Below are 72,089 nucleotides of genomic sequence, written 5' to 3'. Positions count from 1 at the left end.
TTGACACATCCTGATATAACCTTTTACCTCCTTGAGAGAGCAACCTTTATTGTCTTTCGCGTTGTTGAAAGATTAACCTTCTCTCCGAAAAGATAGCCTTTGTCATATTTCACATTGTCGGAAGAATTCATCTTTTGCGTTGTCAAAAGAATTGCCTTACTCCTTTGGATTGCCTTGTCATCTTTCTCGTCGTCGAAAGAATCGCCTTTGTCATCTTTCGCGTTGTCGAAAGAATTCATCTTTTGCATTGTCAAAAGAATCGCCTTGCTTCTTTTGATTGCCTTGTCATCTTTCACGTTGTTGAAAGAATCACCTTGTTCCTTTGGATCGCCTTGTCATCTTTCGCATTGTTGAAAGAATCACCTTGTTCCTTTGGATCACCTTTGTCATCTTTCGCGTTGCTGAAAGAATTCATCTTTTGCGTTGTCAAAAGAATCGCCTTGCTCCTTTGGATCGCTTTGTCATCTTTCGCGTTGTTAAAAGAATCGCCTTGTTCCTTTAGATTGCCTTTGTTATCTTTCGCGTTGTCGAAAGAATTCATCTTTCGCGTTGTCGAAAGAATTCATCTTTCGCGTTGTCGAAAGAGTTGACTTATTCTTCTTAAAAAAAGTTGTCTTCTTCGCCATCCAACTTACCATTTTCTATTTTCCCAGTCAGGTTAAGGGTTAAACCTGAGCCTCATTCTGATGATGTATTTCATCTCTCGGTCAGGTTAAGGGTTAAACCTGAGCCTCATTCTGATGAGGTATTTCATCTTCCGGTCAGGTTAAGGGTTAAACCTGGGCCTCATTTTACGTGAGGTATTTCCCATCCCATCCAGGTTAAGGGCAAAAACCTGAATCTCACTTCTTTGAAGTAAAATTTTCTTTTTTATTCTCCATTTCATACCTATCATTTTCATCAGGGCCAATTTCTTCGTATCCAGTCAGATTCTTTTAACTGAGGCATTTTTATAGACCAAATTTGGTGCATTTTTCTTTGCCACTAAGCTCGTCCTCAAGCCGGCTTAGTAGCAAAGAGCGGCATCTGTAAACACCCCAAATTGTTGTCATCTATTCTTAAACACACCTCTCGTGCAGTGCCAACCCTGATAGGTGAGTGTAGGAGTCCAACCCCGAGTCTGTTTCAAAAAACTACAATTTTACCCACTTTCATTAGGAAAATTACCATTTTACCCCTAGGTCATCCCGAACCCTAGTCATTCGGAGTCAACCAAGCTCATTGGTCAATTCAGAAGAATTAAGAATGTCAGTCATTTCTAGCTCACCTGAGCTCATGATAAACATACCATTTTCATTTCTGACAATTCCTGCCAAAAGGGATCATTTCTTCATAAATGAGCTCATTTCTCACTTAAATCCAAGCCAATTGTCTCTGAGTCAGTCATTCCCAATCAATCCTATTCTTCAGAGTCTAGCTTGAGCTCACCAGGAGTTCAAGCGCTCCAGTTTTAGTTCAAAACCATTTCCAAGTGTCCAGGAGCCCATTTTAGCCCATTTTAGCTCATTTAGCTGAAACTGAGCTGAGTCCAGTCAGTTGAGCTAGTGCTCGAGCTTCGATTTTAGTTCATCTCAGTATTACTAACCTTTATTCCAACTCAAACTCAGCTCTGGTCTGCAATTCACTTTACTCCAGTTACCATTCCGTATCATTTCTATAAAAATGGCAGCTTTCCATGAAAATTTATTCGGGGAGTTCAGTCGAGTCAGTGTCTTGTCAGTCCATTCGAGTTTTGAAACCCTAGAACTTAGCTCAATCCAGTTCATTTCAGTTCAATCCAACTCAAACCCCAATTGTCAGTGTTACTCTGGTCTGGTAGGGCCTGAAAACCATTTATTGAATCATTTTGCAAATTTTATCAATTTTAACACCTTTTGAACTAGTACAAGTGTCAATCGAGGTCTAATATCCAAAATTCTTCATTCAGGGTTTGCATTTCGCATAACATTTCATGTCATTTCTCATCATTTCATATCATTTCAGAACATTTCATAACATTTCATCACATTCCATTTCATTTTCGAGATCCAGAACTCCAATTTTTATAAATTTCAATCCAGATTGAGTTTTAAAAGCTTTCAGAAATCAATTTCAAACCTTGGATTTTCAAAATTGACATTTTTACCCCCAGAATTCTAAATTTGGAAATATTTTCTCGAGAAAGACAATCTGGATTTCTTTCAAACTCAAATTTTCAAATTCTAAACTGGATTTGCTTTGCAACGGGGTATTGAACTTCAAATTCCGAGCTCATTTCAAAAACTGCCAAAAATAGCTCGTTTTGTCCCAAAATTTTTTAAAAAGACTATTCTATCCCTATGATCCTCAAAATGAATTTCAAATTTAGAAAGTGAGCCCACTCTGAGATGGCTTATCTACTTATATTTTCTTTTAAAAAATAAACATTTTCTTTTGCTATATTTTCCTTTATTTTATTATTTTTTTTCTTTTTTTTAGAGGTGGGACCCACCAAGGTGGTCGACCAATCCCCCTTTCTCCATTTTCTCCTTCCTTCGTCTCCTTTCCTTCTTCTTCTTTCTGTTCTTTCATTTCTTCTTTCTTCTTTTCATTCTTTCTTCCTTTTCTTCTTTTCTTTCTTTCCTTTCTTCCTTCTCTTTTCTTCTTTTCTTTCTCCCTTCCTTCCTTTCTCTCCTTGGTCCGGCCCACTCACGTATCACCCTTCTCTTCTCTTCCTTTCTTTCTTCCTTCCCTCTTTCTCTTCTTTCTTTCCTTTTCCTTCTTCCTCCCTTTCTTTCCTTCTTTCTTCCTCTTTCTTTCCATCTTTGTTTCCCTTCTCTATTGTCCAGCCACCATAAGACCCAGCCTCTTTCCTATTCTCCCATCCAAGCATCATACGGTGGATGCCTTCCACTCCCTTTTCATTATCCCCTAAAAAAACCCTAAGTTTTTTATATTTTTTCCCCTAAGTTCAAACAACCCTCTTTTCTCTCTCCCAATCTATCTCTCCCTCACGTATCAATCCCTCTCCCTCTCTTTGTTACCTCCCAACACTCCTTCCTTCAACCATAACACCCCCATACTTGAACACCTTTCTCTCTCTCTTTCTCACGCCCAACCCTTGGCATCCACCTCTCTTCTTCACTACCTCTACTTCCAGCTTCCTTCATCACCTAACTGCACCAACCAGTTGCTCCAGCACCTTGAAGAGGATTCCCAGCCATTGCAGCCCCCTTTGTTGGAGCCACGACCACCTCCTTCAAGTCCAACCGATCCACTCCATCAAGGTTGCAGCCGCAAGCTTCACCATCTTCAGCACTACTCCAGCCGGCATCCATCTCTTCCTTTAAAGTACCTCCAATGCCTCCATTGCAACTGATTCCTACCCAAATCTAAGGTAAGCCCCTCCCACTTTACTGGTTTTTCTAAAAAAAAAAAAGATTCATTGTATTTCCCTTATAAATAAGTTCATTTTGCTATGTGTTGCACATTAATGCTACACACGTGAGATGATCCATCAAGTGGATGGATCAGATCTCTCATGTTAGTAGCCAACATCAAAGTTGAAACATGCCTCTATTGATTTTCATTTTAGTTTTATGTTTCATGTCATTTCATAATTAAAAATATGCATTTCAATTAGTTTTATCATGCATTTTACTCATTTTACATGGCTTTACCAATATTCCATGGATTTTTGTTTTAATATAGAATCTAGTCATTATTTTGTGCATGCAATCTCGGTCAAAAATCCCATAAAATTCATTTGTGAATCACTCCACTTGTATGTGATGTCCTGTTAAAAATCTAGGTCCGCTCGGGTTTCAGAACCCTCTCTAATAAATTGGATCCCAAACTGCGATTTTGCCCTCTTCGAAATTCCAGGTTCTGTTTTAGCAGACAAGAACCCCCAGGATCTCCTAGATGGATGATCCAAATGTTTCTGAAAAAAATACAGTGGATCCTTGTTGGAATCTACTGTCTTTCAGTAATTTTTTAGATTTTTCCAGCAAGATTTAAGTTCTGTTAAAAATCGATTTTCTCATACCCCTGGGAAAATCTCACTTTTTCCTTGTCAGGGTCTAGACCGACCCTAACCTACTGTGTCCATTCAACCCATAGGCTGGATGCCAAAACTCTCAACATAGAAGTTGTTCCTAACCCTTCCCTCTATAGTTTCCCAAAATTTGGGAATTTTTAGTCCCAGAATTAATTTCCCTGACTGTCAGATTCCTATGTCTGAGAATTTCAGAGATCCAGGTCTCTGATAATCCTCTGCTCTCTCTCAAACCATAATCCGAATCCCAATACTGTAAAAAGAGGAAATCTTTGTATGTTTGTCAGGGATATTTTATCAGAATTTCAGCAATTTTGTCATCTATCAGGTATTTTTCCCATAATTGTTCCCGAAAACTGTCTGTCTGCCCTAAATCCTAGAGTCGCTAGAGCTATCCAGGTCCGACCATAGTTCAAAACCAGAATCTGTAAAAGGAAAAAATCTTTGCCTAACTGTCCTCTGTTACCCCCATAAAATTAGAGAAATTTTTATGGAAGTTTAGTATCCGAAATCTAATTTAGAATCAACATTTTAGGCAAAATTTCGATTTTTATGATTTTTAGTTATTTTCTATATTAAAAAAATAACAAAAAAATAATTTTTCAAGCTTAATTCTGTTTTTAGGGTTAGTCTAGGTGTCCATGCCAAATTTGGCTCAATTCTAAGTTCATTTGCTTTGTATGTTAGTTTACTTTTAAATTCAGAGGCGAAAATTGAGTCAAATTTGATATTTTGTGATATTTTTGTCATTTTAGGGTTTTTATCTTTTAAATAAGCATTTCATGTCATATTAGGGTTAATTTCAATGTCATTTGCATTTCAATTTCCCATTTTTGCAAAATTTATTTCAGAAAACCCTTGTTTTAAGGCCATAGTCTTGTTATCAGGGGCATTTTGGTCATTTTGACCTCAATTTCGAAATTCTAAACTTCAATTCTCTAAATTTTCATGCATATCATCATATTTCATCATATTGTGTTTGATTAGATTTTATTTTATTTTCAAATTTTACAAAAATTCTTTCAGAAAACCCTGATTTCAAGGTCATTAGGGGCATTTTGGTTATTTTGACCCCAATTTCGAATTTCCAAAGTTTATTTTTGAATTTTATTACTTATTTCTCATGTTTATATCAAATAGGTTATGAATTTGGGTTTATATCTGAATAATACTCGATAATTTTCAATATTTTCGGATAAATTCAGATAAACCTACATTTCTGTGCTAACATGTTTTCTAGTTTTGCAAGAACATCCAAGAGAAAGACTTTTATTTGCTTATTTTATTTTAATTCAACGTAATATAAGATGTAATAATTTGGAATAAGAGTTACATTTCCTGTATAGAATAGGATTGCATTGCATATAGTTTAATTTCTGCAGATTTCAATATCAGATGTATCATTCATGCATATTCTTTGCAAATCCACTATGGTTGACACGAATGGCACGTGCACGAGCTCTTAAGGAGTTCATAAACTTGGTGGAATTTATATTTATGGCCATAGTCAGAATACGAAGAAAACCAAGATTTGTGATCTTCGTATTAGCCACATTCAACCTACACTCTTAGGCTAACTTAAAAAATACACTGCATTTCTCAAAATTTCAAAAGGATTTCCCAATTGCTCAATGAAATATCTTTCAAATTCATTTTCATTCATTCAATTTGCATCATTTTTAAAATCATGTTCCAATTCCATTTCAGACAAGTCGATTTTCCCAAAAATTTCCAAGTCTTTCTCAAGATTTGATTTTCTCAGAATTCTGATTTTCCAAATGACATTTCAAAGTATTTCTCAAGTTCAAATCATGATTTTCCAAGATTTCCACATTCTCAATTTTATTTTCAAATCCGAAAATCGATTTTGCCAAAGTTCCTGGAATTCTTTCAGAAGTTGGTTTCTCAGAATTCTTAAATTTCCTTCAAAAATTGATTTTCATTTCAAACGCAAATTCCAAAAATCGATTTTCTCAGAGTTTTCATTTTCTTGAGAATCCATTTTCCCTTTCAAAAATCATTTTCCAATGAACTTCCTGATTTTCTCAAGATTTTCAAATCTATTTCCTTCAAAAAGGCAATCCAAATCTCAAAATCGATTTTCCCAAAGTTCAAGTTTTCCTGAGAATTCATTTTCCAATGAAAATTTTTGATTTCCAATGAAATTCAAGGATTTTCCCATGAATTCCATTTTCAAGCAATTTTCCAGTCATTTTCCAAGTACATCTTAGTTTTTCAAAGCAAACATCATATTTATCAAACTTGCATCTTTACAAAATTCCATAGCACATGCCTGATTGTCTCTGCATTCTCGGAAAATGGAGCATGATTTAGATAATTTAACTTAGTCAAAGCACACATTTGGTTCAATTACCCCTGGTAAAGGCGTCAGGAACGATTGAACCTCATACCGACGGCGGATCCCATTCCACGGAATTTTCTCACAAATTTTCAAAATGGAGGCGAGTAATTTTCAAAACCATTTTCAAAAACTTTGGTCGAGTTTGACACGCAAAATCGTTTCTTCTCACTCTCGCAGAGGGAGGGGGAAATTTTTTACGATGATAACACCGAGGAAGATTTATCGTGCTACACTAGTTATAGATTTATCCTGAGATTTCACAATCTGAGGGTCTATTTGCATCTTCTTCATTGAATTGCGATAGTGACAGTATGAGACATTGTTATGCAAGTAGTGGAAATTGCTTATTAAGGGATGATATCCCCGGTTTCCAACATGCTTCGCCATCAAAAGGAGACGGCTATCATTTCCAAGTGAAGCATGTGATAAGCATGGCGAAAATGGCCAAAATGGTGATAAGGATGGCATCGACAATGATGATTTTATCTTCAGTGGCCTAACTTTAAAAGAAATTCAAGATATATGCAAAGCAAACTTAACAGGTATTTCGGTCCCTAACTACTCTCCAAAATCATATGATTCTAAAATCAGGAGCCATTCACATCTTAATGGCTATTCAGGGAAAAGGATCCACGCCTTTTGCGTCGAATCCATTCTGAACATAGTCGGTGTTTTCTCTGTTTTGAGTTTACATTAGTCACATTGTTTTGTATATTTTGTGCTATTAGTATCTCTAGAAATTTTATTTTTGTATGGCCACAGGACTGCTCAAGATTCCTACAGATTTTTCTCCCTATGTTTTCTTTAGAGCATTGATTGAAGATATGTTTATAGCAATTTCTGTGCTATTAGCATCTCTAGAAAATTGTATTTTTGTATGGCTACAAGACTGTTCAAAGATTCCTACAGATTTTCTTTTCCCTGTGTTTTCTTTAGAGTATTGATTGAAGATATGTTTATAGCAATTTATGTGCTATTAGCGTCTCTGGAAAATTTATTTTGTATGGCCACTCGAGATTCCTGTATTTGTGCAGATTCTCTTTTCCCTATGTTTCCTTTAGAACATTGATTGAAGGTATGTTCATAGCAACGTCATTGGGTGATAATGACTGTTAATAATTTAAACCTAAGTGGCGATGTCATGCTGCCAATAAATCTTCATTCATTGTTCACCTGTCACCCCAGTACCATCTCTTTAGTCACTTAACCTACACCACTTATCACTCCATCCATCTATCAACCACCTATTACACCCTATCAGCTACCTACCCTCATCGACCTTCCTGTAGCACATTAGTACCTAACACCATGCTGTCCACTCACAACAACACCATCACAGCTGTCACCATTTTTTTTTCTACTCCAGCAATTCCTCACAATCCTACACATCTACCTTCCTTACCCTGCAACCTTGTTGCAGTTATCCATATAGGCTAAACCCTTGCAAATATAATACACTTCCACCCTATGCTATATCACACACACGCCCCAGCCACACTTTTTCTCCACTTAGCCCACTTCATAACCATAATCCGTTGCATTACCATCATATCCACTATATATAGACACTTCTACCTTCTTCATATTTTCTGCATCCTACCTTGCCATTTGCATTCAGCATATCCCATTTAGATTTCCTGCATATTTTCTGCTATGATATCATTTATATCTTACCTTTATATTTCTTATGCATCTTCATTAGGATATAAGCTTCCACAAACGGTTTAGATGATTTCATATACCCATGTATATATCTTTCATATTCCCATCCCGCTCATATAGATATGCATAGACCTTTTGATATTACATTTTTCCATCATCTTCTATACATTTTCATCTTGGCCTCATACTAACTCTGTTTTGCAGAAAATATGCAGAAAGTGTCTTTTTTTTTCTTTCTTAGTTTAGGAATTGTAACTTCAATTTCAATTTCAGAAATGTAATAGATAGATATCAGTGAGAATCTTTACTTTTCAGTATTAGAATAGAATGAATGAGCATGCATCTTTCATAAATTACTTGTTTCATATTATTTTCTTTTATTTTTAAAAATCCACAATAATGAAACACAAATGGCACATTCACCATTCTAATAGAAGGTAGTTAATCCTAAGCAAATGATTCACATTGATGGCCATAGTCAAAATGTGAACAATGCTTAAGATTTTTATCTTTTATGGAATAACATTGGATCCACACTGGATCTCTCTTTAAAAATCATCATATTTTCTAAATTTTTCTTCCTTTATCAGAGTTTAACTTGAAATTAACTCAAAATATATATCAATGGCCATAGTCAGGATATATTGAGAGTTAATTTCATTTCAAACTCTATAAAGGCACCAAAATGTATTTTATTCTTCATCTGAATTTAAATATGATTATTATATAATACATTTTATGACCATAGTCAGAAATGTATTATATCTTCAATCTTATTTCAATTCATTTAAAGAATGAAATATACTTTTCAATATCCAATTTTCAAAATTCTTTAATTCATTCATCATTTAGGATAGAACTACATCATATTTTTCAAATTGTTTCAAATTTTGCTTAAAAAATCCAAGTGATTTTAAGATAACTCTCAAAATATCTTCTTCATTTCTCAAATCAATCTTCAATTCTTATTCAAACTCATCTTCCTATTCTCAATTCTATCTTATTTTTCAAATTTCAATACTTCAATTTCAAAGTTCAATTTAACTTTGAAATTTCGAATTCATCTCTAAATTCAAAATTCAATTTTCAATTCAAATCAAATTTCAAAGTTTAATTCAACTTTGAAATTCCAAATTCATTTTCAGGATTCAATTCCAAATTCAATTCAATATTTCAGATTGAATTTCAAAGTTCAATTTAAACTTCAGAATTTCCAGATTCATCTCCTGATTTCAAAATTCAAGTTTAAAATCAAGTTTTTTATTTAAAATCTCCAAAGTTCTATCTAAAAATTGAGTCTTGATTCTCAATTCAATTCATATATCCAAAATCAAGGTTTTGAGATTAATTTTGAATCTCAAAATTTGATTTTCCCTAAATTCAATTCCACTTTCAAATTCAATCAGGATTTTTCAAATCCAAATCAATCTTTAAATTCTATATGGATTTCTTGAATCCAAATCCAAATTCTATCTAGGTTCCCAAAATCCAGTTCCATCTTCTAATTCCATATTGGATTCCATATTTAAAATCCAATTCCATCTTGGATTCCATATTTAAAATCCAATTCTGTCTTGGATTCCGGATTTCGGATCCAATTCCATTTTGGATTCCAGATTTCGAAACCTATTCCATCTAGGATTCCAGATTTCAAATTCCATTGCATCTAGGACTCCAGATTTTAAATCCAATTCCATATTGGATTCCAGATTCAAAACCCAATTCCATCTTGGATTCCAGATTTCAGATCCAACTCCATCTAGGATTCCAGATTTCAAATCCCATTCCATCTAGGATTACAGATTTTAAATCCGATTTCATCTTGGATTCAGATTTTTAAACCCAATCTCATTTTCCAATTTGATTTTCAATTCCAAACTCAATTCCATTTCCAAATCTCACATCGATTTTCAAAATCAGAATTCCAATTCCAACTCTACTTTCGAAATTCATTTTTTTCTAAGTCTAAATTCAATTTTCAAATCAAAAATTCTTATTTCAGGTTCTGAATTTAGAATTCAAAACCAAAAGATCCCCTTTTCGATTCTTGAAAATCAATCCAAATTCAAAGTTCATCTTGACTTTGAAATTTCATTCTTACTTAAAAATTTCAATTCTAAATTCCAATTCTCCTTTCCTCTTTATCCAATATTTATTTTCCAAACTCTGATTATTCAAAGACTTAGAATTTTAAAATCTCTTCTTCCAGATCCATTGTTCAAATTTCCAAGTTAGATTCAAAATCTAACTTTTTCAAACCAATTTCAACCCTTTGAAGCATTTCTTCAGGTATCTTCAAATTATTTCAAAATCACTTGGAAAATCTCAAAATTTCTAAATTATTCTTCTCAAAAGCATACATTTCTGCATTTGCATTCGTACAAGCATGATTCTTTGTGCATTTTTAGACTTTGAATAAATTTTTAGACAATGTTTAGGCAAAGCAAAAGGCATAAGTTTGATCCTTGGTTCAATTACCCCTGGTAAAGGCGTCAGGAACGGTCGAACCTCGTACCAACGAGCGAATCCCATCTCTCCATTTTTCCGCAAATTTTTGAAAACGGAGGTGAGTAATTTCAAAAACATTTTCAAAATTAAGGTCAAGTGAGACCTTTGCAAAAGAGTTTCTCTCTCTTCTTTCTTTTCTCTTTTCTCTTCTTTTCTATCTTTTATTCCCCTTAAAAAAGAGAATAGAGGCTAGAAAGGCAAAGAGAAGGAAAAAGAGGGAACCAAGAGGAAAATTTTTGCAATGATCACACAGAGACAAAGAATTTGGAGATTCTCATATGAGGATGAGAACTGACAATTGAAATTGAGCCAAAATAAGGATTGAATCTTGATTGTAGGATGATGTATTGAAATTTTTTTGTCAAATTTGGGCTATGAATAGCCTTGGCTCAAATTTCGACCAGTTGGTTTCCTAAAGACTGCAAAGAGTGGGTCCCAGTAGCAAGAGGCAGGTGTTTATGAATGAGGGTAAAAATTTGGGGTGTTTACAATGCTTACTTATGTAACATACATGATTTTATACACACTTTCATGTGCAGTATCCTGTATGAAGGCATGTACTTGCTGGAAAATTTCTGTAGAAATGATACACATCGTGTTTGCAGGTTTGATGATCCAACCAATACCCTTCTTAAGGTAATACAAAATCAATAGCATACTCAAAGTTTTTTGTTTAAATAATACACATTGTGTGTGCAGGTTTGTGATCCAAACCATGCCTTTTTAACTCAATAGTATGCTGAAACATTTTTGTGTACTTGACACACATTTTACGTGCAAGTCGTGTATACAGATTCTGCACACTTGCACGATTCAACCTGTTAATCCTCATGAAATCAAAGGTATTAATAATACAAGAATTATTTTTGTCAGCTAGAGTCACGTTTAGTATGAAGCTACATGCTGTTATAAAATTTTTTCTTTGAATGCTAGCATATATAGATCCATCATCTGAGTACATGGCTATGAAAATCATTTGCTAAGAAGGCTAGCATATACATAATCATCATCAGATTTCATGGCTATGAAAATTAATTATAAAACATACTAGTGTATGCAGAACTATCATTAGGTTACATGGCAATGGAAAATAATTATTACACATATTAGAATATGCAAAATTTTCATCAAATTACAAAGTTATGAAAATTACTTATTGGACAGATTGGCATATGCAACTCCATTGCTCCTGATTACATGCATACACACATTGAATCATCAGGATTTGGCAATTTAATACACATGAACATGCATGTTCATGTTTAAACTGTGTTTATAAATATACAGATCCTCTATACCTTGATCTACATATTTCATATACACCATTGTTCTCAACTAAACCAGAAAAAGAAAACCAAGCTTTCATGTGTGGTTTCGGCCATCTGTGTATACACCTATAGAAATACTAGGAGACTTTTGCGTCAACCATAGTTAAGGCTGGTGGTTGCATTTATACATATCATTATATACGCAGACATATGGTCCGATACATACATGTGCCTCATAACACTATGCACAAGCACACAAAGATTATGCCCTTACCTTATCTTGAAGATGCAAAAAATCCAACTTTGAGAGTGCTAGGCTTCTCACGTGTTTTGCCCACCTTCCTGTTTTGTTCTTCTTAGAGGTAACAGGAGCAGCCTGGTTCATGCATCCTAATGGACATAGGAATGGCTGGAGAGAGGAAGGGAATGAAAAGAGAGAGGATCAGATGGAGAGGAAAGGACTTGCTCCCCCATCCGTTTTTTTTAAAGCCCTTATTAATTTCCAATTAAATTTTTATTGAAACCCCCCCTTGCCATTATTCTTCGTAACTCCCATTTTCAAATTTGTGGGTATTTGAGGAGGGTTCGATCCTCCTTCCAAAGAAAGAAATACATTAACACGTTTTTTCATTCCTTCTCTTTGTGTTTTTCCTTAGCATTTATGAGGTGGCCCATTAAATAGAAATCTTTTCAAAACCCTTCTTTTTTTTCTTTTAAATTTGTTTCTTAATATCCTTATTGGGTTTCCCATTTGAGAATTTGGCCAGCCGCTTTCCTTGGAAACGTGTGTTGCCATAAATTTTGTATTTATGAGGAGTTATAAAAATTTTCCTTGGTTATAAAGTATTTCCGCAAAAAACCTGGAGGACAGGGGGATTTGAACTTGAGTCCTCGTCCCAAAGAGGCAACGAACCCCACCAGTGCACTACTTTATATTTCGTTGCAATTCATATCTTACTTAATTTACTTAAACCCTTATAGATGTTAGGCATTTTTGACAAAAGGCCACGTCCTCTTGCTAAAATCCATGTGTGTTTAATGAGATTTGAACTCAAGTTGCCTCATAACTAGGCAACACCTCTTGCCATAACACCACTTAATAACTTATTGCCTTATTGGTCTTTATTAATTCATTTATATACGAATTGGTTTTTGACGAATCTCAAATACGAGTTGGATAAAAAATATATTTTAGATCTTCTAAACTTTCTAACTAGATATTTGAATCTTAATTGAGATTCAACCATATTTGAATCCATTAAGTTCCAATTGAATTCCAATTGGATTTTGGATCCATCCATGATCTGAATCCATTCATTGTATCCAAATCCAAATACTGGATCTATTTGATCCTGTTTGGATTCAAGATCCATTTGGATCAAATCCATATCATGTTACCATATTTATTTTGAAGATTTTTAACATTTATTTATTTTGATAATTATTGAAATTTGGCAGGTTTTACATATATGATCTAAAAATTCGTTATATACTTGAATCAATGTTCTTGTATGCGAAAGATCATTTTAATGAAGGTTTTGGCAAAAACATTTTAGGGCTTTGTTGTTTTTGACAAAGAAAGTTTATCTAAGCATATATGTTGGATTATTTCATGTTTAGCATAATTAAACTGCATGTTAATGTATAAAGAATCCTTGTTTTCATGAATGATTAGGGTTTATTATGATTCTTGCATAGATGAAACCTTATTTGAGTTGTTTCTTAATGGTTTTACGATTCTTGGATGATGTATATTATTTGTTTTAGCAAGATTAGCATGGATCTGAACAAATAATTATTGTATGATGATATAAACATAATTAGAGCATCAAAAAGTCATGATTGTATGAATCTTTACCTTGAATCTTGTTCTTTCTTGATGGATCTTGCATGATTTTGGATCTTAGTTTTTTAACCTCATTTTTTATCTTGATTAGTTTTAAAAATAAATTGATAACTCATTGAAAATAAAGTTAATAAATAAAAATAAAAATCTTGGAGTATTTTACACATCTAACGCTTGAATCGCTTCATTCAGAGCAGTATTGAGGCTGAAACGTCCTTTGCAACAAAGTACTAGTTTTCTGCTCTGTCTGCAAGACTATTCTGACTCACAATTTTGTTGATTTTAAATACCCAATAAAAACTCATGAAAATATATTGAGAAAAATTTGAGAGAAAAGTAATAAGTATAATATGATACTTTAAAAAGGGTTTTGCAAACAAATTTTTTTGTAGGTCTGAAAAAATTCTCCAAACCGAGATAAATGTCTGCAGATAACAGGATATGGTTTATAGTTTTCCTAAACAGGGTTTAGTCTAAGAATTTTTGTGATTTTTGTACAATGAATTTTTAGCTTTTGTTTCTTGAAATATTTTCATAAGACATAAGGGCATTATCAATAAAATTGGAAAAGTGTAATTCGGTATATGGAATTTTCAGTGGGTTTTCCAATAATGGGTTAACAGGGACTTGAATTTACACATGAGGTCATGTATGATTGCTTGAATGTATTTTACATTATGCAACATCGTTATGGATGTTATCTTGAAATTTGAGTTGATATGTATGAAAGCTGAATGTATTCCATGTTGCCCTTATTTTTAACCATTCATATGACATGCATGTTGATGAACATTAAATATTATAAGGCATGATTAGTGTAAAGTGAATTGTCACACATGTTGTTGCTTGTTTAAGTATGATCATGAATTGCGTGTAGTTGCAGCCTTTATTTATGCATGTGAGCATATGACATGATAATAATGATGTATGATATGAGCATGTGTGTAGGGCTCGGTGTGAACCAGGGTTCAGTGGAACCTATAGGTGCATGTGGAGCACCAGAGACAAAAAAGGATATCCATGCACATAATCACATAATTGTCTCATGGAGGTTGGGCTCATAGTGTAAACTGTGAGATCTGGATGGGTAAAAAACAGACTTGCTTATGAAATCTCCAGTGGGGAGATTGGGCTGGTGAGCTCGGGTGTGTGTACGGTGAGTACATGTAATTTAATTTATGAGCCTAATAATTAAATAATACCCATGACCCATTCAGAACAGGTCCTTTGGACTGGGGCCCACTTTGAGAAAGTGGGGGTACACACGATCGGATGACTATTGTTTTTGTTTTAGAGAGCGGCAGTGTCTCTTGATCCCCTGTCACTGGTCGTAGGGGGCCCAGACTACCATGTGTCCTAGGTGGTAGGTCTAAATCTCTGCAAAGTAAGAATCAATTCTATGTTGGACCACTGGGAGTTCTCATGGTTACAGACTGCTCCAATGGGACCTCAAGGTGAGGTTGCAGGTTCTTTCAGTTCAATGAGGTTAATAAAATACATAGCATAATATACCTCTCATTGGATTGGATGAATCGAAGTTAGGAACCCAAGAGTGTACCTTCAGGCGTGAGAAAAAGTGGTACATAAGAAATCAGAATAGAATCATTGTAATATTCAGTTTATGCATAAATTGTTATTTCATTGTCATGATGCATTGTAACATGTTTATTTCTGAAATATGAATGCAAGCATGATTAGTTGTGTAGTTATAAATTATGCTTAATTATGATATTGTGATATTATATGATTTAGATGATATATGCAAATATGCCAATGCATATTTATGTGATTGAAATATTTGTGTTCATGTGTTTGGTGATTACCTACTGAGGCTGTAGACTTATGCCTGCATTTTTAATATTTCAGCTAATGAATAGGCTGATGGGTGATGACCGTAGGCTCAAGGTGGTGCCAAGAGGGTCACAATTTCTTTACACCTTCGAGGGGACTTAATGTTTTGATAATTATTTATTTGATTAAGTCTTGTTGACTTTGCTAATGTTTGAAACTAGTATTTAATTTATTAAATGCATGGTTTGATTTAATTATTCTAGTTTCATACAGGTGTGTGGTGTCTGTAACCTGCCCAAGGCTTGAACCATATTTAAAAAGAGTTTTCACTGTGTTTCTTGAAAAGTAATAATTTAAGGATTTTGTCATTTGGATGCTTTAATTTTGAACTTGGCTCTATGAAGCTATTAAACGCCAGTGCATGCACAAGTTGACTTCCTAGAGCTAAATTCGGTTAACGCAATGCCAATGATGAAATACTAGTTTTAAAGAATTTCTTATATGTACTGGTTTAATCAGATTCGTTGACGATGGTTCCATATTGGACTTGGTACTGGAAGGCTAAGACACGCTTACACTTGTACTCAGGCGGGTCATCTAGTACTTGGTACGGTTGGAACAAGTCTGTTGATGAAACCACTGCATTATTATATTAAAGAAAGAGAACAAAAATTCCTTAATTTTTTTGTTTCAAAAATTGGGGTGTTATAATCTATCTATGATTACCCAAATGGCATCATGCTGACGACGGGTATTGGGTAGTCCCATAACAAAATCCATAGTGATCTCTTCTCATTTCCATTACGAAATCTCTATAGGCTGCAATAGACCACCAGGTCTCTGATGCACGATCTTGACTTGCTGGCAAATCAAATACTTTAAAACATAAACTACAACATCTCGCTTCATGTCATTTCACTAATACCTCTTTTGAAGGTCCCTAAACATCTTGGTCGTACATGGTGAATGGTATATCGGGATTTATGAGCCTCGCCAAGGAGCTCACGCCTTAACTCAAGACCTCTAGGCACCCAAATATGGTCTCTCATACAGATACCTCTGTCCTCTCCATTGTGGAAAGAGGTGTCGCTCACCTGAGTAAGGCCCTTCAGTTTCATAAACTAAGGGTCCTGCTGTTGCGCTGCAATGATCCTGTCAAAGATATCAGGTTGCATGACAAGGCTAGCTAGGTTGATTGTACCTTGGCCCACAACAAAGGGCATCCATGTAATAAAGTCATCTAGCATTTTCCATCCTGGACTAAGACAACTGGATAGAACACTTCTAGTCTTTCTGCTAAGCGCATCGGCTACCACATTTGTTTTACCTAGAAGATAAGACAAAAAAAAGTCATAATCCTTAATGAATTCCAACCATCTATGTTGTCACATATTCAGCTCTTTCTGAGAAAATAAATACTTCAAGTTCTTGTGATCTATGAATACTTCAAACTGCTTGCCATACAAATAATGTCGCTGATGATGCATGAATTGCATATCATTTTCAAATAATATTCATGCATTTTTACATCTTTTCAAGGTTTAGAACCATGTATTGATGTATTTAGGTGCAAAGAAACTACAGTTCAAATTTCACTTGAATCAGAGTTAAAATAAGAGAATTAGAGCTTATTCAGGGTTTTAGAGTGGATTTCGAGGCCAATTGGATCCAGATTTGACCCAAGAGCTCAAGTTTGGATTTTGTAATGGACTCAAATCTTAAAATATCCATAAAACCATGTGATCTAAGATTCACTTCATGAATTTTTCTAAAACACCCCTGGTTATCAAGCACCTAGGCACCTAATTGAAAATAATAACTAATGTAGTATATAGTTAGAATTAAAGTAACTTTTAGGTAGGTTTTTGAATTAGGTAAATTTTTTTGTTACTTAAATAGTGTAAACAAATCTAGGGTTGACGTTTTTGCTGCCTTGAAAGTATGTGAACACCCCAAATTTTTCAAAATTTTATAAATATTCCCTTTTTGCCCCTAGCCCCATTTTCTGAGAAAATTGAGTCAATTTCAATATAAATTTCAGTTATTCCTCAGATTTTCTGGAATAAACTCCATTTTTATATATCTGACTCAATTTCGGATCTGGATCCAACATTTAAATCTATATTTGAGTCTCGTTATACAATTTTCAAACTAAAATTACAAAAAATACCAAAATAGTTTCTTAAAAGCTCAGACGGTCCATCCGGTATCCAGTTGGATTCATGACTCTATATTTCTCGATTCGAGGTTAAAAACTCAAATATTTCCTCAAAACCTGGATCCAAACCCGTTTTCTGAAGAAATTTTCAAAAAATAAAACTCGAATTCTCAGAAAACCCCTCTTTTGTAAATATTTCTCAAAAATACAAAAACATAGTTTTAAATCTCTTATTTTCCCATAGTTTTCAGAGTTTTATTTTACAAATACAAAAAATATAGAAAATGTCAAGAAAAGAACAAAAAAAAATCCGAATAGAAGAAAAGAAAATACGAAAAAAATGATTGAGAAGCCCTTTTGCAAAAATTTGTTCTAAGTGAAAATCATTTTTTTAGAGAAATTTTTACAAAAGAGCCCTCTTTTTGAAAAACTTTAAAAAAGGTAAGGATCCATTTTGAAACTTTTCTAATGGCCTTCACCTATATAAGCGGGCCTCCAGGGGTTGATTCTTTATCCACTTTCACCCCCGCATCCCTATTCTCTGATTTCTTCCCCTTCTTCTTCTTCACGATTTCCTTCTGTCCTCCCTCCTTCAAAGTTGTTGCAAGCAAAGGATCTCGATCTCAGCACCCGTCTTCACCCCAGCACCCCTCTTGAGCATCTGTTTTCCACCTCACCATTTCACGAATCTCTTTTCTTCACCATCACCTCATCCTCCCCTTTTCCTCTAATTCCCTCCTTTTCTTCAGCAATAGAAGATCTCCAGAGCAGAGTAAAGAGAAAACTCTTTTGCATCCTTCGGAATTTCAGTAGAATCCCAGTAAGTCATCATTCAACCTTCATTCTGATTCTTTTCTCTTTAATTTCCCTGAAGTTTTCTCATTTTTTTAGTCCCGTAAATGCACTCTCGAGGGTGTTGGGTTGCTTTTAGCAACATCAGCCCTTCCCCTGTGCAATAGCAAGAGAATTTATGATTCCAACATCCGCTTTATATTTTCTGTTCGTTTTCTCTGTAAGATATTTTGAGTTTCCTTTGATTTTTCCCATATCGGGTGTCGCATAATACCGTTTCGTTGCCATCATTTACATTTTCCTTTTGAGTTCGTCCATTGTATTTCGTTGGTTTTCGTTCTTTTTCTTCTTTTTGTTTACGTTTGATTTTCAGTTTCGGATGATATTTGATTTGTTCATCTTTATTATGTTCATTTTATGTCATGTATCATCGTTCATTGCATGTGAAGTTTCTTTTTTTCTTTCTTAGTTCGATTTCTGGTTTTCCCATTTTGCTCTCATCCTTCTTGTTTCTATGGGTTTCTGTATTTTATAATGTATCCTCTGTTTTCCATCATCTGTCCCATTAAATCATCATATATTTCTTGCATTTAGCATTTCATGTGTCATTTCCCTCTCAGTTGCGTCTTAAGATCAATTTCATTTCAGTCGATATTCTGTAATTCAATTAGTTTTCATGATTTTCATACGATATGTATGGATCAACATTTAGCATCTTTAATTTAGCACTTTAATCGTCATTTCCAGTTGATGTCACTTACCGACTCTTGCATCCATTTCTATTAGTTAATCGAACGCCAGATCTGCAAGCTCTCTAGCTTCAGATCAGCGTCAATACCTCGTCCATTTCTCTCCCAAAGGATCCATGTGTCCAGAGAGGGAACTTCAGGAGTTTTTCTCCCCTTTTTTTTCTAGAAAACTGATAATCTCATCTGAAGTAATTCTCCATGGCATTACCAAACCAACAAGGTCAGATATCACTCAAGTTTGTCTCTAAGGGTTCGTGATCTATATCCTCAAGAGCTGCTTGTGATACCTTGACCTTGAGATGAGAAATCAATCACCATTGTTGTCAATCACAAGGTTGGTGGGGATGAAAGCGACTCTGATGAATCGAGCAGTTCTAAAGGTAACAGTAGGCAGGCATTGCAACCTGATAGAGGGGGCCCCTCATCCATGAATAAGTGTGATGTTTGTAAAAGTTCCTATTCCCAGGAACCATCTGATGATGAATCTGGAGAGACTGGTATTGAACATAGTAAACATTTATCCGATGCTTTAGCAGGAAGTAAGGAAGTTGCAGGGTCGAGACAGAAGGAAAAATGTATATCTGATGCTAGTCCCTTGATTGAGTGTGACACATTGATTGGGAGAAGTGATGGCAAAGGAATCAGAGAAGAGGCACTGAGAATGATGGGTTTGCAACAAGAACAACATGATAACAATGATGGGAAAGGTATATTGAATGAATTGAGAATACATCAAGTTGGCTATTATACTGTAGAAGTTATACAAGCGCATGATGATACCAATGGGATAGTTGATTTAGAGCATGATCATGGTCATGATGAGAGCAAGGATCAGAATACTAGTGAGTTGGTAGAGGATTGCCCTTCTATACAGAACAGAGATAGTTGCCTTGATAAGGCCATGGAGATACTGAAGGGTCAGGATGTGAACAAAGGAGAGCACAATGAAATAGAGAATAGTGCAGAAAGTTGGATTATTGGGTAATTTTGCAAAGATTTGCTGGGAAACACATGTTTATGTTTAGTGATTAGAGATCTGTGTGGGCTGATCTTGTCAGTTTTTCTTTTTTCTTTTTTTCTTTTTTTATTCTTTTCATCAAGATTTATGATAATTGATTCTGTTTATTTCCATGTTAGCAACTTGGTGGAGGTGTGCGCCAAACACATTGTGCTCTGATAGTAAGTTCAGTATTTTTTTTCTTCTTTCTTTTTCTTTTTTTTATAGAAATGGAAATTGCTGAAAATTTTACTTGCTGAATGCGTTTAATATGTGCTTTTGAATATTATGGGTATGAAATGTAAGGTGATCTCATTGATTATGACTTCCAACCATTGTATTTCGGGTGTCGGCAGTGTAATGGACTGTTTGGGGTTTGAAATTTTGTATCAAGCCTCTACTGAACGTGCTGGATGCAAGTTTTAGTATATCACTATACCCTACATCACCCACTTCAATACACCACAGCTATTGTTGCATTTACTGTGGCACATAAACTCACCTATCCTACATCTTCCATTTGCAAAAAACACTCCATCTGCAAAAAGCACTATTCACAGTGCTGCACCCTTGCATTCACCTGTGCATTCACAAAAAAAAGAAAACTTTACCGTGCTGCCACCCTTCATCCTAGCCCCATATTTTAACAAACACCCTTGCTGCCCACGTCATTTGCACAACCATACCTACATCCATACAACATCTTCCTGTCACCCACTGCCTTCACACTTTCCAACATCCAGTGTCCATTAATTGTACCTCCTCATATACCATCTTCAATCCTAACACCCCTGCACAAAAATATATTCACTCTATTATCCCACCAGCACACATACCCATCTTATTCACTTGCTGTTGCCACCAGTTGCCATAGTACCTCCACAGCACCATTAAAAACCATTTCCCTACTGCAAAAACCCCATTGCTCAGACCTCCTGCTGTCACACCCCAATATTCAGTTGCACTCATCTTCTTCACTGAAAGCTCCTGCATCTTCCATCATGTTCAGCCTCCACCTCAATACCTTGTGTTACACACATGACTGCTACCATGTTTTCAATCCCTATTGCTTCATTTTCTTTGGTTTTGACATGTCCTAACATAACATATCCATGGATATCCTACTTGAATCACAATCATATGTTTTTGGGATGCCAATTCGACTATGTATTCCTTTTCTGGATTTCATAATAGTCGATTCGTGCACATGGTGATATCTCATGTGAATCTCATGTAAGTATAAGATGCTATATAGACGTCGTCATTTAAAAAAAAAAATGAACATATATGACATCTCTTGGATTCTGCAGGAATCAGGCAGAAAATGTTATTTTCCTTCTTAATTCAGGAATTTGAACTTCAATTCCATTCAAAACTTGCAATAGTCTGAATATAATGAGATTTTGCCTTTCTTCCATTAGATTAGAATGTTTGAGCATGCATACCTTCTAGAAACACTTGTTTTACATCAATTTTCTCTTTTATTCTAAAAATTCACAAATGGGAATACGAATGACACGCGCACCATTCTAATAAAAGGTGATTAAATCCTAAGTTGACGATTTGCATCAATGGCCATAGTCAAGGTGTCAACAAAACTTAGGATTTTCATCTTTTATGGAATAACACTGGATCCACACTGGATCCCTTTTCAAAAATCATCATATTTTTCTAAATATTTTCTTCCTTTATGAGAGTTTAACTTAAAATTAACTCAAAATATATATCAATGGCCATAGTCAGGATATATTGAGAGTTAATTTCATTTTAAACTCTATAAAGGCACCAAAATATGTTTTATTCTTCATCTGAACTTAAATATGATTATTATATAATACGTTTTATGGCCATAGTCAGAAATGTATTATATCTTCAATCTTATTTCAATTCATTTAAAGAATAAAACATACTTTTCAAAATTCAATTTTCAAAATTCCTTAATTCATTCATCATCTAGGATAGAAATACATCAGATTTTTAATATTCTTTTTCAAAATCCAAGTGATTTTGAGATGTATTCTTCCAATATCTTCTTCATTTCTCAAATCAATCTTCAATTCTTATTTTATAAATTCAAATTCATCTTTTTGTTCTCAAATTCTATCTCATTTTAAAATTCAAACTTCAAAATTCAAAGTCCAATTTGACTTTGAAATTTTGAATTCACTCATAAATTCTAAATTCAATTTCCAATTCAAATCAATTTTTAAAGTTAAATTTATCTTTGAAATTCCAAAATTCATTTTCAGGAATCAATTCCAAAATTCAATTCAATTCAATTTTCCAGATTGAATTTCAAAGTTCAATTTAAACTTTGAAACTTCCAGATTCATCTCCTGATTTCAAAATTCAAGTTTGAAAATCAAGTTTCATTCTCTATCCTTCTTCCCAAATTTTAGAAATCGATCTAGGATCTCTCAGATCCAATGTCAAGTTTCATCTGGATTTCTCAAAATCCAATTCTATTCTCAAATCCCATCTAGATTTCCAAGGCCCAGACCCATTTTTGGATCTCATCTGGATATTCAAAATCCAGATCCATCTTCAAATCTCATCTGGATTTCCAAAATCCAGATCCATCTTCTAGTTCCATATTTGATTCCAGATTTCAAATACCAATTCCGTATTGGATTCCAGATAGCAAAATCTAATTTCATCTTGGATTCTAGATTTCGAATCCAATACCATCTAGGATTCCAGATTTCAAATACCAATTTCGTATTGGATTCCAGATTGCAAAATCCAATTCCATCTTGGATTCCAGATTTCAAATCCAATACCATCTAGGATTCCAGATTTCAAATCCAATTCCATCTAGGACTCCAGATTTTAGATTAAGTTTTATTCCAGATTTAAAATCCAGTTTCATTTCCAATTCTCATTTCCAAAGCCAATTTCACATCCATTTCTCAAGTCTAAATTCAAATTCAATTCCTATTTTAGGTTTTGAATTCAAAGTTTCCCTTTTCAAAAATCGATTCTTGAAACTCGATCCAGATTCAAAGTCCATTCTGCCTTTGAAAATTCATTCTTATTTCAAAATTTCAAACTCTAAAATTCCTTTTCCCTTCATCTAAAGGCTTATTTTTTCAAATTCTGATCACTTCAAGTCTTGAAATTTCAAGTCTCTTCTTCTAGATTTATTTCAAATTTTGAGTTAGATTCAAAATCTAACTTTTTTAAACCAATTTCAAAACTTTGGATCATTTCATCACTCCATTATCAAATTCATTTCAGAATCACTTGGAAAATCCCAAAATTTCTAAATTGTTTTCTCAAAAGCATACATTTCCGCATTTGCATTGCACAAGCATGATTCTTTGTGCATTTTTAGGCTTAGAATAAATTCCTAATGATACTTAGGTAAAGCAAAAAGGGATAAGTTTGATCCTTGGATCGATTACCCCTGGTAAAGGCGCTAGGAATGGTCGAACCTCGTATCGACGAGCGAATCCCATCTCTCCATTTTCTCACAAATTTTTAAAATACAGAGGCGAGTAATTTCAAAACATTTTCAAAATTAAGGTCAAGTGAGACCGTTGCAAAATAGTTTCTCTTCTCTTCTTTATTTTCTTTTCTCTCTTCTTTTCTGTCTTTTATTTCCTCTTAAAAAAGGGAAATAGAAGCTAGAAAGAAAAAAAGAAGGAAAAGAGAAAAAACCAGAGGAATTTTTTTTTTGCAATGATCACAGAAGTTGGTGACCATGATGGGACAGCTTCTTCGTCCGATCAAATTTATGCCTTTTTGCTTTGCTTTGATATTTTCTAAGTCTTTATTCTTCAAATGTCAGCTTCATTTCCATGTAAACCTTAGGCGCCTAGACTCTGTCCCAGCTGGCATAATGCATATAGGATCTAAGTATGGTTTGGTAGGACCATATTGAGGAGAATTTCTTCCTGGTCACTTAGACTTAGGTCTGAAATACAACTCTCATCAATTCAAGGGATTGAATGTAAACAATGTATACAAGTGTATGCTTCTCTTTATTTAAATTCTATCTCTTTAGGACTTGCATTAGAGACATCTGGTTTGTTGAATGTTGAACATGTTTTCAAAAACATCCCTACCTATATTGTCCCGGTCTTCACGTTGCTGGCCTCTCACTAAACCATAGTTCAGGAGAGAGCCTCACAACTGGACCACTTATTTGGGTTAGCGCCCCCCAACCACGTACCTAAGAGCCATAGTTCGAGGTATATCGATAGGTGCTCAAGGATGTTGGGAAGCCATTACCTTAGAACCAGAGAAATATTTCTATGCAACGTACTTCGAGCTTCGGCTTGAGTATATCGACATATCTTGATTGGAATCAAATGATCTGAACCATAAAGTTAGGATTAAGGTCCTACAAGCCATTTCAAATATTGCATTTAGAGTCAGCTTTAGGGAGTGCTGTTTGTGCATCCTTGTTTGTACAACTGTGATTCTGTGATATTTATTTATTATATTTTCCAAAGACCTTGGGTATACTATTCAAAATTTTCTCTTTGTTTTCAAAACTTAGGTGTATTTTTTTTTCTTCTTCTAATTTCTCCAATTCTTTTGATCCTGCCTGCAATTCTTCAAATTTTTAATCTTTTGCCATCTATTTTCAAACTCTTTTTTCTTCATATCTTCTAGTGTATCTTCTGATTCTATTTCAAAAATTCTTGTTTACCTTTCCATAAATGAAATCTCTTTTCGTCAAGAGATATCCTTTTCAAAATAGCATTTTTCTTCATATTCTAATTGTTTATTCCCTCACACGGAGAAACAATGCAATTATCGCAATTTCTATGACGACTCAATCCCTGGTAATGGGATATCATTTTTGTGAACCTGATTCCTTCTTTTGTCAAAATTTCTTTCAATTTTTTTTTAAGTATCCCATTTTTAAGCTCTTAGTAGGGATGGATTTGAGAATATCCATGGAGGCTATGGTATAGGAGAAAGAAATGAAAGTGGAGAAAGGATTTTAGATTTTTGTTTGTCCTATGATATGATCTTAGCAAACACTTGGTTTAGGAAGAGGGAGTCTCACCTAGTAACATTTAAAAGTGGGGTTAATACGAGTCAGATAGATTTTTTCCTACTTAGAAAGAGAGATAGGGGTTGTTGCATCGATTGTAAGGTTATACCAGGAGAAAGTGTAGCTACACAACATAGAGTCTTAATTTTAGATCTTAGAATTAGACAATGCCGCAAAAGGGATAGACATAGGATAGATCCTAGAATTAAGTGGTGGGCACTGAAAGGAGCTAAACAAGGAATGTTTGTAGAGCAGGTAGTTAAGGAAGTTGATTGGTGTCTCGAGGAGGATTCAGAATCAATGTGGAATAAGATAGCGGGTGGTATGAGAAAAGTAGCTAAGGAGGTATTGGGTGAGTCTAAAGGCGGTGCACCACTAGGTAAGGATACATCATGGTGGAACGAGGATGTCAAATTAGCTATTAGGGTTAAAAGAGAGTGTTATAGAAATCTAAGTAAGAGTCGTGATAATGAGAATTTGGAGAAGTATATGATAGCAAAGAAGGAAGCTAAAAAAGTTGTTCGAAACGCGAGGGCTAAGGTATATAAGGAGGTTTATGACAAGTTGGATACCAAAGAAGGCGAGAAGGATATTTATAGGCTTGCAAAGATGAGAGATAGGAAATCGAAGGATTTGGGTATGGTTAGATGTATCAAAGATGAAACGCAAAGGGTTTTAGTCAAAGATGAGGAGATTAAGGAGAGATGGAAAGATTATTTTGATAAGCTATTTAATGATAGTCATGCTCAAGATCTTGGAGACTTCTCCATTCCTTTTCATGAGATAAATCGTGACTTCATGCGCAAGATTCAAAAGAAAGAAATTGCAGAGGCTTTGAAAAAAATGAAATCAAGAAGGGCAGTTGGCCCAGATGGTATACCTATCGAGGCTTGGAAATGCTTGGGAGAGAAAGGTTTAGAATGGTTGACAAATCTTTTTAACTTGATTTGGCGAACAAATAAGATGCCTAATGAGTGGAGGAAGAGTACTTTGGTGCCTTTATATAAGAATAAGGGTGATATACAAGATTGCACAAACTATCGTGGTATAAAACTCATGAGTCATACTATGAAACTTTGGGAGAGGGTGATTGAGTCTAGGTTGAGGAAGGTTGTCATGATATCGGAGAATCAATTTGGTTTTATGCCTGGAAGATCAACTATGGAAGCTATACATCTTCTTAGACAACTTATTGAAAGATATAGAGAGAGGAACAAAGATTTGCATATGGTTTTTATTGATTTAGAGAAGGCATACGATAGAGTACCTAGGGACGTTCTCTGGTGGACAATGATGAAGAAAGGTGTTTCTCTCAAGTACATTAGTATAATTAAAGATATGTATGAAGGAGTAGTAACCAATGTCCGCACTTGTGGAGGGGTGACAACCAATTTTCCGATAACGGTTGGGTTACATCAAGGATCTGCTTTAAGCCCTTTCCTATTTGCGATAGTGATGGATGAGCTTACGAGATCAATTCAAGAAAATGTACCGTGGTGTATGTTGTTTGCTGATGATATTGTTTTGATTGATGAGTCTAGAGCTGGGGTTAATGCTAAGTTAGAATTATGGAGACAAACATTGGAAGCTAGAGGTTTTAAGTTGAGTAAGAGTAAGACTGAATATATGGAATGTCGGTTTAGTAAGCAACGAAGTAGTGATGAGAGTGTAGTGAAGCTTGGTGAGCAAGATATACCGGTGAATGATTATTTCAAATATTTGGGATCCATCATTCAAAAGTATGGAGAAATTGATGGAGATGTAAATCATAGGATAAAGGTTGGGTGGATGAAATGGAAAAGTGCTACTGGAGTGCTGTGCGATCGTAGAATGCCATTGCGGTTGAAGGGAAAGTTTTATAGGACGACTATTAGACCCGCTTTACTATATGGTACGGAATGTTGGGCTGCCAAGAGACATCATATTCAAAAAATGAGTGTAGCTGAGATGCGGATGCTTAGATGGATGTGTGGAAATACAATAAAAGATAAGATTCGGAACGAAGAGATACGTAAGAAGGTAGGTGTTGCACCCATTGAGAATAAGATGCGAGAGAATCGTTTACGGTGGTTTGGACATATTCGGCGAAGGCCTAATGATGCTCCAGTTAGAAGGTTGGAGAAATGGGAAAATATATTAGTTAAAAGAGGTAGGGGTAGGCCTAGGAAGACTTGGATGGAGATGATAGGAAAGGATATGAATGCTTTGAACCTCACCGAGGACATGGCGTTGTATAGAAATGATTGGAGGAAAAGGATTCATGTGGAAGACCCAAAATGAATTTCTTTTTTGGTTCATATCGCTGACCCCAATTGTTTTGGGATGAAGGCGTAGTTGTTGTTGTTGTTGTTGTTGTAGACATTGGAAGCAAGAGGTTTTAAGTTGAGTAAGAGTAAGACAGAATACATGGAATGTCGATTTAGTAAGCAACGAAATAGAGATGGGAGTGTAGTGAAGCTTGGTGAGCAAGAAATACCGGTGGATGATTCTTTCAAATATTTGGGATCTATCATTCAAAAGTATGGAGAAATTGATAGAGATGTAAATCATAGGATAAAGGTTGGGTGGATGAAATGGAAGAGTGCAACTAGAGTGTTGTGCGATCGTAGAATGCCATTGAGGTTGAAGGGAAAGTTTTATAGGACAACTATTAGGCCCGCTTTACTATATGGTACGGAATGTTGGGCTGCCAAAAGACATCATATTCAAAAAATGAGTGTAGCTCAGATGCGTATGCTGAGATGGATGTGTGGAAATACAATAAAAGATAAGATTCGGAACGAGGAGATACATAAGAAGGTAGGCATTGCACCCATTGAAAATAAGATGAGAGAGAATCGTTTATGGTGGTTTGGACATATTCGACGAAGGCCTAATGATGCTCCAGTTAGAAGGATGGAGAAATGGGAAAATATATTAGTTAAAAGAGGTCGGGGTAGGCCTAGGAAGACATGGATGGAGGTGATAGGAAATGATATGAATGCTTTGAACCTCACCGAGGACATGGCATTGGATAGAAATGAATGGAGGAGAAGGATTCATGTGGAAGACCCAGAATGATTTTCTTTGTTGGTTCATATCGCCGACCCCAATTGTTTTGGGATGAAGGCGTAGTTGTTGTTGTTGTTGTTGTTGTATCCCATTTTTAAGCTCTTCTATTTTTATCAAATAGCATTTTTCAAATATTATTCTTCCTTCCCAGTTATATTGGGGCATTTTTTATGAAAATTCATTTTTTTTCGAAAACCTGTTTGCAGGCAGGATCAAATAAACTCTTTTCTTTTCTCAATTCTTCATTTACTCTTTTGTCAATCTTTTATCAGTCTTATCATTTTTTATTCATCTTTATCAATTTTATCAAATTTTCATCAATATTATTAATCTTTTGTCAATCCTTATTCTTTTACCCTTTCAGGTTAAGGGATAAACTTGATGCCTCTTTCCCATGAGGTATTCCTTTTCTCTTTTACCCTTTCAGGTTAAGGGATAAACCTGACCCTTGTTCTTAGAGGTGTTCCCATTCAAGACAAGGGATAATCCTGAGACCCCTCATAGGAGTGATATTGCTACCTATGAGAATTCTTTCGCAAAACAATTTTCATCAATCTTTCTCAATTTTATAAATTTTTATCAGTCTATTTTTAATTTTCCTCAAATTTTATTTTTTTCCCTTTCAGGTTAAGGGATAAACCTGAACCTCGGCCTTCAAGATATCTCCTTCTTCCCTCTCAGGTTAAAGGATAAACCTGAACCTCGTTTGTCGAGACATTTTCTTTTTCCCCTTAGGATAGGGGATAATCTTGAAATCTTTTATCATCTTTCAATTTCCCACCAATTTTTTACCAATTTTTCATCAGACTTTCGTTAGTCTTTATCAATTTTTATTCTTTGTCAATTTTTATCAATTTGATTGATTCTTTATTAATTTTTATCGATTTTATTGATGCTTCTTCAATCTTTATCAATCTTTTCTTTGTTAATTTTTATCAATTTTATTCTTCATCAACTTGTGTCAAATTTTGTCAATTTATTTCCTTCTTCTCCTTCAGGATAAGGGATAATCCTGAAGACCCCGACAATCATTCCCACTTCAAAATGCCGGTCTCCTTTCTAACTCTCGGTCAGAAAGTCCAGTGCTCGTGCTGGTGCATTTTCAAAATCTAGTGCTCATACTGGTACATCTTTCAAAAATCCAATGCTCATACTGGTACATTTGCAAAAATCTAGTGCTCATGCTGGTGCATTTTCAAAATCCAGTGCTCATACTGGTGCATTTTCAAAATTCAGTGCTCATACTAGTACATCTTTCAAAAATCCAGTGCTCGTACTGGTACATTTTCAAAATCCAATGCTCATACTAGTGCATTTTCAAAATCCAGTGCTCATACTAGTACATCTTTTAAAAATTCAGTGCTCGTACTGGTACATTTATAAAAATCCAGTGCCCGTGCTGGTGCATTTCAAAACCCAACGCTCATACTGGTGCATTTTTAAAATCTAGTGCTCGTACTGGTACATTTTCAAAAATCCAGTGCTCATACTGGTACGTTTTCAAAATCCAGTGCTCGTACTGGTACATCTTTCAAAAATCCAGTACTCATACTAGTATATTTGCAAAAACCCAGTGCTCGTACTGGTATGCCTAGCGCTCATGCTAGTGTCTGGCTGATTGATCAGTTGCCCCCCCCAGGTTCAGTCTTTGCACCAACCATTCATCAAAATCCCAAAGTTTTAATTCCAATTTTGACCTTTGGGTCATCAAATTTTCAATTTCAAGCCTTCAGGTTACAATTTCGTCAAATATCTACCATTTTCAATCCTTCGGGTTACAATTTCACTAATATTTACCATTTTCAAGCGTTTGGGTTACAATTTCATCAATGTTTATTATTTTCAAGCCTTCGGGTTATAATTTCTTTAAAGTATATCATTTTCAAGCCTTTGAGTCACAACTCTATCAATGTCAATCATTTTAACCATTTCTACAATCAAATCCTGCTTTCGAGCTGGTGGGTCAATCAAAATTCTGCTTTTGAACTGGTCGATCAAACAAAATTCTGCTTTCAAGCTGGTCGAACAAAAAAATCCTTCTTTCGAGATGGTTGAACAAAAAATCCTGCTTTCAAGCTGATCGAACAATCAAAATCATGCTTTTGAGCTGGTCTTTCCATCAAATCCTGCTTTCGAGCTGATCCTTCCATCAAAATCCTGCTTTCGAGCTGGTCGATCAAACAAAATCCTGCTTTCGAGCTGGTCGAACAAAAAAATCCTGCTTTTGAGCTGGTCGATCAACAAAATCCTGCTTTCGACCTAGTCGAACAACCAAATTCTGCTTTCGAGCTGGTCGATCAAACAAAATCATGCTTTCGAGCTGGTCTAACAACAAATCTTGCTTTCGAGCTGGTCTTTCAAGCAAATCCTGCTTCCGAGTTGGTCCTTCCATCAAAATCCTGCTTTCGAGCTGGTCGAGCAATCAAAACCTACTTTCGAGCTGGTCGAACAATCAAAATCCTGCTTTCGAGCTGGTCTTTCCATCAAATCCTACTTTTGAGCTGGTCTTTTTATCAAAATCCTGCTTTCGAGTTGGTCCTTCCATCAAAATCTTTATTTCGAGCTGGTCGATCAAACAAAATCCTGCTTTCGAGCTGGTTGAACAAAAAATCCTCCTTTCGAGCTGGTTGAACAAACAAAATCCTGCTTTCGAGCTGGTCGAACAACAAATCCTGCTTTTGAGCTCGTCTTTCCATCAAATCCTGCTTTCGAGCTAGTCCTTCCATCAAAGTCTTGCTTTCGAGCTGGTCGAACAATCAAAATCCTGCTTTCGAGCTGATCTTTTCATCAAATCCTACTTTCAAGCTGGTCGAACAAAAAATCCTGCTTTCAAGCTGGCCGAACAATCAAAATCCTGCTTTTGAGCTGGTCGAACAATCAAAATCTTGCTTTTGAGCTGGTCTTTCTATCAAATCCTGCTTTTGAGCTGGTCAAACAAAAAAATCCTGCTTTCGAGCTAATCGAACAATCAAAATTCTGCTTTCGAGTTGGTATTTCCATCAAATCCTGCTTTCAAGCTGGTCGAACAAAAAATTCTGCTTTCGAGCTGGTCGAACAAAAAATCCTGCTTTCGAGCTGGTCAAACAAAAAAATCCTGCTTTCGAGCTGGTCGAACAACAAAATCCTGCTTTCGAGCTGGTCGAACAATAAAAAATCCTGCTTCCAAGCTGGTATTTCCATCAAAATCCTGCTTCCGAGCTGGTATTTCTTTCAAATCCTGCTTTCGAGATGGTTTTTCTCTTCAAAATCCTGCTTTCGAGCCGGTCGGTCAAGTAAAATCCTTTCTTTGAGTTGGTATTCCAAAAATAAAATCCAGTTTTGCTGGAAAAAAATTGCCAAAAACCTCATGTTCATTTTATTTTCTCAAAATTTCAGCTAAAGGTCCTATCAAAATCTATATTGAGTAATTATTTCATAAAGGATTTTAAAAAACTTTGCCAATTTGCTAAAAATATTTGTTGATTCCAAAATTCTTACTGTACAAAAAAATCACCTATGATTACCTCTAGTATTCTTTCCAAAAAGGTGATGCTTTTGTGAAAAGGGATATAATTCAATTTTTCCCCTTTTGATCAACCAAAAGGATATAAGAAATATCCTCAGTATGATTAGCAAAAGAAATATTCAATGATGTGGAAAAGTCAAAAGCGAATCAATATTGATCATGGCAATGACGCATGTTTAAAGACGACTGGCAAATTGATCCATAATGGTGCAACATCAACGGAATGATCCCGTTCCTACATTCTTTTCGTCTCATTCTTTTTTTAGTCATTGGTTTGATTTTAATGATATTTCTTTCTGTTTTCCTACGAATTGTGTTTCATCTTCACTATCGTTTCACTTTTATTCCCGTCGTCACGTTCCTCATCCATTCATGTGTGAATTATTTTTCTTCTTCTCTTAATTTCTCATGGATATTCTGATTTTTCCTTCTACAACAGATTCCCTGTTTTATTTTGCACATCCGCATCTACTAGGTATATATTAACTTCTTGTTTTGCAGTTTATCTGTGTTTATTCTCATTTACATTATGATTCTGCATCTTATTTTATAGCAACGTCACACTGCCCGTCGCGTGCCCTGGCGTTTACATCAGATGCCTAGTTCCATTTTGACAGACATTTTTGATTTTCAGCTTTCTGTGTTGTTTCTTTTCCTTCTTTTACTTTTTTTTTTGTTGATTGTGAACATTGGCCATGCTTGATTTCTTGTTTTCCCATTTGATTGTCTTCTAACGTCTGATTTCCCATCTTAACAACATCACTTTCATTTCCTAGGTTTCATTTATTACATTTTTTTACACTTAATCATTCTTGTGCCCATTAGTTTCAACCGCCACTCTGCATTTTTTACCACCACTGCCATATGCGACTGTATCTGTTAAGACTCTGTAGAACCCGGAGTTGTTTCCCTGATTAACATCCATGTCTAGTTCTCTGTGGGTGTTATCATTGAATTCTGCAGGTAGTTCGATATGCTCATGGGGAACCAGGTAAGTCGAGGAGTGGCGATACGATCACTCACTTCAGTTGCTGTATTGTTGGTAAAAATCACTTGCCATGTTCATCTTATAGTTAGATGTCAATAAAAAAAAATCGTGCCATGAATGTTGCTGCAGTTATCATCGCAAAATTTTTACTTTTGCGAGTCAAACTGACCTTTGAAAAAGATTTTGAAAATAACTCACCTCCGTTTTAAAATGCGGGATAATTCCGAAGAATGGGACTCGCCTGTCGGTACGAGGTTCAACCGTTTTTGGCACCTTTACTAGGGGTAATTGAACCAAGGATCAATTGTATGCTTAACTTTATTCAACTTGTCTAAATCATGTTCTATTTCCTAAATGAACAAAGAATTAGGCATGTGCTATGAATTTTCTGAAAATGCAGGTTTGAAAACATGATGTTTGCTTCAAGATTTGAAATACTTGAAAATTTTTGGAAAAGATAACACTTGGAAAATCGTGAATGAAAATGAAAATCGATTTCTGAAGAATCTAGAGGTTTTGTGAAAATTGATTGTGAGAAAGGTGAAATAACTTTGAAAATTTTTGATTTCTTTGAATTCAAACTTTGAAATTGAATATATAACTGGGAAAATCAGGATTTTGAACTTAGTAAATGCTTGAAATATCATCGGTAAATCAATGTTTTGAGAAAATGGATTTTTGAATAAGACTTAGAAAATTTTTGAGAAAATTGATTTTCTGATTTGGAATTTGAACTTGCAAATTGAATGAAATGAATGAATATGAATTTGAAAGACTTGATTTTGAGGAATTGAGAAAATCTTTTTGTATTTTTGAGAAATGCAGTGCATTTTAAAGTTAGCCTAAGAGTGTAGGCTGAATGTGGCTAATACGAAGATTACAAATCTGGGTCTCATTCGTATTCTGACTATGGCCATAAATACAAATTCCACCAAGTTTGTCAATTCCATAAGAGCTAGTGCACGTGCCATTCGTGTAGACCATAGTGAATTTGTAATATGTGCATGAATGACAAGCATAAAAGTTATATATCAAAGTTCAAAACTATATGCAATGTATCATATTCGATGCAGGAAATGTAAATCTTATTCCAAATATTACATTTAATTTACATCACTAATTGAATTTAAATGACTGAAAATAAAGTCTTCAATTTCCCTGCAAAACTAGAAAAACTGGTTAATGAAAATATGTTGGCTTTTCTAGATTTATCCAGTAATATCTGAAAATTGCTGGATTTTGCTAGACATAAGCCTTTTCCATGATTCCCTGATATAAACTTAATAAAATATGAAATAAAGTTGAATAGATAATGGAAATAAGATTTGAAAATTCGAAATTGGGGTCAAAATGACCAAAATACCCCTGATAGCAAGACTATGGCCTTGAAATCAGGGTTTTCAGAAAGATATTTTGTAAAATGCAACTTTTGAAATACAAATAAGAATAAATTGAACTAAGTATGATGTGAAATGATTAAAAATATGAAAATTAGGGTTTTGGAATTTCGAAATTTAGGTTAAATGACCAAATTACCCCTGATATCAAGACTATGACCTTGAAATCAGGGTTTTCTGAAATGGATTTTGATAAAACTTGAGATTTATAATGGAAATAAATACAAAATCAAACATGACACACCCTAATATGATTCTAAACATGAACAAATCCTAAAAACATGAAATTACAAACGAAAATCAAGAAATATCTCAAATATCATGATTTTGGCAGTGTTTTTGGATCTTTCAGGTACCCTATTTTGCAATTTGATCTATTCAGACATCAAATGAATTTTAAATTTCATGAAAATTGGCACAGACACTTAATATAACTTTAAACTCATATTGGAATTGCAAAAATAGTTTTTTGACATTATTTTAATCCAAAAATTGCATTAACAACCTAAAATAAGCTATTTTTAACCTAGGTCACCAACCAGTTTCAGAGTTAGACCTGAATCAGGAGTCAATACTCTATGAAAACTTTTGAATTTTTACAGAGGCAAACTAGACATAAAAACAGAGGTTTTCCTTTTTACAGATTGGAAAAAGCATCTCCGGTTAGGGAGAAACCTTTCCGGCAATCTGAACTAAAATCTAAGAAATCTAACAGGGGTTAAAACAGCTACTTCAGATTGAAAATACATAAATAAATATCAAACTTAATAAAAAATTTCTGAAATTTTAGCAGTATATAGTAGACAAAAAAATAATGAAGCTTCATTTTTACAGATCATGAATCTGATCTGTGGTTTGAGATCTATGGTTATTACAAGTCTGATTAGGGTTTTGGTAAACCCTAACGAGTTTTAAAATTAAAATCTGACTCTCTGTCAAAGGAAAAATACTAAACGGAAGCCAAAAATTACCAAAATTTCACAGTAAATATATCATCTTAACATGAATCCACAGCATTTTACGGATCTCAAATCGAATATAGGATGAGAAAAATATCATAACAACAAGTTACCTCTTGAATTTAAATAACGATTTTAAAGATTGAAAATCCCGATTTGATGTCTGATTTTTATGACAAAGTTCCTGAATTCCAAAACCTCTTATTTTTTACAGTAGTTCAATCACATATGCATGTATCACATATAAAAAAATCAGGAATTAACAATAAATATTTCAATCCAAAACAGCATACTCTTTTCTGTTCTAAACTAAAAGCACACAAAAATCTAATAAAATATAATAAATCATGCTTTAACAAATGAAAACAATAAAAAAAATACTAAAACAGTAAAAAAAAAATTATTTCTATGCTGGAAAACGTATAATGAACATGAACAAATAGAGAAATAAATAAAACTTAGGGAATCAATGGCTGAGATTTGATTTTACCTTTAAAAACATGGATTTAACCCATTAAAAGGGTAAATCTCATGATTTATTGGTTAATAACATGGAAATCGATACAATATTTGATTCTAATGGATTAGAATCCCTGTAAACACCATAAAAGAGAGTTAGATCACTTTCTTAAACCTCTCTTGAGGTTCTTGGACTTGAATCCATGGTTTAATCCATGGAATAGATGGTATTAATGGCTAAAATTGATTTAAAACTATTAAATCATTAAATAAAAGCTAAAAAAAAAAATAATTACCTTGAGGTGGATGCAATGGAGGAGGGGCTGGAGAGGAGAGAGAAGCTCCAAGAATCCAATGAGAGAGAGTTGTAAAAATCGACCCCCCTATGGAGACTATTTATAGAAATTTTTTAGGTTTAAAAATTAAGAATTTTGAATTTTTTGGACTCTAACAAGGGGGGGGGGGGATTTTGGGGTGGAGTTACCTAACTACCCCTAGCCTAGATTATCCTAATTACTTCCTAATTAACCCCTAACTAATTCTAAAAAAAATCCAAATGTGGTGCCACTTGGCATTTTCCCACATTTGGTTTTTAAAGTTTTAAAAAAACTTCAAAAAACACTAGTTTAAAAACCAAACTTTAAAAATGAATTTTCAAAATAGATTTTGACTCTTCTAAACTTCTAAAACTAACCAAGACACTGACTAAGACTAAGCTAACCCTGACTTACTCGAATATGGCGCCACCCCGAGTGGGGCCTACTTGAGTTTTTCAAAAAGTGATTTTAAAACTTGAAATTGAGACAGTTTTCAAAAGATTTTCAAAAGTAAACTTGAAATTAAAATTTTTGAAATGGCATAGAGTTCCAACTGGGTTAGAAATCCTCTGAATATGGTGCCAACTGAGTGGGTCCACATCGAGTTTTGAAACTTTTGAAATAAATACTGAAAATAACTTTGAAAAAGGGTTAAAATCAATAATTAAAATTCAAAATCTTTGAAAAATAGAGTTTCAAGCGAACTGGAACTCCGGGTTAGACTCCTGGTTTTTTAGGACTCTGAGATTTTGGGTTTTAAAAGCCAAATGAAGGAATTTTTGAAAAGACTTTATAAAAAATGATGAAATAAGTAAGAAAATACTGTCAGGGTTAGACTCCTAACTCGATCAGAACTTTGAAATAGAGTCCTGAATTAACTGGACTCTACAAAATGACCTAAATTTTGAAAACCAATAGAAAGAAACAAAAATGTAAGTAAAAACAGACTTCGAAATAGACTCCTGACTGGACTTGGACTCTGGGACAGAGTCCTGATCAGACTGAAACTCTAGATTTTTTTGTATTTTCTGAAAAACAAATGAAAGAACTTGTCAAAACAGTGAAAACAATAACAAATATTGGAATAAAACAGAGTTCTGATTCAACTAAGACTCTGAGGACAGAATCCTGATTGAACTAAGACTCTCAAATTTTTGGATTTTCTGAGAAAACAAATGAGAGAATTTTGAAAAACAGTTAAAAACAAGATGAAATTAAAGTTTTGGTTTAGAGTCATGATCTGATTAGGATTCTGAGAAAGAGTCCTGATTCAATCAGAACTCTAAGAATTTTGGCTTTCTGATAAGCAAATGATGAAATTTGGGCAAAGCTTTTGAAAACCAGTGAAAATGAAGTATAAAAACCAATTTGGGCAAAGATTTTATCTTAGAGTCCTGATCCAACTAGGACTCTAAAATTTTTGATAAATAAAGGAATCCAGAAGCGACACCACCTAAATGGGCCTCATTTGAGAATTGAAATCAATTGAAATTGAATTTGAAATGAATCCAGATTGTTTTCTGAGAAAATACTTCAAAATATGAGGTCCTGGGGGTTGGCAAATGACATAATGTTGATTAAAATCCCAGGTTTTAAAATTAATTTTGAAAGAGAAGTTTTAAAAACCCAAGTCTGGATTAAATATTTTGAAAACAAGAGTACTGGATCGCGAAAATGAGATGTAATGACATGTAATGCCATGCAATGCGATGAAATGGTATGCTGAATGCATGCAATGATATGCAATGACACATGAAATGTAAGCACTGGATGAGAGTGAAAATTTAGGGTGTTTACAAATGCCCCTCTTTGCTGGTAAGCCAGTTGAAAGCCGAGCTTAGTGGCAAAAAAAACACACCAAATTTGGACTATAAAAATGCCCCAATTAGAAAAACCTGGCCGGGTGTGGAAGAATTAACTCTGACGGTATTCATAATAGGTATAAAATGGAGAGTAAAGACAAAAGATTTATTTTGTGAGATTGAAATTCAAGTTTTGCCTTTATCCTGGATGGGACGAAAAATACCCCGTATTAAACGAAGCTCAGGTTTAACCCTTAACCTGACCGGAAAATGAAATACCTCATCAAAATGAAGCTCAGGTTTCTCCCCTTATCCTGACCGGGAAATGAAAATGAAATACCTTATCAAATGAGGCTCAGGTTTGTACCCTTAACCTGATCGGGCAATGAAAATGAAATACCTCATCAAATGAGGCTCATGTTTGTACCCTTAACCTGATCGGGCAGAAAATGAAATACCTCATCAAAGAAGGCTCAGGTTTGTACCCTTATCCTGATTGGGCGGAAAATGAAATACCTCATCAAAGGAGGCTCAGGTTTATACCCTTAACCTGATTGGGCAGAAAATGAAATACCTCATCAAAGGAGGCTCAGGTTTATACCCTTAACCTGATTGGGCAGAAAATGAAATACCTCATCAAAGGAGGCTCAGGTTTATACCCTTATCCTGATTGGGCGGAATCCTCAAAAGCCCAAGAAAGCCCAAAAGAGTACAAAAAGACCATCATGAAAAAAAGAATCCCAGGATATCAAACTGCTAAAGCTACTAAGAATCTTCTTTAAATTTTGTGAAATTCTTTTATCAATATTCTTTCACCAATTGCTTTTACAATATCAAGAATACTCTCTTTTCTGCTCATATCAAGGAAATTGATAGCTTCCTTGAAAGAAAGCCAATCGCAAGCAATTCAAATTTGAATCCTGATTCTACAAAGTTAAGCCCAGTTGGAGGTAATACTTCAGGTAGAAAAGAGGAAATATTTTCAAAACAATGTGCATCACTTTCAATCATTTTAAATCAACAATAATTTTCAACATTTTGACAATATTTTCCAGCTATCCTGATGTGAAGCGAGAGCTTGAAGTTCAGCTTTGGCGCATTCTGACATCAGTTGTTATAACCCTAAACTTAGATTGGAATTGCAAAAATATTTTTTTGACATTATTTTAATCCGAAAATTACATTAACAACCTAAAATAAGCTATTTTTAACCTAGGTCACCAACCAGTTTCAGAGTTAGACCTGAATCAGGAATTAATTCTCTATGAAAACTTCTAAATTTTTATAGAGGCAAACTAGACATAAAAACAGAGCTTTTCCTTTTTACAGATTGGAAAAAGCATCTTCGGTTAGGGAGAAACCTTTCCGGCAATCTGAACTAAAATCTAAGAAATCTAACAGGGGTTAAAACAGCTACTTCAGATTGAAAATACAGAAATAAATATCAAACTTAATAAAAAATTTCTGAAATTTTAGCAGTATATAGTAGACAAAAAAATAATGAAGCTTCGTTTTTACAGATCATGAATCTGATCTGTGGTTTGAGATCTATGGTTATTACAAGTCTGATTAGGGTTTTGGTAAACCCTAACGAGTTTTAAAATTAAAATCTGACTCTCTGTCAAAGGAAAAATACTAAACAGAGGCCAAAAATTACCAAAATTTCACAGTAAATATATCATCTTAACATGAATCCACAGCACTTTACGGATCTCAAATCGAATATAGGATGAGAAAAATATCATAACAACAAGTTACCTCTTGAATTTAAATAACGATTTTAAAGATTGAAAATCCCGATTTGATGTCTGATTTTTATGACAAAGTTCTTGAATTCCAAAACCTCTTATTTTTTTACAGTAGTTCAATCACATATGCATGTATCACATATAAAAAAATCAGGAATTAACAATAAATATTTCAATCCAAAACAGCATACTCTTTTCTGTTCTAAACTAAAAGCACACAGAAATCTAATAAAATATAATAAATCATGCTTTAACTAATGAAAACAATAAAAAAAATACTAAAACAGTAAAAAAAAATTATTTCTATGCTGGAAAACGTATAATGAACATGAACAAATAGAGAAATAAATAAAACTTAGGGAGTCAATGGCTGAGATTTGATTTTACCTTTAAAAACATGGATTTAACCCATTAAAAGGGTAAATCTCATGATTTATTGGTTAATAACATGGAAATCGATACAATATTTGATTCTAATGGATTAGAATCCCTGTAAACACCATAAAAGAGAGTTAGATCACTTTCTTGAACCTCTCTTGAGGTTCTTGGACTTGAATCCATGGTTTAATCCATGGAATAGATGGTATTAATGGCTAAAATTGATTTAAAACTATTAAATCATTAAACAAAAGCTAAAAAAAAAAATAATTACCTTGAGGTGGATGCAATGGAGGAGGGTCTGGAGAGGAGAGAGAAGCTCCAAGAATCCAATGAGAGAGAGTTGTAAAAATCGACCCCCCTATGGAGACTATTTATAGAAATTTTTTAGGTTTAAAAATTAAGAATTTTGAATTTTTTGGACTCTAACAAGGGGGGGGGGGGGGATTTTGGGGTGGAGTTACCTAACTACCCCTAGCCTAGATTATCCTAATTACTTCCTAATTAACCCCTAACTAATTCTAAAAAGAATCCAAATGTGGTGCCACTTGGCATTTTCCCACATTTGGTTTTTAAAGTTTTAAAAAAACTTCAAAAAACACTAGTTTAAAAACCAAACTTTAAAAATGAATTTTCAAAATAGATTTTGACTCTTCTAAACTTCTAAAACTAACCAAGACACTGACTAAGACTAAGCTAACCCTGACTTACTCGAATATGGCGCCACCCCGAGTGGGGCCTACTTGAGTTTTTCAAAAAGTGATTTTAAAACTTGAAATTGAGACAGTTTTCAAAAGATTTTCAAAAGTAAACTTGAAATTAAAATTTTTGAAATGGCATAGAGTTCCAACTGGGTTAGAAATCCTCTGAATATGGTGCCAACTGAGTGGGTCCACATCGAGTTTTGAAACTTTTGAAATAAATACTGAAAATAACTTTGAAAAAGGGTTAAAATCAATAATTAAAATTCAAAATCTTTGAAAAATAGAGTTTCAAGCGAACTGGAACTCCGGGTTAGAGTCCTGGTTTTTTAGGACTCTGAGATTTTGGGTTTTAAAAGCCAAATGAAGGAATTTTTGAAAAGACTTTATAAAAAATGATGAAATAAGTCAGAAAATACTGTCAGGGTTAGACTCCTAACTCAATCAGAACTCTGAAATAGAGTCCTGAACTAACTGGACTGTACAAAATGACCTAAATTTTGAAAACCAATAGAAAGAAACGAAAATGGAAGTAAAAACAGACTTCGAGACATACTCCTGACTGGACTAGGACTCTGGGACAGAGTCCTGATCGCACTGAAACTCTAGATTTTTTTTGTATTTTATGAAAAATAAATGAAAGAACTTGTCAAAACAGTGAAAACAATAACAAATATTGGAATAAAACAGAGTTCTGATTCAACTGAGAACCTGAGGACAGAGTCCTGATTGAACTAGGACTCTAACATGGAATAATCTTCTCAATATGGTCCTACCAAACCATACTTAAATCCTATATGCAATGATGTCAGGTTAGGACAGAGTTTAGGCTCCTAAGTTTTGCATGAAAATGAAGCTGACATTTTGAAGAATAAAGACTTAGATAATGTCAAAGCAAAAGAAAAGGCATTAAATTCGACCAGACGTAGACGAGTCCCATCTCGATCGCCAAAACTGTGATCATCGCAAATTTTTTCCTCTCGTGATATTCTCTCTCTTCCTTCTCTTTTCCTTTCTGATTCTTATTTCCTCCTTTTTGAAGGGAGAAAATAAAAAAACGGAAAAGAAGAGAGAAGAGAAAAGAAAAGAAAAGAAAAGAAAAGAAAGATGAACTCTTTTGCGGGGTCTCACTTGACCTTAATTTTGAAGATTTTTAAGAGAGTAACTTGCCTCCGTTTTGAAATCTTTTTTGGGAAAACTGGGAGACGGAATCCGCTCGCCGATACGAGGTTCGACCGTTTCTGGCGCCTTTACCAGGGGTAATCGAACCAAGGATCGAGTTCATGTCTTTTGCTTTGCTAAAAGATTACCTAAGAATTTATCCTAAGTCTAAATGCACAAAGAATCATGCTTGTGCAGTGCAAGGATGTATGCTCCTTTTGAAAATGATTAAAAAAATTCCCAAGTGTTTTTGAGATGAATCTGATAATGGAGTGAAGAAATGATTTCTAACTTAGAACTTTAAGATTTAAAGTTCTAAGTTTTTGGAATAATCAGAGTTTTGGGAAAATAAATCTGGATTTTGAAAGGAATGATCTTGAAGTTGAGATAAAGAGGAGAAGAAAGGAAATTTTAAAGTCATAAATGGACTTTGAATTTAGAATTTTGAACCTAAATGAATGTTTGAAACGGATTTGAATTCTGGCTTTGAAGTTTGAAATCAGAAGGAGATTTGGGAAATCTACATAGAATTGAGAAATGGGATTGATTTGAAAGTTGGAATTCAAGATGGAATTTGAATCCAAAGTCTGGATTCTAAATAGAGTTAAGATTTAAAATTTGAATTTTGGATTTAGAATCCAAATTGGGAATTTAATCTGAAATTTGAGATCCAATGATAATGTTGAATTCTGAATTTTAAATGAAATTGGATCCAAGATTTGGAATCCAAGATGGAATTTGGATCTGATGTCTGAGACCCTAGGTGGAATTGGATCTGAAATTTGGAATGGAATTTGGATCTGAAATTTGAGATCCAAAATGGAATTGGATTCTGGATCCTAAAATGGGTTTTGGATCTGAATCTGAGATCCAAGATAGAATTGGGTTCTGGATCCTAGAGTTGATTTTGGATTTGAAGTCTGAGATCCAAAAGTGGATATTGTACTTGGAAATCTGGATCCAAGTTGGGATTAGGATCTTAACTTTGGTTTTTGGATTTTGAAAGTCCAAATGGGACTTTTGAAGATGGATCTGGGTTTTGAAAACCCAGATTAAATTTAAAATTTAGGAAGAGCTAAGTTTTTGAGATTCAGAATCAATCTCAAATTTTGGTTTTAAATTTGAAGATAAGAAAAATAAACTTGATTTTCAAAATAGAAGATGACTTCAAAGTTAAATTGAACTTTGAAGTTTGGATTAAAATTTTAATATAAACATGGTTTTGGAATTTCAAAGTCAAATTGGACTTTGAAATTGAATTTTTGAAATGAGATAGAATTGAATTTATAGATAAGGTTTGATCTGAGAAAAGAATTACTTGGAATTTTTGAAAAAGGAAATTTTGAAAATATGATGCAATTCTATCCTAAATGATGGATGAATTCAAATGATTTTGAAATTGGATTCAAAAATCATATTTCATTCTTTAAACGAATGTAAATAAGATTAATGATATAATACACTCCTGACTATGGTCATTGAATGTATTATATAATAATCATATCTAAATTTGAATGAAGAATCAAACATATTTTGGTGCTGTTATAGAGTTTAGAATGAAATTAATTCTCAATATATCCTGACTATGGCCATTGATATATGTATCGAATCAATTTTAAACTAAACTTTGATAAAAGAGAAAAATATTTAAAGAAGACAATGAATTTTGAAAAGGGTCCAGTGTGGATCCAATGTTATTTTATAAAAGATAAAAATGCTAAGTTTTGTTTACATCCTGACTATGGTCATTGATGTAAATCATCAACTTAGGATTAATTACCTCTTACGAAATGGTGCATGTGCCATTCGTGTTTCTCCATTGTGAGATTTTGCGAAATAAAGACCAAAAGCATGAAAAGAGGCAATTTATGATATTTACAATGCTCATTCATTCTATCTAAAATAGGAAATGTAAATTCTCATTAAGATCTAACTATTACAATACATGAAATAAAATTTACAACTCCCAATGATGATATCTTCCATATATTTCCTGCAAAAAACTTTGATTAATATGAAAAATAGAAAGAAATCGCACATATCACATGGAAATCAATGATGAAATGCATATATGTCAAGATATATATGATGAAAAGGATGGAAAATGATATATATATATATACATACATATATATGTATACGGGTATATATACATATAGGTACACACATATATATATATATATCAATAACTTGTGAAAACATATGTGTATATATATATATATATATATGTAGACATATGTGTGTGTAGACATATATACGTATATATATCTGTATATATGTACAAAATATCTAAAAACAATGAGAAACTATATATGAAAAGGTATTCAGTATTTTGCCTTGATTGAATGATAAAATGTGTATTTACACAGTTTGCTTACTGTGTGATGAATGTCATACTATGCACCTGCATAGTAATTCAGCAAATGTGTAAAAAAAAATAGATATACAAGTATTGAAAAAGGGGCCTGGGCATTGAGGGTGGATGAGGTTGAGCATGCAGATGAACATGCGGCTGTGGTAGATGCTGGTGGCAAATGTGCCGAAGTGTGTGGATAGGTAGTGTTATAACAGTTTTTAACTATGATGTTGTGCAGCAAAAGTGTTGGTGAACATGACGCGTGACAGTGAGGAGGGAAGACCATAGTAGGGTATTTGCATTGCTGTAGGTATATAAGAAGCTGCAGCCATAGGTATTGATGAAATAGCAGGAGTAGTAAAGTGGGTATACAGGGGATGCAGTGGAATTGAGTATGAAGGAGGTGTTGTGAAGCTGGAAATATATGAAGGGAGGTGAAGAAAGTGCATTGTTGCAGGGTATACAACTGGTATGGATGATGGCTACACTGATACTTGAGGGACCAGGAGTGAGAAAAAAAATGTCCTTCAAGAAGGATTACACAGGTTTTGAGCTATCCAAGGATAACATGAGCAGCTGCAGTAGTTGCCCCAAGAGCCAAAGCATCAAGCCACTGAAATATGAACATATCAAAGGACAACGCCTCCTAGGGATCAAGCCAAGATATCAAGGCAGCCAAGAGGAGCAAGACAATTGGTATTGTCTTCCACATCAACGCCATTGCAGTCCAAGTTTTCATGCTGCAGCAATCCAGACCAAAGAATATTGTTGACTGCGCTAGGGATTACCCATGCTAATGTTATACAAGCCCCAAAAAGATGAGACTGTAAGTCTGTAACAATTGCTGCAACCACACCAATAGATACCACAGTCAATACTATTGCTTTTGAGAAATAAATTTGTGGATTATGCCAACACAATAGTTGGAGTAACCACAACCATAAACATCTAACAAAATCCCACACCATTGTAGTTCAGGCTGACATTAGCAAGACCATTGGAGAGAGACATGACAATTCCTAAAGCAAAAAAAAAAAGAAAAAGAGAATGGGGTAGATTTTGCAGGAGGGGCCACAGGGAGAAGTGACAATATATTCAAGGTTACCATAAAGAACCAGCTCACTAAATAATGAATGAATGTAAGAAAGAGGGGTAATTGAATCCAACCTCGTTGAACATCATTATGTTCATCAATTGAAACCAAGGAATTGAGTGTGAGTACCACTTTATTGTTGTTGTTTTGCACCTTCTGATGTGCAGAGCTCACTAAAATGTGAAGACCGTAACTCCTCAAGAGCACGACCTCTCTTGTCAGCATCACTGTCTTGGCACTGGAGGATCTTTCCTTATAAAGAAATTGATCATCCTTATACTACAAAGCATACACAGGTGATTGAAAGATATTGGTTGCTCCAATTGCAATAAAACCCAAGAAAGAAATTCCAAAAGAAACTGATGGCAAACGAATGTGACAAGGAGAGAAGGGTGGTACAGGTATTGCCACAAAATGGTGAAGGCTGGGCAGAAACTCAATTGTGAACATGTAGAGATGATGCATAACAGTTGTTGGGTGATGTTCATGCATAGGTAAGCAGTAGTGAAGGTTAAAGACAATGAGTGTTGGAGTGACATGCACAGGGGAACATGTTGCATCACTAATCACTATTGAATCCTGTAATTTGGACCTTTCATCAACTGGAAAGCTACTAGGCTGCTCATTTTCAAACCATCATTCATGGATGCGGCCTTTTCAGCTGCTTTCTTGTATTCCTTTGATATCACTTACATTCTTTTTTTTTTTTATCAATAACTGGGGCAACATGGGCTGAGATGGAATGACACAGGAGGCGAATAATGTGAGACTCAACAATATAACGCCAAATTAGAAATATCAAAGAATAAACTATGTTAAAGCAAAGATCAGAATATGCTTACACACAAGTGAAAACAGGAAACTATAGATGATCATTAGTAATGGCAGGAAACAAGAAAAGGAAAGATAAATCAGCACGGAGGCAAATAAAGAACAACAAACAGATGGAAAGAAGGAAGAAAGAGAAAGAAAAAAAAAATCAATTTCCACCGGAGCCAAATGTGAAGCAGGGTACACCAACACAAATGAAGTAAATGAAAATGCAATGGAAACTGCTATAAAAATAAAACGTTACGAAATCAAAATTTTATAGGACCCAAAACGAAATTCCCTGGGAATCAGATGAGAAGAGATCTCCCAGTAAGTGCAGAGAGAATGAGGCAGAGCAAAACCATTGTTAGGCTAAATCCAGTAACAAAGAATCGTTGATTATAGAACCAATAAGAATTTCACAAATGAGATGGGTGATTCCCTCAGACCTGATTTGCTTTCTACATCACATTAGAGATCTGTTCTCAGAGATTAGTCCAAATATTTTACTCCAATTCAAAGGCAAACACAGAGGCATGGCATCCGACGATGATTATATGCTGATTTCTGACTAGCCCAAGCACAACGTGGGTTTTCAGTAGATCCAGTCTACTTCCATGGCAAATCAGGATATAATGAACAATAAAACAATGAAAAGGGATTGTAATGGACAGAAGAATCATATGCATAATAAAATGATAATGGAATAGAAGTATGGTTGCTAGTGAATGTAATATAGTGAACAAAAGCCAGCAAAATGTAATCCGATGTTATTATCATGCTAAAGAAATAATCAACAGGGGCTTGTGTATGGCAGAGGATCACAAAACAGAAAGAAAAAGAAAGAAAAAATTCAAAAACATCTTGCCATCAATGAAATAACGACCAAATCACTCACCAAAACATGGATCAAGTGACGTTGATCAATCGGAACTCATGATCTGGTCAAGCATGAGGGCTGGAATCATGCATAAACGAACAGGGGAAACTTAATGCAGCGTGGATAGATGCATTTGCAGATGTAGGAGAACCTCATCACCATGCACGATTCATGATGCAGAGAGATCAACATGAAAATAAATAAATGCCCAGATGATCATACAAATCATATACTGGTAATGTAATGTAGAGCACTGAATGTGATTCTCACATGCCGCAAGGCACTATAACCAAAACCAGCATAAAATAGAAACAAATGATGATGCTAAAATGATGGAGAAAAAAATGTTGGAACATGGTGATTCCTCTACTGTTGCACGGGAGTGTTGAAGTTGCTATAAGCAACTCAACACAGTCCATGGTGCGTCAATGGGATGATCAAACAGGAAAAATAAAAAGAAAAGGAAGGGAAAACTGTAAATAACAAGAAGGAATGAAAAAAAGGGGGACTCACCGGATCTCTGTGAAAATCTGGACAAAAGAGAGGTGATGCTCCTTCAGTGGAGTTGGAAGAGATCCTTTTGCTTGCGGGGATGTAGCTCACTTGAGGAAGGAAGGAGGAAGGGAGGCTTTCCTTCTACTTCTACTGCTGAGGAGGAGGAACCGCAATTCTAGTTCGGTTGAGGTACAGAAGAACAGGCCAATGCTCCTTACCTTTTTCAGGATCCTAAAGAGGGAAGGGTCTTCACTAGCTCGTAGAGGAAACGTCGGAGGGATAAAAATGGATGCTGCTTGATATGAAATGGATTGTAAATGGATTTTTGCAGAGAAGCTCGATGATCTGGAGAAGGCGAGGTGGCTCTTCTTAAAGAGACCCCCGGATGATTCGAGAATGGGTTGGTTAAGGATCAAAGGTGAAAAAGGAAGAAGTTGGTTTTGAGATCAACGATGGAGAGAGGAGAGGAGGGAGCGCGGGAGCAAACCGTTGGGATTTTCCCTCTTTTCCAAAAAGAGGATTCCACTTTTAAGAAGATTTTTGTAAAAAATTTTTAAAATTGAGGTTTTTAGTAAAAATAGTTTAAAAAAAGCTTAAAGTCATTTATTTTTCTTGTAGTTTTTCCAATTTTTTTGGTTTTTTGTTATTTTTTTATTTTTTGTATTTTTAGAATAAAATCCTAAGATTTGCGAGGAAATAAAGATTTTTAAAACTGATTTTTTTGTATTTTTGCAAAAATATTTACAAAAAGAGTTTTTTTGAGAATTCAAAGCTATTTCTCTCAAAAATTCTTCAGAAAGCGAATTTTGACCTGGAATTTGAGGTGATATTCGAGGTTTGGACCTCGAATCAAGAAAATATAAAATAGTGGATCCAAATGGGTGCTGAATGAGCCATTCAGAAGATGTTTTTGGTATTTTATAATTTCGATTTGTAAATTGAGTAACGAGGCTCAAATTTGGACCTTAAACACCGGGTTCGGCTCCGAAATCGAGTTTGAATGTATCAATATGGATTTTAATCCAGAAAAATCTGAAGAATGACTGAAATTTAGCTTTGAAATTGCTTTGATTTTCTCAGAAAATGGGGTCAGGGGCAAAAAGGTAATTTTTATAAAACTTTGAAAAATTTGGGGTGTTCACACCAGCCCCATATTTTAACAAACGCCCTTGCTGCCCATGTCATTTGCACAACCATACCTACATCCATACAACATCTTCCTGTCACCCACTGCCTTCACACTTTCCAACATCCAACCTCCATTAATTGTACCTCCTCATATACCATCTTCAATCCTCACACCCTTGCACAACAATATATTCACTCTATTATCCCACCAGCACACATACCCATCTCATTCACTTGTTGCTGCCACGAGTTGCCATAGTACCTCCAAAACACCATTAAAAACCATATCCCTGCTGCAAAAACCGCATTGCCCAGACTTCCTGCTGTCACACCCCAATATTCAGCTGCACTCATCTTCTTCACTGAAAGCTCCTGCATCTTCCATCATGTTCAGCCTCCACCTCAATACCTTGTGTTACACACATGATTGCTACCATGTTTTCAATCCCTATTGCTTCATTTTCTTTGGTTTTGACATGTCCTAACATAACATATCCATGGATATCCTACTTGAATCACAATCATATGTTTTCGGGATGGCAATTCGACTATGTATTCCTTTTTTGGATTTCATAATAGTCGATTTGTACACATGGTGATATCTCATGTCAATCTCATGTAAGTATAAGATGCTATATAGACGTCATCATTTTTTTTTAAAAGCATGAACATATATGATATCTCTTGGATTTTGCAGGAATCAGGCAAAAAAGGTTATTTTCCTTCTTAATTCAGGAATTTGAACTTCAATTCCATTCAAAACTTGTAATATTTAGAATATAATGATAATTTACCTTTCTTGCATTAGATTAGAATGTATGAGCATGCATACCTTCTAGAAATGCTTGTTTTACCTAAATTTTCTCTTTTATTCCAAAAATTCATAAATGGGAATACAAATGACACGCACACCATTCTAATAAAAGGTGATTAAATCCTAAGTTGACGATTTGCATCAATGGCCATAGTCAAGGTGTGAACAAAACTTAGGATTTTCATCTTTTATGAAATAACATTGGATCCACACTGGATCCCTTTTAAAAAATCATCATATTTTTCTAAATATTGTCTTCCTTTATCAGAGTTTAACTTAAAATTAACTAAAAATATATATCAATGGCCATAGTCAGGATATATTGAGAGTTAATTTCATTTTAAACTCTATAAAGACACCAAAATATGTTTTATTCTTCATCTGAACTTAAATATGATTATTATATAATACATTTTATGGCCATAGTCAGAAATGCATTATATCTTCAATCTTATTTCAATTCATTTAAAGAATAAAATATACTTTTCAAAATTCAATTTTCAAAATTCCTTAATTCATTCATCATTTAGGATAGAAATATATATATCATATTTTCAAAATTCTTTTTCAAAATCCAAGTGATTTTGAGATGTATTCTTCCAATATCTTCTTCATTTCTCAAATCAATCTTCAATTATTATTTTATAAATTCAAATTCATCTTTCTATTCTCAAATTCTATCTCATTTTAAAATTCAAACTTCAAAATTCAAAGTCCAATTTGACTTTGAAATTTAGAATTCACTTCTAAATTCAAAATTCAATTTCCAATTCAAATCAAATTTGAAAGTTCAATTCAACTTTGAAATTCCAAAATTCATTTTCAGGAATCAATTCCAAAATTCAATTCAATTTTCTAGATTGAATTTCAAAGTTCAATTCAAACTTTGAAAGTTTCAGATTCATCTCCTGATTTCAAAATTCAAGTTTGAAAATCAAGTTTCATTCTCTATCCTTCTTCCCAAATTTGAGAAATCGATCTAGGATCTCTCAGATCCAATGTCAAGTTTCATCTGGATTTCTCAAAATCCAATTCTATTCTCAAATCCCATCTAGATTTCCAAGGCCCATACCCATTTTCGGATCTCATCTGGATATTCAAAATCAAGATCCATCTTCAAATCTCATTTGAATTTCCAAAATTCAGATCCATTTTCTAGTTCCATATTTGATTCCAGATTTCAAATACCAATTCTGTATTGGATTCCAGATTGCAAAATCCAATTCCATCTTGGATTCCAGATTTCGGATCCAATACCATCTAGAATTCTAGATTTCAAATACCAATTTCGTATTGGATTCTAGATTGCAAAATCCAATTCCATTTTGTATTCCAGATTTCGAATCCAATACCATCTAGGATTCCAGATTTTAAATCCAATTCCATCTAGGACTCCAGATTTCAGATCAAGTTCTATTCCCGATTTAAAATCCAATTCCATTTCTAATTCTCATTTCCAAAGCCAATTTCACATCCATTTCTCAAGTCTAAATTCAAATTCAATTCCTATTTTAGGTTCTGAATTCAAAATTTCCTTTTTCAAAAATCGATTCTTGAAAATCGATCCAGATTCAAAGTCCATTCTGCCTTTGAAAATTCATTCTTATTTCAAAATTCCAAACTTTAAAATTCCTTTTCCCTTCATCTAAAGGCTTATTTTTCCAAATTCTGATCACTTCAAGTCTTGAAATTTCAAGTCTCTTCTTCTAGATTTATTTCAAATTTTGAGTTAGATTCAAAATCTAATTTTTTTAAACCAATTTCAAAACTTTGGATCATTTCATCACTCCATTATCAAATTCATTTCAGAATCACTTGGAAAATCTCAAAATTTCTAAACTATTTTCTCAAAAGCATACATTTCCGCATTTGCATTGCACAAGCATGATTCTTTGTGCATTTTTCGGCTTAGAATAAATTCTTAGATGATATTTAGGTAAAACAAAAAGGCATATGTTCGATCCTTGGATCGATTACCCCTGGTAAAGCCGCCAGAAATGGTTGAACCTTGTATCGATGAGCGAATCCCGTCTCTTCATTTTCCCATAAATTTTTAAAATACGGAGGCGAGTAATTTCAAAACATTTTCAGAATTAAGGTCAAGTGAGACCATTGCAAAAGAGTTTCTCTTCTCTTCTTTATTTTCTTTTCTCTCTTCTTTTTTGTCTTTTATTTCCTCTTCAAAAAGAGAAATAGAAGCTAGAAAGAAAAAAAGAAGGAAAATAGAGAAACCAAAGGATTTTTTTTTTTGCAATGATCACAAAGTGTGGCCCTCTCTCTCTCTCTCACACACACACGCCCTCTCTATGCGTGTCTTCTTTTTCATCTCTTCTTTTCCTTTTTCTCTATTTATTGTTTTTGTTTTTTTTCTTTGGTATGCTGCCGTGTTCTTTTTATAGGTACTGCAGATTAGAAAAGAGTTATACTAGAATTTGGCTTGCCCGCCTACCATCACCGAGAATCGGCCATGAACTCTCTTCAACCGGTGCTCTTTCTTTTCACCACCATTGTCCTTCCTCCTCGTGATTCGTCTCCCAGACGGTTGCAACAGCTTGAGGAACATGACATCCCATCAAAGGATGTGCCAGTGTGCCTTCCGAACAGCATAAACTACTCTCCCTTCCCCTCCATTTGTCGAACAGCCCTAGAGGTTGGTCTTCTTTCTCACCCCCTTCTTCTAGTTAGTTCGAGTAAACCCTTGTGTCAAGAGTCGAGTTGTGTAGTGAGTCTAATCATGGGCTGTCGTGGTAGTCTTTGTTAGTCCAGATTTCACTATTTTTAATGTTTACAATTCTGTTTTAATCGAGCTCTTGCTTGACCAAGAGCTCATCTTGGATTTACTAGTCAATCGATTGGATCAAATACAACTGATTCAATCTCTTAATCCCAATCGGTTTATTAATATGCATAATATAAATATATTGTATTTCCATGTTTTATTTTTTATTTTTTTAGATTAATTAGAGTCTAAATTTTGTTTGTTGTAAAGTCTGGTTGTGATCTAGCTGCATCTAGATCCGACAAGTGATATTAGAGTCATAGTGTTAGCCGTGTAGTGAGAGTTATCTGATTTAGGTTTAATAATTAGATTAGATTAGTACTAATCCTGTAGTTAGCATTAAAAATTAGTTTTAATTTTGTTAATTATGATCTTAACAATAGTTTAACAACTTGTTAATGTTAGGTGTTGTGATCATGTAAAAAATTTCTTCTCGTTTCCCTTTTCCTTCTCTTTGTCTTTCTAGCCTCTATTCCCTTTTTGAAGGGAAATAAAAGATAGAAAAAAAAGAGAGAGAAGAAAAGGAAGAAGAGAGAGGAACTCTTTTGCAAGGTCTCATTTGACCAAAATTTTGGAAATGTTTTGAAATTACTCGCCTCCATTTTGAAAATTTGCGGGAAAATGGAGAGACGGGATTCGCTCGTCGGTACAAGGTTCGATCGTTCCTGGCGCTTTACCAGGGGTAATCGAACCAAGGATCGAATTTATGTCTTTCGCTTTGCCTAAATATAATTTAAGAATTTATTCTAAGTCTAAAATGCACAAAGAATCATACTTGTGCGAATGCAAGGGGGTATGCTCTTTTGAGATTTTTTTTTAGAAATTTTGAGATTTTCCAAGTGATTTTGAAATAAATTTGATAATGAAATGAAGAAATGATTCAAAGGTTTGAAATTGATTTAAAAAAGTTAGATTTTGAATCTAACTTAGAATTTGAAATATATCTGGAAAGAGAGACTTGAATTTCCAAGTCTTGGAATGATCAAAATTTGGAAAGATAAGCCTTCAGATAAAGAGAAAAGGGATTTAGAATTTGGATTTTTTGAAATAAGAATGAATTTTCAAAGTCAGAATGAACTTTGGATTTGGATCGATTTTCAAGAATCGATTTTGAAAAGAAATTTTTGAATTCAGAACATAAAACATAATTTGACTTTGAATTTAGACTTGAGAAATAGATTTGAAATTAGCTTTGGAAATGAGAATTGGAAATGGAACTAGATTTGAAATCTGAAATAGAATTTGATCTGAAATCTGGAATCCTAGATGGATTTGAATTTGAAATATGAATCCTAAATGGAATTTTGGATCCAAAGTCTGGAATCCAAGATGAATCGAATGTGGGATCTAGAATCCTAAAGGGAGTTGGATCCGAAGTCTGGAATCCAAAATGGATTTGAATTTGAAATATAAATCCTAAATGGAATTTTGGATCCAAAGTCTGGAATCCAAAATAGAATTGGATCCGAAATCTAGAATCCTAAATGGAATTGGATTTTGAAAATCCAAATGGGACTTTTAAGGATGAATATGGATTTTGGAAATCCAAATTTGAATTCAAAAGGGAAAATCGAATTTTGAGATTCAAAATCAATCTCAAAAATCTTGATTGAGAATCAAGACTCAATCTTTAGATAGAACTTTGAAAAATAAAGGATGAACTTGAGTTTTGAAATCAGAAGATGAATATGAGAATTTCAAAGTTAAATTGAACTCTGAAATTTGATTTGAGATGTTAAATTGAATCCTGAGAATGAATTTGGAATTTCAAAGTTGAATTGAACTTTGAAATTTGATTTGAATTGGAAATTGAATTTTGAAGATAAAAAATGAATTTGAAATTTCAAAGTCAAATTGGACTTTGAAATCAAAGTTTTAAATTTTTGAAATAAGATAGAATTTTAGAATAGAAAGGAGAATTTGAATTTATAAATAAGAATTGAAGATTGATTTGAGAAGTGAAGAAGATACTAAAAAATCACTTGGATTTTGAAAAAAAAAATGTTTGAAAATATGATGTAATTCTATCCTAAATGATGAAATGAATTAAAGAATTTGAAATTGGATTCGAAAAAAAAAATATATTTTATTCTTTAAATGAATTGAAATAAGATTGAAGATATAATACATCCTTAACTATGATCATTGAATGTATTATATAGTAATCATGTTTAAATTCAAGTGAAGAATAAAATACATTTTAATGCCTTTATAGAGTTTAAAATGAAATTAACTCTCAATATATCCTGACTATGGCCATTGATATATATTTTGAGTTAATTTTAAGTTAAACTCTGATAAAGGAAAAATATTTAGAAAAATGTGATAATTTTTTAAAAAGATCCAGTGTTATTCCATAAAAGATGAAAATCCTAAGTTTTGTTCACATCCTGACTATGGCCATTGATGCAAATCATCAACTTAGGGTTTAATCACCTCTTATTAGAATAGTGCACGTGCCATTCGTGTTCCCATTTGTGGATTTTTTAGAATAAAAGAGAGAGCATCATGAAACAAGCAATTCTAGAGGATGCACATGCTCATACATTCTAATCTAATGCAGGAATGTAAATATTCTCATTAATGTATAACTATTATATTTGAATTGAATTGAAAATATCAGAAGTCATTAATCTAAGAAAGGGAGTCTAGATTTTTCATGTATTTCTGCAAAATAAAGTGGGTTAGTACGAGTGAAAGGAGAGATGGCAATATTCTCTGATATCAGGAATGTAAATGGTGAAATGAAATTTAAAATGTATGTGGGATGCACCTAGCTAAATGTGTATAGGTATGCCTAAATGTAGATGAGAACGAAAAGATGCATATGAAGGTATATATGCACTCATATGCCTATGATTGAAAACCTATATAAAAGCTAAATAATGTATATCATATATACAACATGTAATGCATGCATCTAAGTATAATGCCTATGTGTTATATCTATACATTGATGGAGATGCTCTCACTAAAAGGTATGGAAAACATGTTATTTAAGAATGCAAATATACTTATGAACATGATGGAAAGATATATAACGAATGCATAAGTGAAGCAATAGGTGCATCACAGTGTGTATATAGTGGTGGCATGTTATAGATGGCTGACATGATGAGGACAATAGGTGCTGAGTGAAGAAGCTGGAACCCAGACTATAATAATAAGTGCAGCTGCAGCACAGGTATGGCAACAAGGGAGGTGTGAATATAACAAGAAAACTAGGGAGGGCAGATGTCATGGTAGAGGCTAGTGGAGATGCTAGGTGTGGTGGTATATATATATATGTTGTGCATAATATATTAAGAAAAGACAGTGAATAGTGATGCTTACAGAAAATACAGAAAAAAATATCAACAGTCTGTGCACTGTGTAGTGGTGAATGATGACCTACAAGATAATGGAGGTGCAGTGTGAATTACAACAGTGAATGTTGCTGTACTGTTTGCAGGAAAGCTATGTGATGGGTTGAATGGATAGTGGGCAGTGACATAGTGATGTTGTAGTAGGTAGTAGTATGATGTAGTGTAGTGGATGATTAACAACAGAGGTATCCACTGTTGTACCTTGCCACTCTATCGAGAATATCAGATGGAATATCTCGACATTGCGAACAAGGATTGAGGCAGATACTACAGTTATGAATATGATGTGTTATACTGTGGCAATGGTGAAAATATCGGTGCAGGGGACTACATTGAGGTGTAAATATACAGATATGGTGATAATTATGAACAATATAGCTGGCGACAACTGGAAATTGAAACCAAGGCTTAGCAACTCAGCAACTCAACAACTTAAGAACTCAGGGCCAACAACTTAGGGCTTTTCAGCAAATCAAAATTCGAGTTAAGCATCCGGTTTCTAGTTCAACGGATCAGGGTTTTTGCAGTAAATAAAATTGGAATTGAGGCTTAGTTTTTTAACTCAGCAGCTCAGCAACTCAGGGCTTTTGAGCAAATCAGAATTTGAGCTGAGCATCTAGTTTCTAATCCAATGAATCAAGATTTTGCAGCAAATAAAATTGGAACCTAGACTTAGGTTTTTAACTCAGCAGCCTAGCAACTCGGGGCTTTTCAGCAAATCAGAATTTTAGCTAAGCATCTGGTTTCTAATCTAATGAATCAAGATTTTGCAGCAAATAAAATTGGAACCTAGACTTAGGTTTTTAACTCAGCAGCTTAGCAACTTGGGGCTTTTCAGCAAATCAGAATTTTAGCTAAGCATCTGGTTTCTAATCCAATTAATCAAGATTTTGCAGCAAATAAAATTGGAACCTAGACTTAGGTTTTTGACTCAGCAGATGAGGATGAATTAAAATTGGATTCTGAGTTGAATAGAGCATTTCTTTATTGAAGGTGAGTGCCGACATATAACTGTAAAATGCAGGATGATGCGTGTCGTTAATGGGAAGGTGTATGGAAGGAAACCTTGTGAAGGCATAATCACCACTGTTATAGCTACATTGGGTGAGTGGTGTGGGCTAACGACTATAGCAGAGAACCCTTGAATTGCTATGGAATTCAAGTGAAGATGAGGTGTGGTGGTGGATGGATAAAATGACTGTGAATTTTTTTTTACCCCTAAAAAGCTAACTGTGCAGTTCAATCACAGACCTCAAATGCAACATGAAGGATCCAACAACTGGGCGAAATTTAAAGAAAAAGCAAACTTTATAGCAACAAATTTTCTATCCACACCCTTCTGACCAGTAGCACTGCAAATTCTCCTTTTTATATACACCATCCATGACCACAAAGCTTGCTTGGCATTCACCTCAAGGGATTCTAAGTCATCCCAAATTTCACAGATAAAGGACCAGATCAGAAGCCGCAGAAAAAAAAGTTTAAACAAACCTAAAATCGATTGTGACCTTGAAACCTATTGATATTATTCTCATTACAGCTATCATCCAATCGTATGCTAGATTCCACCTAGCCATCACGATTCTGTCGATTTGAGTAGATCGCAAGACAATCCTTCAGACACTTCTAGAAGGTCAATCCACTAGCAAGATCAACCCAAAGGAAAGCTAAGCCTCATAGTGGGATCCAGATGAAGAAGCCCAGAAATCCGTTCTCAAACTAGTGATATCCACGAAGAAGAGATGACCACATTTTTAAGACAGACTGGATTTTTAACCAAATGAAATTAATGGCAGTATTATCATGATTATTTATTGTAGGTAGTGGTTACTGAACTCATTCATAATTCGAAGATAAGATCTTCATTTTTGGAAACATTAGAGCAGAACACTGTTGTGGCATAGGGCAATTCTACCTCATAAAACTTGAGCAGTTAGAGGCTTTTGAGTTGAAGTTTCTCCCTTTTTTGGGTTGGATTTGAGAAAATGCTTTGGGAACCCTGGAATTTTACTGGCTGCTGTAGGAAATACTTCGACTGGTTCTGCTGATACTTTTAGCTTATCGAAAGCTGAAATTATGTCCACCTTCTTGGTGGCTGGTGCTGCTTGTCGCAGTACTGAAACCAGGTGCTGAACTCGGGGATCTTGTGCATAACATGGTTTGATGTGTTCGTGAGGCAAGAATGGCTGTGAAGACACTACTGCCGTGGTGTGTGAAGGAAAAGGCTGCTTTAGAATATCCATTTTCTCTTCTTCATCTCCTTCTACCAAAAGATTTTTATCAAGTTGCCTAGATTGGCCGATCCCCCTGTGCCCATGGGGAAATGAAAGAACAGTTTTGCAAGTTCCACGACTTAGCCAAGAATTCCCGCAAGCATCAACAAGTACTAGATGATTTGCTCAGAAAAATCAAAGTTAAGCCCAATACCACACCTGAAGACATGGCACAAATAGTGAATTCAGCCATGACCAATGCACCAATCACTTTCTCAGATGAGGACCTTCCAAAGCCTCACTCATTTCATAATAATGCTCTATACATTGTCGTTCGAGTCAGAGGAATGACAGTACCCCATGTGCTGGTCGATGGAGGCAGTAGCCTTAATATTTGTCCTGAAATAACAACAAAATCATTAGGGATCAAGGATGAAGAATACATTCCAGATCCTATCACCATCTATGGATTTGACAATCATGGTCAAACGGCCAAGGGCAAGATATTTCTAGAGGTGTTCATCAACTACTCGGTACACTCAGTTCTTTTCCATGTGGTCAATGTGCCACCCACCTACAACCTGCTACTCGGAAGAATATAGATCCACAATGCAAATGCAGTGCCTTCCACCCTTCATCAATGCGTGAAATGGTCAAAAGGTGGAGTGATTACAACAGTATTGGGAAAGGACCCAGAAGAAAGACTCCCGCAGCCCATGATCCCCCGACCATCATTCACTGCGGATATTCCAAGCATCAGGGAGAGCGAAGAAATCAATCTCGGAGAAAATCGAGAAATACTCCAAGCATCCTCAGAACTATCTCTGCACACTGTAGCCATGACCTGATAGAGAGGTCCTCAATTCTTCAAGGTTGGAGGTCGGATCAACTACAATGCCATTAAAGATCACTCGTTGTTCCCGCAATTCATGAAGGCAAGAAAGGGATTTGACTTGCTCCTGAAGCACAGTTATCAACCCTTTAAAGGACTCGGCAAGAATGAAGATGGCCACATCGAGCCAGTGATCCAGAAGCATCGTCCCCACAGAGCATGACTGGGGTTCTCAGGCGGAAGCTCACCAAAGAAGACTTTTTTTGTCAAAGGGGCACAATGAAGACCATTTGTTATTTTCTTTCTATTCTTTCCAAAATAAATGTCTCATTTTATCAATGTCTTTGATCAATTCAAAATCAATAAAATTCCAAGTTTCTTTGTCTATCTGGATGCCATCTGTCTCCTTTCCGTCTATCTCTTCATTTTATAATTTTAATGTCAATTTATGTATAATTCTCTTCAAATGATTGCTTGTCTTACGATGGGCAATTTTATCTAAACCAAATTTCTTATCCAAAATTTCAGAAGGACTTCTCGGATAATCAAGAAGCTCATTCTCAATCCCAAGGCTTTTCAGAAGTCGGCATCAATTCACAGAGTCAAAGCAAGCACTGAAGATGGCAGGGTTGCAAAGCAGTCGGATGATTATGCAGAATTCGATCTGTCTCTTCAGAATTTACCAGAGTTCGCCGCAGTTCAGAAGCAGGACAAACCATCTCCTCTAGTACAAGATCCGACTGAAGATGTCAATATCGGTTCAGAGGACGATCCCAAAATTCTCCAGATCAAAACCAGCCTGAGTTCGAAAGAAAAGGAAAGACTTACAAATTTCCTCAAACAACATGAAGAAGTGTTCGCATGGACATATGAAGATATGCCGGACTTAGACCCAAAACTAGTCGAACACCATCTTGTTTTGAAGCCAGATGCTAAGCCAGTTAAGCAGAAACTGAGAAAAATGGATCCCAAAATAGAACAACAAGTCAAAGAAGGACTCGAAGATCTGCTCAAAGCAGGATTTATCCAAACTATTGACTACCCAGATTTGTTAGCCAATATCGTCGTTGTTCCAAAGAAAAGTGGCAAAGTGAGGATTTGCATAGACTTCAGAGACCTCAATAAGGCAACTCTGAAGGATGATTATCCACTTCCAAGCATCGATCTTCTAGTCGACAGTACGGCAGGGCATGCCATGTTCTCCTTTATGGATGGATATTTCGGCTACAATCAGATTAAGTTAGCCATCTGCGATCAATCAAAAACTTCCTTCACTACACCTTGGGGCACCTTCTGCTACACAGTCATGCCATTTGGGCTAAAAAATGCTGGAGCAACATATCAACGCGCAATGGCCGTTATCTTTCACGATCAGATGCGCAAAATCATGGATGTGTATGTTGACAATATCCTCATGAAATCTAAAGAGGAAGAAGATCACCTCGAAGCTCTTGATTAAGTTTTCAAGCGACTCATTCTTTATAAGCTAAGGCTTAACCCTTAAAAGTGTGTTTTTGGAGTCGAATCAGGCAAACTGTTGGGTTTTCTGGTCAGTAAAAAGGGAATTGAAGTTGACCCAGCCAAGGCAAAGGCTATCATTGATATGCCACCTCCAAAGAATCTTAAAGAATTGCGTAGCCTTCAGGGACGTATGCAATCGATTCAGCGATTTATTTCTAACTTGGCGATGAGATGCGAACCTTTCAATCACTTGCTCAGAAAAGGAGTGAAATTCGAATGGGGATCAGAGTGTGAGCAATCATTCGATCGGATCAAGAAGTATCTTCTCAATCCTCCAATCCTGAAGCCACCAGAATTAGGAAAACCTCTTTTGCTATACATCTTAGTCAATCAAGTCACATGCGGCGGATTCCTGGCATAGTACAAAGAAGGCAACCTGATAGAGCACGCTATTTATTATGTGAGTAAGACTTTCATAGACTATGAAAAGAAATACTCTCACATAGAGAAGACTTGCCTAGCCCTGGTCTGGATGTGTCAGAAGCTAAGACACTACCTGCTAGCATCGAAAGTCAAAATCTTGTCTAAACTCAATCCCCTCAAATACATTTTGGAGCAACCTTTCCTCAGCGGACGGATCGCCAAATGGCAAGTCTTACTGATGCAGTATGACTTAGAATATGTCTCGCAGCAATCAATCAAAGGCCAAGCAATTGCTGATCAATTGACAGATTTTCCCCTGGCAGAAGAGGTGAAAGCCGAAGATGATTTCCCAGATGAGCAAATATGCAACATCCAACAATACCCGGTCTGGAATTTGTTTTTCGACAGTTCCAAGAACATAGTTGGATTAGGCATTGGAATCTTATTAATCACTCATGAGAAGGAGATGATTCCATTTTCTCTCAAGTTAGATTTTCAATGCACCCATAACATGGCTGAGTATGAAGCCCTGATTTAAGGTCTAAAGATTCTACTAGACTTCAATGTCAAGAGAGTGCATGCCTACGGTGACTCATTACTCATCGTCAATCAAGTCCGAGCTGAATGGCAAGTGAAAGATCAGAAGTTATTGCCCTATCAGAAAATTGTTTCAGCTCTTGTCAGCAAGTTTGAAGAATTTCAGCTATTCCATATCAAGAGAGATTTCAATCAGGTGGCTGATAGCCTAGCCAACCTAGGCTCCATTATGGCATTCAAAAATGGAGAATCTTGTCGCTCCTTCGAAATTGGGAGACTTGACCAACCTGCTTTCCTTCCAACAGAACAAGTTAATCAAGCTGAGCAAACAAAGAAGCCTTGGTATTACAACATCAAGAATTTCATAAAAACCGGGAAATTTCCTCTAGAACTCTCAAAGAAAGAGCAACGAGCAATCCAGCGTATGTCTACTCGATACTTCATTCTGGCCAATGTCCTCTATCGTCGTGGATTCAGTTCAGAATATTCTAGATGTTTAGATGAAGACGAAGCTAAAGAAGTCGTACGAGAAGCACATAGAGGCATTTGTGGTGGCCACGTCGGCTACCAAACCCTTGTTAAGCAAATCATCAGAGCAGGTTACTATTGGAAGACTATGCAACAAGACTATTATCATTATGTGAAAAAGTGTATTCAATGCCAGATACACACACCTTCTATTCATGCTTCGGCAACATATTTACAATCTGTTGTCTCTCCATGGCCATTCTCTATGTAGGCCTTCGATGTCGTAGGTCCCATCACTCCTTCTGCCTCAAATGGCCACAAATACTTCCTTGCCGCAACAAAATATTTCACCAAGTGGGTAGAAGCCATCACTCTTCGCACAGTAAAAGGCCGACACATGGTCTCTTTCATTCACAAGAGCATCCTTTGTCGTTTCGGCATCCCGCATGACATCATGTCAGATAATGACAGTCATTTTAAGAATGAAAAGATGAAGACATTCTGCTCAAAGTTCAAAATCTATCATCAGTCTTGATATCAGGGGTATTTTGGTCATTTTGATCACAATTTCAAATTTTTAAATCTCATTTTCATATTTATTCTATTTTATTTCATATTTCATTATGTTTATCTCAGGGAATCATGGAAAAAGGCTTATATCTAGCAAAATCCAGTAATTTCTAGATATTATTGGATAAATCTAGAAAATCCAACATATCTTCACTAACCAGTTTTCTAGTTTTGCATGGATATTGAATACTTTATTTTTATGTATTTAAATTCAATTAGTGATGTAAATTAAATGTAAACTTTGGAATAAGAATTTCAATTTCTGCTTAGATTAGGATTTGTATTGCATATAGTTTTAAACTTTGATATATAACTACTATGTTTGTCATTCATGCACATATTTCTAATTCACCATGGTCTACACGAATGGCCCGTGCACAAGCTCTTATGGAGTTGACAAACTTGGTAGAATTCGTATTTATTGCCATAGTCAGAATACGAATGAGACCCAGATTTGTGATCTTCGTATTAGCCACATTCAGCCTACACTCTTAGGCTAACTTCAAAATGCACTACATTTCTCAAAAATACAAAAGGATTTTCTCAATTCCTCAAAATCATGACATTCAAATCCCTATTCATTCATTTCATTCAATTTGCAAATTCTAATTCTCATTCAGAGAAATTGATTTTCTCAAAAATTTCCAAGTCTTATTCAAAAATTGATTTTCTCAAAACATTGAGTTTTCAAAGGATATTTCAAGTGTTGCTCAAGTTCAAAATCCTGATTTTCCAAGTTATATTTTCAATTTCCAAATCTTAACATCTTCAATTCCAAAGTTCAAAATTCAAACTTTTCTTATAATTAACCAAGTTTTCCCAGAATCGATTTTCACAAAACTTCAAAATTTCTTTATAAATCGATTTTTATTTTCTCAAAAACATCCTCTCAATCAGGATTCACGATTTTCAAAGGGATTCTTTTCCAAGTATTTCAAATCTCAGAAGCAAACATAATGTTTTCAAAACTACATTTTTAGAAAATTCATAGTACATGCCTGATTCTTTGTGCATTTAGGAAATAGAACACGATTTAGACAAGTTGAGCAAGGCTAAGCACATAATTGATCCTTGGTTCAATTACCTCTGGTAAAGACGCCAGGAACGATTGAACCTCGTACTGACAGGCGAGTCCCATTCTTCGAAATTATCCTGCATTTTAAAAACGGAGGCGAGTTATTTTCAAAATCTTTTTTAAAGGTCAGTTTGACTTGCAAAAGTAAAAATTTTGCGATGATAACATGTTTGGCGACCGTGATGGGACCCATCTTTGCCTGATCAATTGTGTGCTTGACTTAGTTAAAATTGTTAAAATTGTGTTCCATGGAATGTCAGCTTTTATTTTCTGTTATCATGTGAACCTAGGAGCCTAGACTTGAACCCAACTGACATAGATTGCATGTAGACTAGGCATGGTTTGGTAGGACCATATTGAGGAGAATTATTCATGCTCACATAAACTTAGGTCTAATACAACACTCCTCAATCTAGGAATTGTATGAAAACAATGCTTGCTTTTTCAAATATTTCAAAATTCTATCTCTTCAGGACTTAGAGCCATCTGTTTGCTTGCATATGATCATGTTTTCAAAAACCACCCCACCTATCTTTACCCGGTCTTCACGTTGTTGGGCTTTCTTCCAGAACCATAGTTCGGGACAAAGCCTCACAACTGGGCCACCTATTTGGGTGAAAACCCCCCTGCCACGTACCAAGGACCCCAACGTATATCGGCAGGTGATCAAGGATGTTGGAAAACTTGAACCTAGAACCGGAGAAATTGATTTTATGCCACGTACATCGGGCCTTGGCTCGAGTATATAAGCATAGCATGATTGGACACAAATGATCTGAACCTTAGAGTTAGGATTAAAGTCCTACAACTATTTCAAAACTTGTGCATCTAGAGTCAGCTTTTAGAGAATGCTGTATGTGCATACTTGCTTATACAAGATGTGATTGAATGCTAGTTTCGTTTATTACATTTTTCACAAGTTTTCTAAAATACTGGACGATTTTAAAAAATCTCCAATTTTTTCATCTGTTTCCATATACTGTCTAAAAATTCATGTTTTATTCAAACCTTGGACGATTTTTCAAATTCTCCTTTATTTTCCTCAAAACTGTAGGTGATTTTCCATCCTTCCTTCCTTTTGGATCTCGAATTTTCTGCTTCATCTTTATCCTGCCTGCAATTTTTTAAAATTCCTGTATTTTTCTAAGTCTTATTCCAATTCTCCATGTTTTTCAGTCTGATGGCATCCAGTCAACTTGATTCAGTTTTTCCTAAGGGTCACATTTCCTACGAGGTGCGACATGGTCTTCCTGAACATCGAGTCCTCAGCACCGAATCCTTTCTTCTCCGGTGGTATTATTCATGGCTCAAGAACTTTTCTCGTATGTTTTCGGACCATTTGAGTGATTGTGGATTGGAACTGGCATCTGCAGTGGGAAAACAGACAGTTAACAACAATTTGATCCACGCACTGGCAGAGCGGTGGAACCCGAGTACTAGTACCTTCTGGTTCCCATGGGGGAAAATGACTTTGTTGATGGATGAATTCTCAGAAATTATGGGATTACCTGAACCAGTCGGTCATCTAGGAGATCCATTGGAGAAACAATTCTTAATCAATGTCAAGGGTCTGGATCCCCGAGACGCTTTAGCTCGCATGACAAGACACAAGTCTTGGCCATTGATCGAGGAGAATTGAAATGAATATGTGAATCTGCTTGAAATCTATAGACAGTATGGGGCATTTGTGGAAGTCAGTTCTTTATCTCGAACAACTCAAGAAAGAATCCAGCATGCGCTGGTCTTATGCACTGTGGGATTAGCTTTCTTTTCAGATAGACGAAATTACATGGATATCAGGATAGTTCAACTTCTGCGAAGATGGGGAAGTTGACAGACCAGCCGCCTCTCCATAGCCATGGCCACACTCGCTTTTCTGTACCGAGGGTTGACCCATTGCACACTCGGAGAATCAATTCTAGTCGAAGGGTGCACCTATGCATTGCAATCTTGGTTCCTCCGGCATGTGCCAACCCGAGCTAGTTCATTCAGATACAATGGTGAAAAGCTTCTTCCAGTTGCGCGATACCGATTCTTGATCGATAACCTTCAGGAGGAAGAAGTCGGGTGAGACTACTTTGATCGTCAAAAATCACCTCCCAGATATACTTATGCATATATCAAGCAATTCAGGCTACTTGGCCCATTCTTCTGTGCATATTACTATCCAGAGCGGTGTGCCAAACAGTTCTCTGAAAGACAAATGCGCATAGAAATTTGTCTACTATCAGAGATCTTGCCAAAGTTCGATCTCACATCAGATCAGTGGTCCGGAGCATACCATTCTGCCAGACATGGCTAGGATTCTTTTGTTACTCTCACTATTTTTACTGGTCCTCGAGTGTCCTCTGATTATCAGAAGTGGTAGAAAATTGTCTGTCCCCCTCCCCTTTGTCAAGTGTATTATTAATAAAATCATGTTTTTCCTTCAATAAAATTCCTTTAATTTTCATCCTATCCTGGTTTGACAACCTCGCCTAGGTAACAAGGCACAATTTTCAATTGTTTATTTTCTTCGCAAAGGAATGACAACGCAATTGCCGTAATCCCAGCGATGACTCGATCTCTAGTAATGAAATAATCTTTCAATTGTCTACCAAAATTCTCAACAAATATTTTCCTCCAATCAAAATCTCTTTCAAAATCTTAACCATCAAATTTGCCCTGCAGAGAGCATTCGTGATATTCAATGGTTCAGACAAGGTCAAGGAAGAAAACTGCACCAGTCGAAGGCATGGCTCATTCAACAGCTTCAGAAGAAGAAATGGATTCCCAACGCTCTGGCAGAAATCAAGGGCAGCAGGTTGAGAATGACATTGACCCCCAAATGTATGCCATGTTCAAAAAGATGATAAGCAAAATGCTGGCAGAACAAGCTGAAGCCAGTGCAGAGCAAATCCAAGTCAAGCAAAAGGCAAAAGGTCGGGTAGTGAAGGAGGCCTCGAAGGTAGCCAAGAAGTCCATTCAGAATGCTGACACAACCGATGGAGAAGAATCAGTTAAAGATTCAGATGAAGAATTTGAGACTCATCAGGCATTCTGCAAATCTACACAAGGGCAGGGGTCAGCCCATAAATTCAAAGAGTGGTCTGTCAATGACTTTGACCAGCCGCAATTCAAAGATGTAGTCAAAATGGTTTGAGATATGCAGGCCCACGACAAGGGCAAGAAAGTCTTCACCAGCGAAGACTTCTATGACGGTTTGGATGGAGATGACAATCTGGATAATCTTCCTAAGAAATTCATCAAATTCAATTGTTCTGGCGACCGCAAGGCACATCTCGCCATGTTCTTTACTGAATGCTCTAAATTCAAGCAAGATAATAGGGCATTTTTCCTTTGTTTCCCTCATAGTCTGGAGGGAACAACGACAAAATGGTACTCAGAACATGTCAACCCGATTGAACTGAAAGAATTTGACAAGGTGGTAAACATGTTCATCGAGCGATTCCTCTTTAATGCCGAGGCACTTCCCACCCCCAGTCATCTCTGTGGCCTCAAGCAGAGAGAAAATGAAAAGGCCAGATATTTCATTCATCGCTGGAGGTCAGCTTGCAATAAGATGAGAAACCCCATATCAGAGGGGCATGCTCTGTCCCTAATTTTGAGTAATTTCTCATAGCCTCTAAAAGGCCTCATCTCTACTGCACCATCCAGAATATTTATTGAGCTAACAGAGCGAGCCGAATGGCTTGAGTTAAGTATAGAAAATGTCTTCTATGAAGGCTTCACTTTTACTAAGAATAACAGTCAGAATGAGTCAAAGAAGAAGACTCATTTCACTCACTCTGCCAAAAATGATAAATGGAATCATCCCAAGGGGCAGAATGGAGATTTCTGTTATGGGGCAAGAAGTTCAAACAAGAATGATCAGAAAGGAAAGTCGATCCCTCAATTCAACAAGCCACTTCAACTAGAGCAGGGACCGAAACCCCGAGAGAAAGTGAAACATGAAAGGTGGAGCTATGATAGAAAGTTCACTCCACTGGACCAATCACTCGAGACTGTGCTCGAGTATATGTTGACCAAGGAGATGGTCAAACTACCCCGGCTGGTCAATTCCCCGGTTCCCATGGGAAAATTCAAAGATCAATTTTGCAAATTTCACAGAACAGTGGGACATAATACTGAGAACTGTTTCGTTCTCAAGAATATTGTTTAGGATCTCATCGACAAAAACCTTCTGGTAGAGGGTGCCGAAGATAAAAATATGGAAATTCTGAAGAAATCGTTTCCTCATCATTCTACAGTAGTTATTTCTGAACAACCTTTTTATCCATAAGAGCATATCAGGCCATGCTCTGAAAAAGACATGAAAGTTCAACATCAGGTCCTCGTGCTACAACAGGCTCAGTTCAAAGCTTGAAAAATAGATCTTATTTCAGCCTTTGGCAAAATGAAGGTATCTGCCAAACCCGCTGGGTATCTCCTGAGGTGGCTAAAAGAATGTCATGGTTCCCCAAGTACTTCATTAAGCCCGCCCAAGAGAAAAGTGAGACATCTGCACCAAAGCCGATAACTGCATTGTCCAATGTCTCAATTTTAGATCTAGCTCAAGCTTCCGCCAAACATCAGCAGGTGTTGGATGATCTGTTGCGGAAAATCAAAGTGAAACCGAGCATAACTCCTGAAGACATAGCCCAGATAGTCAAACAGGCCATGACAAATGCTCAATTACTTTTTCAGATGAGGATCTCCCAAAGCCTCATGTATTTCACAACAATGCTCTGTATGTTGTGATTCGAACCAGAGGGATGACGGTTCCCCATGTGCTGATAGATGGAGGCAACAACCTTAATATATGCTCAAAAATGACAGCCAAAGCTTTGGGCATCAAAGAGGAAGAATACATCCCGGACCCAATCACCATTTATGGGTTCGATAATCATGGCCAGATCGCGAAAGAAAAAATCTTCCTAGAGATTTTCATTGACTACTCAGTCCATTCAGTTCTCTTTCATGTGGTCAATGTGCCGCCAACATACAATCTGTTGTTGGGACGACCATGGATCCACAACGCGAATGCAGTACCGTTTACTCTTCATCAGTGCGTCAAATGGTCAAAAGGTGGAATGATCACAATAGTCTTAGGCGAAGATCCGGAGCAGAGGCTAGCACATCCCATGGTTCCCAGGCCCACTTTCACTACTGATATCCCTAGCATTAGGGGCATTGAAGAGGTCAGTTTCGAAGAAAACTCAGGAATACTACAGATGACAGAACAACCAGAGCATACAGTGGCTATGACTTGATGGAGAGGCCCACAATTTTTTAAAATTGGAGGACGAATTGACTATAGCACATTCAAGGACCATCCTCTGTTCTCTCAATTTATGAAGGCTAAAAAGGGATTCGATCTATTGGTAAAGCATGGCTATCAACCTTTTCAAGGTCTGTGCAAAAATGAAGATGGTCGTCTCGAACCTGTAATTCCTCAGCACTATCCCAGAGGAGCATAAAGAAGTATTTGCATGGACTTATGAAGACATGCCAGGTCTGGATAGCAAATTAGTTGAGCATCGCCTCATTCTAAAACCAGATGTCAAGCCAGTTAAGCAGAAGCTAAGAAAAATGGATCCCCGAGTGGAACAAGTTAAGGAAGGTCTGGAAGACCTACTCAAAGCAGGGTTCATTCGAACCATTGACTATCCAGATTGGCTAGCAAATATTGTCATTGTTCTCAAGAAGAGTGGCAAGGTTCGAATCTGCATCGACTTCAGAGATCTCAATATAGCGACTCCTAAGGATGATTATCCACTTCCTAATATTGATCTTTTAATTGATAGCACAACGGGTCACGCTATGTTCTCTTTTATGGACGGATATTCTGGATATAATCAGATCAAGTTGGCCACTCGTGATCAGTCCAAGACATCTTTAACTACTCTTTGGGGCACTTTTTGTTATACAGTCATGCCATTTGGGCTTAAGAATGTTGGAGCCACTTATCAACGTGCTATGGCCGTCATTTTCCATGATCAGATGCACAAAATCATGGATGCATATGTCGATGATATTCTGGTAATATCCAAAGAAGAAGAAGATCACATCGAAGCTCTCAATCAAGTTTTCAAGCGGCTCATTTTTTACAAGCTAAGACTCAATCCACAAAAATGTGTTTTTGGAGTCGAATCTGGCAAGTTGTTAGGCTTTTTGGTCAGCAAAAAGGGGATAGAAGTGGATCCCACTAAGGCAAAGGCTATCATTGACATGCCGCCCCCGACTAATCTCAAAGAATTGCGTAGCCTTCAAGGACGCATGCAATCAATTCGGCGATTCATATCCAATTTTGTCATGAGATGTGAGCCTTTCAATCATTTGCTCAGAAAAGGAGTAAGGTTCGAATGGGGACCAGAGTGTCAGCAATCGTTCGAACGCATCAAGAAATATTTGCTCAATCCTCCTGTTTTAAAACCGCCAGAATTGGGGAAACCCCTACTGCTATACATTTCAGTTAATCAAGTTGCTTGCGGTGGATTCTTAGTGCAATACGAAGAATGTAGTCTGATAGAGCATGCCATTTACTATGTGAGCAAGACCTTTATTGATTATGATAAGAAATATTCTCAGATAGAGAAGACATGTCTAGCTCTGGTTTGGATGTGTCAGAAATTGAGACACTATCTGTTGGCGTCTGAAGTCAAGATTCTATCCAAATTAAATCCTCTCAAGTACATTCTTGAGCAACCATTTCTCAGCGGACGGATTGCCAAATGACAAGTCCTATTGATGCAATATGATCTGGAGTATGTCTCCCAACAATCTATTAAAGTTCAAGCAATTGCACATCAATTGGCAAATTTTCCTCTAGTAGAGGATGTTAAAGCCGAGGATGATTTCCCCGATGAACGGATCTGCAATATTCAACAATCTCCAATTTGGAATTTATTCTTTGACGGTTTCAAGAATATGGCAGGCATAAGAATCGGGATTTTGCTAATCACACCAGATAAAGAGATGATCCCCTTTTCTCTCAAACTGGATTTTCAGTGCACTCACAATATGGCCGAGTATGAAGCTTTGATACAGGGTCTGAAAATTCTACAAGACTTCAATGTCAAAAGAGTGCATGCTTATGGCAACTCTTTGCTCGTCGTCAATCAAGTCTTAGCTGAATGGCAAGTGAAGGATCAGAAATTACTTCCTTATCAGAAGATTGTCTCAGCTCTTGCCAACAAATTCGAAGAATTTCAACTTTTCCATATCAAGAGAGACTTCAATCAAGTTGCAGACAATTTAGCCAATCTGGGATCCATCATGTCTTTCAAGAGCGGAGAATCTTGTCGCTCCTTTGAAATTGACAGACTTGATCAACCTGCTTTCGTCCTAGTAGAGCAGATAAACCAGGCTGAGTAAAAGAAAAAGCTTTGGTATCATGACATCAAGAATTTCATTGAAACTGGCGAATTTCCTCCAGAACTCTCAAAGAAAGAGCAGCGAGCAATTCAGCGCATGTCTGCTCGATATTTTATTCTTGCCGACGTCCTCTATCGTCGTGGATTCAGTTTTGAATATTCCAAATGTTTGGACAAAGAAGAAGCCAAAGAAGTTGTTCAAGAGGCACACAAAGGCATTTGCGGTGGTCATGTTGGCTACCAAACTCTTGTCAAGCAAATCATCCGAGCAAGATATTACTGGACGACTATCCAACAAGATTGCTATCGTCTTGTGAAGAAGTGTGTTCAATGTCAGATGCATGCACCTTCCATTTATGTGCCAGCAACATATTTTCAATATGTCGTCTTGCCATGGCCATTTTCTATGTGGGCTTTTGATGTTGTAGGCCCCATTACTCCTTCTGCCTCAAATGGTCACAAATATTTTCTTGCCGCAACAGAATATTTTACTAAATGGGTAGAAGCAGTCACTCTACGCACAGTAGAAGGTCGACATGTGGTCTCATTCATTCACAAGAATATCCTGTGCCGCTTTGGTATATCGCATGATATTGTGTCAGACAATGGCAATCATTTCAAGAATGAGAGAATGAGGACATTCTACTCAAAGTTCAGAATTCATCATCATTTATCCACTCCTTATTATCCTCAAGGGAATGGTCAAGCAGAGGCCACCAATAAGATTCTGATTTGAATCCTGGAGTGAACTTTGGAGACAGGCCGTGACTGGCATGAAAAGATTCATGATGTGTTGTGGGCGTATAAAACCACCATTCAAACTCCAACTAATGCTACTCCGTCAGAACTTGTCTACGGAACTAAAGTAGTACTGCCTTTACATGTTCAGAAACCTGCTCTGAAATTTGCTTCACTTCTAGAATTACCTCTTGATTAGTATCAGCAACAGTGACTGGTGCAACTTGATTTGCTCGATGAAAAAAGGCTCAGAGCGGCAGAGCACGCTCAATCGTATCGTCAAAGGATAGCCAGACAATATGCAAAATCCGTCATTGAAAGGAAATTTCAAGTCAACGAGTTAGTGCTCAGATCAACAACTTATCTCAAGCACCGCCCGGTGGCAAGTGGTCACCAAATTGGGAATGTCCCTATGTTGTCAAAGAGGCATTATCTCGTAATTCATATCGCCTCATCAATGCCGATGGAGTGGAATTATCAGATCCCATCAATGCTCGACATTTGAAAATTTTTTATACTTAAATCATGTCTTATTCTTTGTAATTCCTTAAATTTTCTTCAAATAATGATCAGATTCTCTTTTCCCAGTTACACTCGGGCATTTTAAAAAAAAAACTATTTTTATCTACAAATACCCTGTAGGCAGGCAGGATAAACAAACCTCTTATTTTGCACACATGTGCAATCATTTTCGTATTTGCATACATCTGCATTCATTGGTATCAGTATTCATTGGCATGCATCTGCATCAAGTTCATTACCCATTCAGGATAAGGAATAATCCTGAGACCCCGACAATCATTCTCGTTATAATTCCCAAATACTCTAAGAGCTCAAGTCTCAATTTAAAAACAAGGTATGTTTTCAAAATACAGTGCTCGAACTGGTATATCCTCGAAACCCAACGCTCGAACTGGTATATTTTCAAAATCCAATGTCTATGTTGACATATTTTCAAAATCCGGTATTCATAATGGTATACTTTTAAAACTGAGCACTAGTATTAGTATCTCACTGGTTGGTCGTGTCAGTCAACCTCTTGGGTTCAGTCTTCGTGCTGATCATTCAGCAAAAT

Source organism: Nuphar pumila, chromosome 8, assembly GCF_984573655.1.
Source record: "Nuphar pumila chromosome 8, dmNupPumi1.hap1.1, whole genome shotgun sequence".
Lineage (NCBI taxonomy): Eukaryota > Viridiplantae > Streptophyta > Magnoliopsida > Nymphaeales > Nymphaeaceae > Nuphar > Nuphar pumila.
This window is presented reverse-complemented; position numbering follows the sequence as displayed.